Raw genomic sequence first — 72,089 nt, forward strand, 5'->3', positions numbered from 1 at the left:
ATATGATAAAAAAAATGGCTAAACAACAATAATAATAACATGTTATGGTATGAAGTTTATTTCATATATTAGTTGAACTAGATGACTGTTGATTGTTATAACTCACTAATTCTATGTTTCAACACTAGTTTTTTGGAACTGAGTTTGATATTTTATGAATTCTAATTTTTTTAGTGTTTGTTTCCTTTAATTTATGGTGGTCTCTTTTGACTTTGCTTCTCTTTATTTCCATTCGTAATAATAATTTCTATTTCTGTATCTAGCATAGTTTGTGGTATGTAGTAAGAACTTAAAAATGTTGTTCAGTGTATTGATTCCAAAGTGTTTTTTTAATATTGCTGTACTCATCGATTCTAATGGTGAGACAATATTTCATTATTTTCACATAACAGAATTTGTTCACTAGTTGTTTAATCTATAGACACCAATTATCTTTCCACATTTTTTGTTATTGAAAAAAAGTGCTGCTTTTGGAGAGTTTCCTTATTAGGAGTTCCTTAGATCAATGAAATCCAATTTCCGAACAACATTAACAACAATTTGATCACCTTTATCTTTTGCTTGGTTAACAACTCCCTCCCAAGCCATAGTTTTTATAGTTGCTTCCTTCCATTCAATTTTTTAAATATATATAATTTTTATATTTGGGTCATGTATCCATTTTAGATATCATGACACATAGGATAAAATACTAATTAAAATTTTGTTTTTGTTTAAGGTGCTTTCCATTTTCCCAGTGAACCTTCTTAAATCAAGAGTCCTTTCCTGAGTAGTTTGTGTTGTTGGATTTATTTAACTCTTTTCTATGTAATCTGATTGTGTCTGTCTGTTTTATCTAATATCTCTTCTCAAGTTCTCAAATTTAGGAAAAAGGAGATGATAGTTTCAGATCACTATTACAATTTTTTCCTGTTTTGGATTCCACACTAGAGGAAGTAAATAATCTAAAGATCATACATAAGTGGGCAATGTATGAAAACATTTGAGTTCATGGCTTGACTATTGGTTGAAAGAAGAGGAGACAAACACACACATCCTCAGAAAGAGTAGTCTTAGGAAGGCTAGAAATATTTAAAGGTTGTCATGTAGAAGTCCTGGGCTTATTCTATTTTTCTCCAGAAGGGAGAGCAATGGGTAGAAGTTAGAAAGAGGCAAATTAAGCCTTTAACATTTTAATTTTATGTTCCATACTTCACAAGCATCTTCAAACATGAACATCTCCATATGAACAAGAGAAATGAAAAGGAAGATTGTATATAAAAACACAAATCTATTGTGCACAACTTGCATTTCTAATATGATATAGTAAATTCATCGTGTTAGTTTCAAAACTTCTCACCTTGTCTGTTGCCCTCTGAACTTCCTTCTGTAGGATAGAAAATGTTGTGATGACCTGTTCTTTTTTCTTGTTTTTTTATTTTCTTTTTTTAAGCATCCTTATCACTAGTTCTCTTTCTTAAATCCTCCTTAAAATGACAAATATTGGGGCAGCTGGGTAGCTCAGTGGATTGAGAGCTAGGCCTAGAGATGGGAGGTCCTAGGTTCAAATCTAGCCTCAGACACTTCCCAGCTGCGAGCCCCTGGGCAAGTCACTTGACTCCAATTGCCTAGCCCTTACCATTCTTCTGCCTTGGAGTCAATATTGACTCCAAGGCAGAAGATAAGGGTTTAAAAAAATGACAAATATTGTAGGGGATTTTAAAAAATCAGTAAAATAATGCACTGTTGGTGGTACCATATACGTGTCACTCTTTTTTAGAGAACTCTTTGGAACCATGCCCAAATGGTTATAAAACTGCATTTCCTTGGACCCAGCAAACCCCAGAAAAAAAGAATCAATGAGTACAAAAAAAATTATCACAGCTTTATGGGGGCACATATACGTGAATATTTACACATATATACACATTGCTGATGTCATTTTCTCCCTTGATCTCTTTGAAATATGTCTATTAATTATATAGCTTGATCAAAAGTCTTCATAGCCTAAAGATTTTTGGTACAATTCTAAATTGCTTTGGAAAAGGGATAGATCAAAGCATTGAAAAAAGAATTATTGTTCTTATCATCTCAATACCCCTCAAAAATGGACATTTTCCATTTTACCTTTAATAAATCAATGACTTTTGCAGAGAACCAAATATTTTAATTAGCATTTTTCCATTTATTAGAGATGTGTAACATTTAAAACATAAGCTTTCAAAACATTGGATTTCTTTCCTTCATAATTGCCTGTTTATATTCTTGCATCATCTATCTATTGGTGTGGCTCATAAATTTGAATTAGTTTTGAGTGTGTGTGTGTGTGTGTGTGTGTGTGTGTGTATGTATGTGTAGTAGAGAGAGATCATTATCAAAGAAACTTTCATGTTTGACTCTTTTTCTTATTATTTTAATTGCCCTGATTTTATTTTTACAAATGATTTCTTTCTTTTTAAAATATATTAGTTAATTGTTTATTAGTTTTTGTAAGTTCCTGATTTAACTTATACATATGATATTTTTACTTTTTTAATATTTGTGTTGGTTTCAGAATATCTATTTTGAGTTTTTATTATATTTCATTTATAGGGTTTTTTGTGGCATACTCAAAATTTCAACTTCCTTTTATTCATTTCGGTTGATGAAAATGTCTGTTTTGCTCCCAAAAGACTACTTTCTTTGAATCCCCAAAGTATTGGCATATTCTTTCAATGATGTAATTTTCTTTGATAATATTAGATATTATTTCTTTGATTTGTTCTTTGACTCACCAATTATTTAGTATTAAATTATTTGGCCTTCAATGAAATTTTTATTTTTTCTTCAAAAGATATTTATGGATTATAATTTTTATGTTGTTTTGGTAAGAATTTGTTTTTAGTATTTCTTCTTTTTTGAATTTGTTCATGAGATATATAAGCCCTTGCACATGGTCCATTTTTGCAAAGGTACTATGCAAGCTTAAAATATGGATACTTCTTCTCCTCTTCTTCTTCATTCAGGAGAAGCCAGAAAGCTGCTATATAAAAGTTTCATATGATGGTCCTTAATGTAATTATTTTTGTTAGCTTTGTCTAGGTCTGAGAGGAGGATATTAAAGCTCTGAACTAGTATATTTCTAATATTTATTCCTCATTTTAACTCACTTAATTTTTTCTTTAAATAGTTAGATGTTAGGCCCTAGCATGAATATATGTTAAGTACTGATATTTCATTTAGATTGTCTTTAGACATTATACCATTTCTCCATGTAATCTCTTTTATGTATATTTCCTCTTGTTGCTTTTTCTAACACTGTGCTTGTTACCCTTGACTTGAAAGTCTTCTATGACATCAAAAGTCCACTTTTCAACTGTCAGTTTTACAGAATAAGTTCTTGATCAAAAGCTTTAATTTTTATATTTTTGAATATCATATTCCAAGATTTCTTCCCTTTTATAGTGGTTTTTCAGGTCTTATGCCATATAGATCATGGTTCCTTTTCTCCTGAATTCTTTCTTTTTCGATACTTGGCAGTACTTTTCTCCTCAACCTAGAATATCAGGATTTTAGCTACAAGAGAATTTCAAATATTTTTGTTTGTTTTGTTTTTAGGGGGTAATTAAGGATTTCTCCCCTGTTTTTACTTTTTTCATCTGGTTTTAATAGATATGAATAATTTTAACTCACAATTCATTGATCTATTTTACCTAATCCTATTTTTGGTCATGAATTTCAGGCAGTCCAACAGTTCTTATATTCTCTATTTTTCCTTGAAAGTTTCATTTTTATATTTTGGATAAGAGATATGGCTCATTATCTTTTATTTTAGTTTTGCTTTAAAATTCTTGTCTTATCAATAATTAATTTCTATTTTTGTCTATTCTAAGTTTTGGTGTCTGCTTTTTAGAGATATTTTTTCCAGTTACATGTTATAAAAGTTTTCAACATACATTTTCAGAAACTATATGATCAAAAATTGTGTTCCTCTCTTTTTCCCTTCTTCCTCTCAAAGATGGTTAGTAATTTAGCCTGGGTTATACATGTGTTATACAAAACATACTTCCATAGTGCATGTTGCTGTAAGAGAAAACTCATATAAAATCCAACCCCACAAATAAAAACCACAAATAAACAAATGTGAAAAATAGTATGCTTTGGTATACATTTATTCCAGTAGTACTTTCTTGGGAGTGGATAGAATTCTTTGTCATAAGTCCTTCAGAATTGTCCTAGATTATTGTATTACTGTTACTGTGTAGACTGTTTTCCTGGTTCTGCTTATTTCACTCAGCATCAGTTCATGTAGGTCTTTCCAGCTTTATTCAAAATCATCCTGTTCATCATTTCTTACCACACAATAGTATTCCATCACCATCATATAACACAATTTGTTTGGCCATCCCCCAATTGATGGACATTCCCCTTAGTCTCCAATTCTTTGCCACCACAGAAAGAGCTTCCAGAAATGTTTTGTACAAGTATGTCCTTTCCCCCTTTTTAAAATCTTTTTGGGATATAAACTTAGTAGTGGCATGACAGAATCAAAGAGTATGCAGAGCTTTATAACATTTGGGGAATAGTTTCAAATTGCCCTCCAGAATGGTTGGATCAGTTCACAACTCAAACAACTCAATTAGGGTCCAAATTTTGCCACATCCCCTCCAATATTTATCATTTTCCATTATTGTTATATTGGCCAATCTGATATTATGTGGCCTCAGAACTGTTTTCTTTTACATCTAATTTGCATTTCTCTAGTCAAGAGTTATTTAGAATGCTTTTATCCCATATGATTATTGATAGTTTTGATTTCATCATCTGAAAACTGCTCATTCATATCCTTTGACCATTTGTCAATTGGAAAATGACTTGAATTTTTATAAATTTGACTTAGTTACCTGTATTTCTGAGTAATGAGATCGTTATCAGATAAATTTGTTAAAAAATTATTTCCCATGTTGCTATTTCTCTTTTAGTATTGTTTATATTGTTTTTATTTGCACAACCCCTTTTTAGTTTAATATAATCAAAATTATTCATTTTATATCTTGTAATATTCTTTACCTCTTGTTTGGTCATATATTCTTCCTTTCTCCATAGGTCTGCCAGTTAAACTATTCTATATTCCCATAATTTACTTATGGTATCACCCTTTATGTCTAAAGCATACATCTATTTTGATGTTATCTTGGTATAGTGTGTAAGATATAGATCTATATCTAGTTTCTGCCATACTGTTTTCCAGTTTTCCTAGCAGGTTTTTTTTCCCAAATAGTGAGTTCTTATACCAAAAGCTGGGCTTTTTGGGTTTACCAACCACTAGACTACTAGAGTCATATACGTCTGCATATTGTCTCCCTAATCTGTTCCATTGCTACACCATTCTATTTCTTATCCAGTCCCAGCATGTTTTGATGTTGCTGCTTTAGAGTATAGTTTGAGATCTTGTAATGCTAGGTCACTTCCCTTCACATTTTTTCTATTAATTCCCTTGATATTTTTAACCTTTTGTTCTTCCACAATAATTTTATTTTTTTTTAGTTCTATAAAATAATTTTAGTAGTTTGATTGTTATGGCACTGAATACATAAATTAATTTAGGTAGAATTGCTATTTTTACTATATATTAACTTGTCCTACTTGTGACCAATTAATATTTTTGCAATTGTTTAGATCTGATTTTATTTGTGTAAAAATGTTTTGTAATTGTGTTGACTTGACAAATATATTTCCAGGTTTTTTGTATTGTCTAGAGCTTTTTTAAAAATTAGAACTTTATTTACTTCCTTTAATCCTTTCTTATTTTTTAATTTGATTTATCTAGTTCTGAGAGGGAAATCTGAGGTCTCCCGCTAGTATAATTTTACTGTCTATTTCCTTTAAAAGTTAAATTAATTTCTTTTTCTTTAAATTTGGAGACCATACCATTTCATGCATATATGTTTAGTATTGATAGTATTTTTATTGTCTATGGTATTTTTTAATCAGGATATACTTTTCTTTCTTCTCTCTTTTAATTAGATCTGTTTTTACTTTTAGTTTTATCTGAGTTCATGAGTGCTACTCCTGCTTTTTTTTCTTTGGCTGAAACACAACAAATTCTTTTTTAGCTCCTTACTTTTAACTCTATATGTGTCTTCCTGCCTCAAATATGTTTCTTGTATACAATATATCATAAGATTCTGCTTTTTACTCACTCTGCTGTTGCCTTTTTGTGGGTGTAAGAGGGAGAAATTCAAGAGGTTTATATAAAAGGTTGGCCTGGATTATTCAAGAGTAGGGTTGCCAGGAATTTTATGAAATTCCAAAGATATTTATTTAAACATTTATTTATAAAATTTAGAAAGAGTGAAGTAAAAATTCAGAGACAGGATAGGGTAAGATATCTAGCCTATGCACTAAGTATTTTGCTCTGGTCCCTGGCGCAACCTAGGCAGGGCTAATTAGCCCTTAGCCAGAGGGACCTTAGCTTTGAACCAAGGACCTGGGGATGCAGGAAGCCTCTCTCAAGAGGGTAGGCCTCTCTTCAGTCTAGTCCCTTCAGAAAATCCAGGAAAGGAGTCAGCCTTTTTCACTCACCACGTGTCAGTCCTAAGGGAGAGATTTAAGAATAGTCTCACCAAGTCCAAGTTTTCCAGTGAGCAGATTCTTAATCAGCCTCAAACTCAAACTCAGAACTCAGAAGAAGCAAGAACCCCCTTTATAGGAACTCCTTTTAAAGACATTTCTTTGTGTCACTTCCTATGCTTTCCTCTACTTTTTATGTGGACAAATTAGAATCTATAATTTTGCTTAGAATTGCCTGGGGGCAGTCAGTCAATTCTGATTTGTCACCCACTATTGCACACACGTGTGTCACAGTCCCCCACTTAAAGATTAAGTGGGATGTGTACACTTTTGGTGATTAAATCTAAAAATGGGCAGGGGAGTTAATTTAATCTCCATAATCAGGGGAGAGTTAATTTCATTTTCACATTCGGGGGAAAGTTAATTTAATCTTCACATGGGGGAGTTAATATCATTTCTATTCAGAATTATGATTACCATCTGAGTATTCCCCTCTATCTTATTTTTCCCCTTTTGATTCTGTTATTTTTCTATCCTTTCACTTTGTCTCTCCTCAGGAGTGTTTTGCTTTTAAGTACAATGCCCTGACTTTTCTCTCTTGTCTATTAGCACCCTTATCTTACTCCCCTCCTACTGCTCTATTAGGGTATGATGGGATTCTATAACCAAATGTGTATGGTTGTTATTTCCTCTCTGAGCCAGTTCTAATGAGAGTAAGGTGTGAGCATTCCCTATCACCACCCTCCCTTTCCCCTCCACTATAACAGTTTTTTTCACACCTCTTTATGTGAGATAATTTACCATGTTTCACCTCTCCTGTCCCTTTAATCTCAGTGCAATCCTCTTTCTCATTCCTTAATTTTTATTCCATATCATGTTATTTTAACCAACTTACTCCTATACCCTCCACCTATATGTACTCCTTCTAAGTATCTAATACTGATAAAAATTCTAAGTCACAAATATGATCTTCCTATATAGGAATATAAACATTTTGATATTAATGAATCCTTTACATTTTCTCTTTTTTATTTACCCTATTGTGCTTTTCTTGAGTCTTGTATTTGAGTATCAAATTTCTTTTTTTAGGTTTAGTCTTTTCATCAGGAATGCTTAAACTATTCCATTTTATTAAATGGCCATTTTGTCCCTGAAAAAATATACTTAGTTTCTCTGGGTAGGCGATTCTGGGTTGTAAACATAATTCCTTTGACTTCCAGATTATCTAGTCCTTTAATGTGGAAGCTGCTAAGTCCTGTGTAATCCTTACAGCATCTCCATGATATTTATATTATTTCATTCTGGTTGTTTGCAGTATTTTCTCCTTGGCCTGGGAGCTCTTGTATTTGGCTATAATATTCCTGTGAATTGTCATTTGGTAATTTATTTTAGGTGATTAGTGGATTCTTTCAATTTCTATCCCCTTTTATCCAAGAATATCAGGGCAGTTTTCTTTGATAATTGCTTGTAATATGATGACTGGGCTTTTTAAAATTATAGTTTTCAGGTATTCCAATAATTCTCTCTCTCCCTTTTTTCAGGTAAGTTTTTTTTTATGTGAGACAATTCATGTTTTCTTCTCTGTTTTTTGTTCTTTTAATTTTGTTTTATTGTTTTTAGATGTCTCATGAAGTCAAGCTTCCATTTGTCCAATTCTAATAAGGCAATACTTTGTTCTTTGAGCTTTTGAACCTCTTTTTCCATTTGGTCAATTCTCCTTTTTATAAAACTCTTCTCTTCATGGGACTTTTATACATCTTTTACCATTTGGTCAATTCTGCTTTGCATTGCTTTTATTTCTCTTTCCTAGTTTTCTATGTACCTCTCTTATTTGTTTTTTGAAATCCTTCTTTTAGCTCTTCCAAACCTGAGACAAATTCCCATTTTTCTTTGAAGTTTTACATATAGCTGCTTTGATCTTATTGTTCCCTTTGGTATCTTTGCTTTCCTCTTTTTTCTTCTTTAAAACATTTTTTTAAAAAAAAACCCTTAACTCTCATCTTAGAATCAATACTGTGTATTGGTTCCAATGCAAAAGATTGGTAAGGACTAGGCAATCAGGGTCAAATTACTTGCCCAAGTCACACAGATAGGAAGTATCTGAGGCCAGATTTGATAATAAGACCTCCCATCTCTAGTCCTGGCTCTCAATCCACTGAGACACCCAGCTGCCCCCTACATTCCTCTTCTTTGTGTGCATAATAGTTTTCTTTGTTTAGGGTTTTTTTTTAAATTTTTACTCATTCCCTGGCCTTTTGCTCAACCTTTATTTTCATCTTAAGGGTAGACTTGTTCTCAAGGTTCTGGTAGTCTCCAGTCAGAATTCTGCATTTGGCTGCTTCTGATCAGGGCACTAAATGATTTCTTTTCCTTCCTCCCACAGGTTTCTAGGGTCAGATTGATGAGTGATATCTGTCACTTCTGAGTTTTATAAAATCAGTAGTTTGAATGCTCTTTGGTATCTTTATGGTCTCCTTGATTAGACCACTTGGTGTCTTTCTGTCCTCCATGGGACTTCCTAGTTACAACATTGAATGCAATTTAATTCACCCTGGGAACTTCTTAATAAAGACACTGTTGTTTTCATGTTCTTCTCTGCTGACTCTTACTTAATATGGCATTGTATGGTCCCTGTACTTCCTAGGGGCCAATTAGGACTTTTTCCTCAGGTGAACATGAAGTTTAAATCCAATAGCGAAAAATGTATTATTTTCTTAGTGCTTGTTCCCTTAAATGGAACACCCTTCATTGTGTTTGTAATCTGACGTATAAAAGAACCTGCACAAACCTTTAGGGCCTCTGAAAACATAATTGATTTTTAAGATATTTATCAATTGTAGAGGAAACTTCAAATGATAAGACCCATAGGAAATATTGTCACCACCATTTGGATTTCACAAGAGCAGAAGAGCTGAAATTTCAGAATAATTTATTGTATATGATATATATGTATGTGTATATATACACACATGTGCATACATACATATGTGTGGGCATGCATGCATGTATAAACAGACTTGATTATGCTTATTCATCTTGTAGGCTAAAATAGCAAGTTAAAATTAATATTTATGCATCATGCTTTAGTTCTGATTTTAACACAATTAGAAACTAATATCACAAAATAAATAACAGAAATCATATTTTGGGTGTATTCCAACACAAACAGAAACTATTAAGCATATTGTAGAGAAATGGAAAAGAATTGGAAAGAGATAAAAAGATTAATCAAATGGAAATACAAGACTTAATATATATGGAAAAAGGAAAATGAACAACAAAAGTTTGAAGTGCATTGCTGAATTTAATGTTATATTTTATTAACTAACATATATGAAGTGAAAATAAAGAAAATCTAATATGGTGGTTTTTGAAAGACAAAGGAAATAATTTCTTATAAAAAATCTCTTGAAAAGAAAATAGCTTTCAGAACCATAATTTTATGGTGGTCACTTCCCTTTCTAAATGTTTACTAATCAATCTTTTTTAATGCAGAAAAGAATTTTGTTAGAAATAGAAATTCAACTTAGTTGGTATCCTTTTCACTTTTGTAAAAATTGGGACAATATTTGTCCTTCCCTAGTCTGCTAGTGCCTTTTTCTCTATTATCTTTAAAAAGCCATTAATAGTGACAAAGAAATATCTCCCTCCTCATTTCATCTCTTCTTTGATCCTCCCTTTTTCTTTCATACAGATAAAAATACCCTTTTTTGTTGTCTTTTACATTTCTTAGAGACTTAGAGTTCCTGAGACTATTTTTATAGGCTCTTGCTATTTGTTATTCATTCATCCCCATTTACTTGACCTTGCTTTCATCTTCTTAATCTCTTTATGAAATTTAAGTTAGTTGATTAATTCTCTGTTCGTACACATAACAACTCCCTATTTTTCTTCTCAAGGGGCTTGTTCAGTGTCACACAGGTAATGAAAAGTAATAGAATTGCAATTAGAAGTACCCTAGAGCTAGTTTTTATCCCCTTGCATGATCTTACCATTAAATTGTCAGTGTGAACACTTTTACTTTGGAAATGGACAAATGCAAAAATTGGGGTTCCTTTCTTTGGTTGATTTTCTAGACTTAAGAAAGCGATGAAGAAAATTAAACTTAAAATGTGTTGTGTGCACACTCCTCCCTGCACCCCTGTCCCATGGCTAGTTGTTATACATTTGCCTGTACTTATCAAGAGTTCTTCAGAATTCCATACATGACATATATTGGATACAGAACTAGACTTGGAGCCTGGAAGATACAAATTGAAATCTAATACCAGAAGATGAGACTGCCACTGACCCAAGCTTGGCATGTAGGCTGATTATGTATTTATTTATATTATACAAATCATTCACAGCTTGTATTTTATAAAAACATCTGCAATCACTCACACAAATATATCATCTTGGCTGATTAACAAAAGGTTAGACACAATGATTCCCATTACCTGACAGAGATGGACCAAATGAAATTTCATTGTAATATATGATTTATTCTCATCTCACGATATTTGATGTAAATTAGGGCCTTTAATTAAAAAAGGCAGAGGAATGGGCAAAAAAGATTCTGTCTTTAATATAATTCCATTCAGTGGGAGGGAATGGCTGTTCATTTTTCAGCACTGAGAAGGCCCATTTAAATGAATTGCTGGCTGCAGCAATATAGTTTTGCCACTGGTCCTTCTTCTAAAAGGTGACTCCCTTGCTATTCAAGCTATGGAGCCTCCAAGCTCCTGACCATTAGTGAGAAGTATAACAACAGCCCACCAAGAGGAATGTCCTAATAACCCATTTATTAGAGACAGATCAGAAAATGGATTGGTGGATGATCAGAGGGGGACTGACTCCAAGTCTATACCTGGTGGAGCCTTGGACAGACCAAGCACCAGCATGATATGTAACGTCAAAAGCCTCACAAGGAGGCAAGCAGATATTTTATAGCAGGGAAGTTTTTCACTTCCATTCATCTTCTAATATTTTGGGCATAGGGTGGTGGCTGTGTGAATAAAAACAAGGGAGTGTATACAAGAGATATTTTCAAGGTGAACAACAAGATTTAGTAACAAAATAAATATGTGGGTTGAATGTGAGTGAGGAGTTACGGATGATATCAAGATCATGAGCTTTAGTGACTGAGAGGGTTGTAGTGCCTTCAATAGTAATAGGAAAGTTCAGAAGAGAGGTAGGTTTTGTGGGGAAAATGAGCTTTGGTTGCATTTGAGATGTCTAAGGGTCATACAATTCAAGATGTCATAATAGACTAGAATCAACTATATCATGAAGATAATTTTATTTGTGGAACCTGATGAGATCACCAAGTGAGATAGTATAAAGGAAGAAGAGAAAGGGGTCAAAAACACAAGTTCCTGGAAGATGTTCCTAGTTAGGGAGTATGATCTAGATGAATATCTGGGTAAAAATGACTGAAAAGGAGTGATCATACTATTAAGAAGAGAACCAGTAGAGAACAGTGTATCCCAAAACGAGACATTAGAGATTACCAGGAGAAAACTATGATCTAAGGCAGTGAGAGGTCAAGAAAGATAAGGCAGAAGTAAAGGCTAATTTACCTTCAGTTTGGTAGACAACCTAATACCTTTTCTCTGGCCCACTTTCCTTTATAACTTTCTAGACACTGAGCTAGCTCTGGCAATGTATGCCAATCTCACCATCTATGTGTATATACCTGGGAAGTATACTGCCAAGATAAATGAACTCATCAACAGTTTTCAGAATTTCTCCATTTGTTGTAACCAATGGTTCTACACATAAATGATGTGGTGCTGGCCAGAGGAAAACCTCTTTTTTTTTTTCTTGATGTTAAGTATCAGGCCAAAATTAGTGCAAGTGACAGAGAATTTTTTCCCTTCCCAATCCATGCTCCTCAGAGCTGCCAAAGGGAGTCATTTTTACTCCCTTGCTTAAGAAGGTAATCAGGCTAATCCAAAGAAAACTCTGAGGCTGAGATTCAACAAAGTATGGATCCATTCTCTTCCTTAATATCTTCCCTCTATTGTAAATAAACTGCCATAAATTCCATTTACTTTAGTAATTCATTTTGGGATTTAGAAATTAAATCCCTGGTGACCACATGAGAAAAGGAGAGAGACATAGAGAGAGAGAGAGAGAGGGAGGGAGGAGGGAGGGAGGGAACAAACAACGAACTCCGGCATCCTCTGAGCCAGGTAGAAATACTAAGGCCCTAATCAGGGAAAAGAGTCTCAAGATGATGGGCCTTTCTTGGAGATTTACAGCTCCATCTCAATTATGGATAGACTTATTGATGTGGGGAATATATATATATATATATATATATATATATGTGTGTGTGTGTGTGTGTGTGTGTGTATGTATATGTATATGGACTTTGATCAATCCAGAGAAAGAGACATTAGACAAATATATAGACAATTCATTAAGAATTGTTGTTCAGTGGTAAGAAAAATATTTTAAAACTAGCTGCCCAAACTGGGACTCTATAGACCTTGAAGAACTGAGGAGAGTAGCAGTCTATGTTCATAAGGGCCATAAAAAAGACATGAGGAAAACAGTAAATCAGTGGAAGACTTACAGAAAGAAATTAAAATGTTAAAAAGAGAACTGAAAAATCATGGAGAGACCATAACCCCTTTACAGGAATTCACAGATAAATCAATAACATGTCTTTACTGTGGAAACAAGGCCATGTAATGATGGTCTATAGGAACTGGCTACGAGAAAAAAGAAATAATAACAACTTTAGAAATAATAACTATAGAAATGACTATGGTAATGATCATAGAAATCACAACTTTAGAACTGATAGAAATAACTATAATGAGTATAAGAATCAAAATTTTAGAAATCAAAATTATAGAAATGGAGATTGGGAAAATAATAGTGTTCAAACTGAGACAAAAGAACACACACAACAAAATACCAAACAATATATAAAAAATGGAGCTCGACCATACTATACCCAGGGTGAAAATTCCCATTAGCATGGAGAATCCCAGAAAACTGCCCAAGCATCTTTCTGATGGTGTGATGGGGGGGGGGGGCGGGGAGGACCTTGGAATCAAAGAACAAAACCTTTGATTTTCCACACCCTGATATTTTAATGCCAATTATCCCTGTATATTCCTTCCCATAAGGAACATAACTTAAAGGTGAGGAATTCATACTATGATTGTCTCGTGGACACTGGAGCCTATAGGTTGGCCTTGGTAACCAAACAAGATATAAAATGTGACTGTATTGGCTCTATAAATGCAGTAGGTGTATCAGCAACACCTCAAAAGGTCCCAAAACTTTCTCCTCACATGGTATGTGTGGGACCGCTAACTGTTGAATATTCTTTTCTTTTAATTCCTGGATGCCCCCACAAACTTGCTGGGGAGGGATTTACTATGCAAACTACAGGCCACAATAATTTGTGCTCCTGACAGCTCTTTATCATTGGAAGTACCTGAGGCATCTTTAAACTTACTCCCTCTACTTCTCTCAGAGAGCCAGGAGATAAAAGAGCTTCCCATTTTTTCAATACCTGCAAATATACCAGAGTCTATTTGGGTCATATCTTCTTCTGATGTAGGCTTACTTAAATCAGCTATCCCTCTCCAGATAGAAACTAAATATAGCCCTCCTCCTTCCATTCCTCAGCACCCCCTCTCAAAGGAGGCAATTGAGGGTATTACCCTGGTAATAAACTTATTAATTGACCAGGGAATCATAATTCCCTGTAAATCTGAATACAATATAGGCCCATCCTGCCCATTAAAAAAACCAAAATTGAGGCCCGATGGTAAGCACCTCTATAGATTTGTACAAGACTGAGAGCACTGAACAATCATGTTATAAAGAGACATCCTGTAGTTTCTAATATAAATACTATTATTTCTTCCATTCCTAGCACAGCTACACACTTTACAGTAGTAGACTTATGCTCTGCCTTCTTTTCCATATCTGTACATAAGGTCCAGGCATATTTTTGCCTTCACATGGAAGGGCTATAGATAGACTTGGACTTGTCTGCCTCAAGGTTACATGGAAAGTCCAGGACTATTTGCACAAATTTTAAGTCAAGACACTGATGATATAAAATTTAAAAACAGCAAATTAATAAAATATGTAGATGATCTACTCTTGGCTTCAACAGATGCTGAAGCATGCCAACAAGATAGTAAGCACCTCCTAGAACTACATAAAAAAGGGCACAAGATCTCAAAGGAAAAGTTTTAGTGGTGTCTCCCCAAAGTAGAATACTTGTGATTTATTCTAACTGCTGATGCTCACGCAATTTCTCCTAAGCCCATAGAAAACATCCAGAAATTAAGTGCTCCTGCCACTAAAAAGCCATTAAGGGCAATTCTTGGAGCAACAGGATTTTGTCAACAGTGGATCCCTTGTTATGGGGAAATCACTAAGTCCCTTGTATCACTTACAAAAAACTCAGTCCCTGAACCACTTAAATTAGAAAAGGAACACCAAACAGCTCTTTCAAATTTAAAACAGGCTATCTTGTCTGCCCCTGTCTAGGCATCCCAAATCATGATAAACCATTTACTACATCTATCTATATTTATCTATCTATCTATCTATCTATCTATCTATCTATCTATCTATCTATCTATCTATCTATCTACATGAACAAAAAGGGGAAGCTTCAGATGTTCTAACTCAACTTTTGGGACATGCTCACCACCCAGTAGCCTATTATTCAGCCAAGCTAGATCCAGTAGCTGCCAGAGCACCATGCCTTAGAGGAGTAGCTGCTGCAACTTTAATAGTGTGAATTTTAAAACTATCCCACCCTAATCAGAACATTTTTTAGAAGATGTGATTTAGCTATTTCATGATCAGTAACAATGGAGATACTTGGAATAACAGAATCAGGTCTTGTAAACTATATTTCTCCTCCCTTCTTAGTTTAACAAGATTTTGAAGGTCTGCATCAAACTCAAGATTTAATTATCTAAGGAATGGCCTTCAATAGACATGTGCAGAAAAAGGAGAGACCTCTGTCAAGCTAAGTCCTTATTGGTACAGATGAGATGCAGAAAAGTGATGTAAAAACTTCCATAGCCGGTTAAGATGGCGGCTTAGAGAAAGCTAAAGTTCAGATCTCCAGAAAACCCTTCCCGACTGATCTCAAACTATAAGCTCCTAAGGCACCAAAATTCAAGGCGATCAACAGCACAGACCCTGGGAACCCTCCTCCTGGACCTGGACCTGGATCAAAAGGTAAGGCTCCCCTCAAAAGCCAGAACCCGAGATCACTCGGACCTAAGGGGTAGGAGCGTAGAGTCCAAGGCTCCGGGAAGCCGCAGCCCGGCCCGGCTCAGAGAGCAGGGTCCTCGGAACAACAACCCTCAGGGCCTTCTATCCAAGTCCCAGTGAAAGTCACTGCCTGGAGCAAGACAGCCTCAAGGGCTGGATCCTGCTATCCAAGTATCAGTGAAAGTCCCTGCCCTCGGAGCTTGGAGAAGCTGCAGCCCATCCCCCCGCAGGCCAACGAAACAGCCTCACGGCCAGCGATTCTGAAGGCAACTTCTGGAAATCAATGTGGTCCGACCCTTCCATTCCAGTTCCAGTGAGGCATATTCAGTTTAACCCAGGGACAGCTCATAGAACCGACAATTTGCCCAGGACTAAATCCTCTGAACACCAGACAGAGATAAGAAAAGCTAATCCTCCACATTCAGAGATGGCAAACTCCACAGAAGCACAGAAGCCCCCAAATACCAAGAAAAATAAGAAGAAAGGGGCGACTTTGGACACATTCTATGGAGCCAAAATACAAAATACAGAGCAGATAGAAGAAGATATACAAGAAAATGCTCCAAAATTTTCCAAAGGAAATGGAAACTCTCCACAAACCCATGAAGAATTTGAATCAGAAATGACCAAAAAGATGGAAGCCTTCTGGGAGGAAAAGTGGGAAAAAATGCAAAAGAAATTCATGCATCTACAAAACCAGTTTGACCAAACTGTAAAAGAAAAACCAGGTTTTAAAGCAAGAACTAATAAAGCAAAGCCAAAACACCAAGAAATTAGAAGAGAACATAAAATATCTCACCGACAAGGTGATAGATCTGGAAAATAGAGGGAGAAGGGATAATTTAAGAATAATTGGACTCCCAGAAAAGCCAGAAATAAACACCAAACTGGACATGGTGATACAAGATATAATCAAAGAAAATTGCCCAGAGATTCTAGAACAAGGGGGCAATACAGCCACTGACAGAGCTCACAGAACACCTTCTACACTAAACCCCCAAAAGACAACTCCCAGGAATGTAATTGCCAAATTCCAAAGCTATCAAACAAAAGAAAAAATCCTACAGGAAGCCAGAAAAAGACAATTTAGATATAAAGGAATGCCAATCAGGGTCACACAAGACCTTGCAAGTTCTACTCTGAATGATCGTAAGGCATGGAACATGATCTTCAGAAAGGCAAGAGAGCTGGGTCTCCAACCAAGAATCAACTACCCAGCAAAACTGACTATATACTTCCAAGGGAAAGTATGGGCATTCAACAAAATAGAAGACTTCCAACTTTTTGCAAAGAAAAGACCAGAGCTCTGTGGAAAGTTTGATACCGAAAATCAAAGAGCAAGGAATACCTGAAAAGGTAAATATTAAGGAAAGGGGAAAAATGTTATCTTCTTCTTTTACTCAAACTCTCTTCTATAAGGACTACATTTCTATCAATCTATGTATACTAATATGTGGGGAAAATGTAATGTATAAATAGGGGGTAAAGAAAGACCAAATAGAATAATCGTTCTCACACAAAGATTCACATGGGAAGGGGAGGGGAAGAAAACTCCTATAAGAAGGAGAGGAAGAGGGGGGGGTTTACTTAAACCTCAATCTCAGGGAAATCAACTCTGAGAGGGAAAAACATCCAGATCCATTGGGATCTTGAATTCTATCTTACCCAACAAGGGTAAGGAGAAGGGAAAACCAAGGGGGGGAGGGGGAGAGGGAGAACAAAAAGGGAGGGAAAGAGAGGGGGGAGGGGGAGGGAAGAAAAAGGGAGGGACTAAAAAGGGAAACATCAAGGGAGGGGACAAGGGGGACTGATTCAAAGTAAATCACTGGACTAAAAGGTAGAGCCGAAGAAGAAAAGGTTAGAATTAGGGAAGGCAATCAAAATGCCAGGGAGTCCACAAATGACAATCATAACTTTGAACGTGAATGGGATGAACTCACCCATAAAACGTAGACGAATAGCAGAATGGATTAGAATCCAAAACCCTACCATATGTTGTCTTCAAGAAACACACATGAGGCGGGTTGACACCCACAAGGTCAGAATTAAAGGATGGAGTAAGACCTTCTGGGCTTCAACTGATAGAAAGAAGGCAGGAGTGGTAATCATGATATCTGATAAAGCCAATGCAAAAATAGACCTGATCAAAAGGGATAGGGAAGGTAATTATATTTTGTTAAAAGGGACTCTAGACAATGAGGAAATATCATTAATCAACATGTATGCACCAAATAATATAGCACCCAAATTTCTAATGGAGAAACTAGGAGAATTGAAGGAAGAAATAGACAATAAAACCATACTAGTGGGAGACTTAAACCAACCATTATCAAATTTAGATAAATCAAATCAAAAAATAAATAAGAAAGAGGTAAAAGAAGTGAATGAAATCTTAGAAAAATTAGAATTAATAGACATATGGAGAAAAATAAATAGGGATAAAAAGGAATACACCTTCTTCTCAGCACCACATGGCACATTCACAAAAATTGACCATACATTAGGTCACAGAAACATAGCACACAAATGCAAAAAAGCAGAAATAATGAAGGCAGCCTTCTCAGATCACAAGGCAATAAAAATAATGATTAGTAATGGTACATGGAAAACCAAATCTAAAACCAATTGGAAATTAAACAATATGATACTCCAAAACCGTTTAGTTAAAGAAGAAATCATAGAAACAATTAATAATTTCATCGAGGAAAATGACAATGGCGAAACATCCTTTCAAACCTTTTGGGATGCAGCCAAAGCGGTAATCAGAGGTAAATTCATATCCCTGAATGCTTATATTAACAAACAAGGGAGAGCAGAGATCAACCAATTGGAAATGCAAATGAAAAAACTCGAAAGCGATCAAATTAAAAACCCCCAGCAGAAAACCAAATTAGAAATCCTAAAAATTAAGGGAGAAATTAATAAAATCGAAAGTGATAGAACTATTGATTTAATAAATGAGACAAGAAGCTGGTACTTTGAAAAAACAAACAAAATAGACAAAGTACTGGTCAATCTAATTAAAAAAAGGAAGGAAGAAAAGCAAATTCACAGCATTAAAGATGAAAAGGGGGACAGCACCTCCGATGAAGATGAAATTAAGGCAATCATTAGAAATTACTTTGCCCAATTATATGGCAATAAATACACCAATTTAGGAGAAATGGATGAATATATACAAAAATACAAACTGCCTAGACTAACAGAAGAGGAAATAGATTTCTTAAATAATCCCATATCAGAAATTGAAATCCAACAAGCCATCAACGAACTTCCTAAGAAAAAATCCCCAGGGCCTGATGGATTCACCTGTGAATTCTATCAAACATTCAGAGAACAGTTAATCCCAATACTATACAAACTATTTGACATAATAAGCAAAGAGGGAGTTCTACCAAACTCCTTTTATGACACAAACATGGTACTGATTCCAAAGCCAGGCAGGCCAAAAACAGAGAAAGAAAACTATAGGCCAATCTCCCTAATGAATATAGATGCAAAAATCTTAAATAGGATACTAGCAAAAAGACTCCAGCAAGTGATCAGAAGGATCATTCACCATGATCAAGTAGGATTCATACCAGGGATGCAGGGCTGGTTCAACATTAGGAAAACCATCCACATAATTGACCACATCAACAAGCAAACTAGCAAGAACCACATGATTATCTCAATAGATGCAGAAAAAGCCTTTGATAAAATACAACACCCATTCCTATTAAAAACACTAGAAAGCATAGGAATAGAAGGGTCATTCCTAAAAATAATAAACAGTATATATCTAAAACCAACAGCTAATATCATCTGCAATGGGGATAAACTAGATGCATTCCCAATAAGATCAGGAGTGAAACAAGGATGCCCATTATCACCTCTACTATTTGACATTGTACTAGAAACACTAGCAGTAGCAATTAGAGAAGATAAAGGAATTGAAGGCATCAAAATAGGCAAGGAGGAGACCAAGTTATCACTCTTTGCAGATGACATGATGGTCTACTTAAAGAATCCTAGAGATTCAACCAAAAAGCTAATTGAAATAATCAACAACTTTAGCAAAGTTGCAGGATACAAAATAAACCCACATAAATCATCAGCTTTTCTATATATCTCCAACACAGCTCAGCAGCAAGAACTAGAAAGAGAAATCCCATTCAAAATCACCTTAGATAAAATAAAATACCTAGGAATCTACCTCCCAAGACAAACACAGGAACTATATGAACACAACTACAAAACACTCGCCACACAACTAAAACTAGACTTGAACAAATGGAAAAACATTAACTCCTCATGGATAGGACGAGCCAATATAATAAAATTGACCATCCTACCCAAACTTATTTATCTATTTAGTGCCATACCCATGGAACTACCAAAATACTTCTTCACGGATTTAGAAAAAACCATAACAAAGTTCATTTGGAAGAACAAAAGATCAAGGATATCCAGGGAAATAATGAAAAAAAAAAACATATATGATGGGGGGCTTGCAGTCCCTGACCTAAAACTATATTACAAAGCAGCAGTCATCAAAACAATTTTGTACTGGCTAAGAAACAGAAAGGAAGATCAGTGGAATAGACTGGGGGAAAGCGACCTCAGCAAGACAGTATATGATAAACCCAAAGATCCCAGCTTTTGGGACAAAAATCCACTATTCAATAAAAACTGCTGGGAAAATTGGAAGACAGTGTGGGAGAGACTAGGAATAGATCAACACCTCACACCCTACACCAAGATAAATTCAAAATGGGTGAGTGACTTAAACATAAAGAAGGAAACCATAAGTAAATTGGGTAAACACAGAATAGTATACATGTCAGACCTATGGGAGGGGAAAGGCTTTAAAACCAAGCAAGAAATAGAAAGAATCACAAAATGTAAAATAAATAATTTTGACTACATCAAACTAAAAAGCTTTTGTACAAACAAAACCAATATAACTAAAATCAGAAGGGAAACAACAAATTGGGAAAAAATCTTCATAGAAACCTCTGACAAAGGTTTAATTACTCATATTTATAATGAGCTAAATCAATTGTACAAAAAATCAAGCCATTCTCCAATTGATAAATGGGCAAGGGAAATGGATAGGCAGTTCTCAGATAAAGAAATCAAAACTATTAACAAGCAAATGAAGAAGTGTTCTACATCTCTTATAATCAGAGAGATGCAAATCAAAACAACTCTGAGGTATCACCTCACACCTAGCAGATTGGCTAACATAACAGCAAAGGAGAGTGGTGAATGCTGGAGGGGATGTGGCAAAGTAGGGACATTAATTCATTGCTGGTGGAGTTGTGAACTGATCCAACCATTCTGGAGGGCAATTTGGAACTATGCCCAAAGGGCGACAAAAGAATATCTACCCTTTGACCCAGCCATAGCACTGCTGGGTCTGTACCCCAAAGAGACAATAGACACAAAGACTTGTACAAAAATATTCATAGCTGCGCTCTTTGTGGTGGCCCAAAACTGGAAAACGAGGGGATGCCCATCAATTGGGGAATGGCTGAGTAAATTGTGGTATATGTTGGTGATGGAATACTATTGTGCTAAAAGGAATAATAAAGTGGAGGAATTCCATGGAGACTGGAACGACCTCCAGGAAGTGATGCAGAGCGAGAGGAGCAGAACCAGGAGAACATTGTACATAGAGACTATGTATAATCGAACGTAATGGACTTCTCCATTAGTGGCGGTGTAATGTCCCTGAACAACTTGCAGGGATCCAGGAGAAAAAAAAAAAACACCATTCATAAGCAAAGGATAAACTATGGGAGTGGAAACACCGAGAAAAAGCAACTGCCTGAATACAGAGGTTGAGGGGACATGACAGAGGATAGACCCTAAATGAACACTCTAATGCAAATACTATCAACAAAGCAATGGGTTCAAATCAAGAAAACATCTAATGCCCAGTGGACTTACGCGTCGGCTATGGGGGGTGGGGGGGAGGAAAACAAAATGATCTATGTCTTTAACGAATAATGCTTGGAAATGATCAAATAAAATATATTTAAAAAAAAAACTTCCATATAAGGCATGGCCCTTCCTGGCCCTTCCTCTTTCCCTGGAGAGGCAACTCTGGCTGGCAGCGTGCTAGGCATTCTGACATCTTGGGAGTGGTGGCAGTTATTGTCTGGGTTTTGGCGGTGAGTTTTGTCCTTGACCTGATTCAGGATCAGGCATCTCAGCTGAGCCCCTTTTTGGAGTTCAGGTTGATTCCTTCCTCCTTCACACGCTGAACCCTTACTTTCTAGATCTTCTAATCTTCCTACCCGGTACCAGCCAGGTCGGGGGAGAAATCCTTCACCTTTTCCTTCTCCGTTCTTCTTAATCTTCTCTACTATATCAATTAAATCACCATAAAATTTGGCGGCCGACTTGGGTATTTTATTATTTGGGTTTTTCATTCAGATTTTTATAAATAAAATCCTTGGTGACCTAAATTAATTATACATTCAGTCTCAGCCATAATTTCACCCTTTATAATAGTAACTAAATAAGCCAATCTGGTATTGGGATGCCCTCTGACCATAATGTGCCCACACAAGGTTGAGGCATTGTTATTAAGATATAAGACACAATCATTTACTGACCAAAGGATTACTAGGTATGAAATAATACTACTAAATTATGAACACATCACACTAAAATGCTATGGAACAGTTAATCCTGCAACCTTACTTCCTGATTTTCCAACTTCTGGAGAACCTTTACATGATTGTATATCTTTAGTGTCCATTGTTGATAAACCTCATAAGGATTTACTGGATACCCTATTGGATAATTTGGATTTAATATTATTTACAGATGGTTCTTCATTTATGAGACATGGCATGCGCTATACAGGAACTGTAGTAGTTAATGAATTTGAAACTCTGTGGTCAGCTTCCTTACCCTCAAATGTAAGAGCACAAGGTGAAGAACTCACAGCATTGAAAAATGCCTGTATCATTGTAAAGGATAAAAGAGTCACGATCTACACAGACTCCTGCTACACTTTTGGCATATGTCATGCTGTTGGCATGCTATGGCTCCAAAGAGGATTTTTAACCTCAGTTGTAAAATCTATAGCTAATGCAGACATTATTAATGAAGTTCTTTCTGTTCTCCAGCTGCCTGAAGCCATAGCTCTAGTTCATTGCTCTGCAAATACAGGTGGCAATGACCCTGACTCTAGGGGAAATGACTGAGTAGATTCCACTGCAAAGCTAGTGGCCATAGAAGGGCCTGAATTAATCTTAACATTAACAGCCACTGATGACTTAAATTTATCACTTTCCTATGATGAAAAGGAAGTGGAAAAATAGAAACACAAATTTAAAGAAAAACAGATTAATGGAGTATGGGTGTCATCTGAAGGAAAACCCTTGCTCCCTAGGAGATTTTATCAACAAATTTGCCAATCAATCCATAAAAATGATCATTTTGTCAAGAGTATGGATAGCTCCTGGTATAACTACTATAGCCTCTAAAGTATGTACAGCCTACCCTACCTGCCAGGCCTTTAATCACCACGCCTTTTGTGGTAAAGCTTTAGGTAGACATCCTCTTGCCTATACACCATTTGAACATTTAAATTGATTTTATCTTTATGCCAAAAGCTATACAGTATAAATTTTGTCTGGTCTTAGTTGATTAGCTGACCAGATAGACTGAAGCATTCCCTACTGCTTGGACCACATCTGCTTTTGTTCCCAAAGTCCCTTTAAAAGAAATTATTCCCTGCTTTGGCTTACTAGCACATATTGACTCAGATAGAAGAAATCATTTTATTGATTCAGTCTTATCACAAATTTATTCATGTTTGGGGATAATTCCTAAATTTCATACACCATATCATCCCCAGAGCTCTGGCCAAGTTGAATGAATGAATAAAGAAATTAAAACTATGATTGGAAAATTGTGCATTGAGACTCATTTGAAATGGCCTGAAATTCTACCTCTGGCCCTATTTTTATCTCAGAAGCAGACTCAGAGGTGATTTTCACATCTCACCATTTGAGATGCTATTTGGACATCCACCTATTCAGGCACAACCATTTATGCCTGCCTATGCCTCATTGTTAGGAGGGGATGCAACCATTGCTACATGTATCAGATAATTACAAACAAAACTGAAAGAATTCCATGACTGAAGCTACTGTTCAGGCAGGCTCCATAAACTTCTTGCTTCATTATTTAAACCCCGGTGATAGTGTGTATATAAAGAATTTCAAAAGCACTGGGTCGACTGAACCTACTTATGATGGACCATTGCAAGTCTTATTAACTACATCGATAGCAATTAAAATTGGGGAGAGGGACTCATAGATTCATTGTAGCCATATAAAATGAGTACCTTCTGTTGATAATGAATAATTTACTGTATTGATAGTATTTATTGATTATGATAAGACTTCCTTATTGAAGGATCTGTACTATTTTATTGCACTTTATTTGTGCCATATAGTATTTTATTTTTTTCTTTCAGTTTTTGCATTTGAAGCACATGGAATTGTATTGAAAAGATTTTCTTTTAACTATTTTTGATTTTTGCAATAAGCTAATATATCCATTTGCTTAGCATAAAAAATGTATACCAAAAAGCTTTAGACTATGGAAACCTGCCATTTATTGATAAATATTATGGGACTGTGATTAATGATTGTGTCTGATTCTAGAAATTGGGATACAAAAAGAGCACAGACTTTATCTACATGGTGCTATTGGTGTTTTTCTCTCTTATATTATGGCAACTTCCTATAGTACTGACTTATAATGGGTGAATACAACATGACTGCAATTTTTCCTCCTGCAGATTTGTAGGACAGAAAATTTACTTTATTTAGACCCTAATACAAGGGCCTGTTATGAATTTTTTTTAATTCAGAAATTTTATATACATAGTTTGATTTTGACATTTTTATTTCTCTAAAAAGCTTAATTTTTTCCTTTATTTATTTTTCTTTCATGTTTTTGGTTTATTTCTTTTTTTAAATTGACTCATATACCCATAACTCAACCACTTTGAATTGATCTAGGTGTGGATAACACCCTCTTCAGGGGGGATTGTATTGTATTTTTATTTTAAAAAATCCAATATTTAAAATCTTGTTTGAGAAGAATTTCAGGAAAAGAAGTTTGCTAACTCTTTGAACCCAGACAATGAACTCTTTGAAAAAAGATGCTTTCAGAAACCTGCACTGCATCAAGAAGACCAAGAATGAATTTTTGGGTGCAATTGATTGAACAAAAGGGGATTGAACATTTATTGTAAATGTACACTTTTATGCCAAAGGGGACTGCCCCCTAAATTGGCTTTTTATCGATGTGCCTAGCAAAATATTGGTTTTGCTTTCTCACTTTTCTATTTATCTCTAACTATTGTAATTCCTCTTAGAAATTGAAATATTGTATACATCTGTAATTAGAAGTTTTTAAGGACTATTAAATTATCAATGGGGAGACTAGTCTCCCAAGGATCATCAGGGGGAGTTGTGAAGATTGGATCTAGCCATCTCCTGATTGTAACAATGAAGTTACTTAGCTCTTCATTTATTTTGAAGATTAAGTTGTAATCCCTTGATTGTAACAATGAAAGTACTTAACTCTTCCTTTATTGGGAAGATCGAATTGTAATCCACAATCTATTTTTATATTTTAATCCCCAAAAGGTGATAACTCAGTATTTTAAGTAGATATACCCATTTTAACTACAAAAAGGTGTTAAGTAAATACAAAAGGTGAACTAACCAAAAAAGATGTTAAGTAACCCCAAAAAATATAATCTAACCAAATAAAGTGTGAACTAAAGAGTGGGCAATGCTGGAGAAAAGTGTCTGCTGTGATTGGTAGATGTGAAATTTAGGGGAGGTGACACAAGAGAAAAAGATCTTTAAAAAGAGGATCAGAGGCCAGAAGAAGAGATATAGTCGATTTGAGATTTGAGTTGAATGGGGAATTCTCTGACTCGGAGTTGGACTGGAGGAACGGGACCTTGGAGGAACTTGTGCAGGAGACCTCAGACTGCTTTTCAATTTAGATGGTCACCATTGGTGACTGAAAGGCTGATTTAACTGGACTCTGCCTTTCTTGGAGGGGTAAACCTCCAAGAAAGGGCCATCTTCTTGAGATTCTTTTTCCCTGATTAGGGCCTTAGACTCACTCTCTCTCTCTCTCTCTCTCTCTGTCTCTCTCTCTCTCTCTCTCTCTCTGTCTCTCTCTCTCTCTCTCTCTCTCTCTCTGTCTCTCTCTCTCTCTGTCTCTCTCTCTCTCTGTCTCTCTCTGTCTCTCTCTCTCTCTGTCTCTCTCTGTCTCTCTCTCTGTCTCTCTCTCTCTCTCTCTCTCTCTCTCTCTCTCTCTCCCTCTCTCCCCTTTTCTCTCTTCCTTATTACCTTCCCTCTATTGCAAATAAACTACCATAAATTCCATTTACTTTAGTAATTCATTTTGGGATTTAGAAATTAAATCCCTGGTGACCACGTATATAAATATTCAGAGTCCAAACACAAAAAATTTAACAGCAGGATTATCAAATAGAGGATTATTGTCATAGTCTAGAAATTTCATGCATTAACTTCTCAATTAGACACTGATTTCATGGCTCATGTTTCTTTTATTAATGAGTCAAACTCTTTCCAAGAATTGTTCTTAACTTCAAGACCTGATTTTTGTGTTGCCAACCAACCCTCTTGATGCTGGCTTATTTAGCATTTGCCAGTTCTTAGTATCCTAAATCCTCTGACTACTTCAGAACTAATCAAAGAGAACACATCAGTAAGTCTAACTTTCCTCTTCTCAGACCATCTGCTTCCTCTTTCCCACAAGGGAGAACCTGAAAGCAAAGCAGAAAAAACCCCCACTGAAAATATAAAGACTCTAATGATGAAGCTCTTTCATCCAAAGACAATTTCACTTTCATGGACTCTTTGAGTTGGAAGGGACCTTCACGGTCCTGCTGTACAACCTGTTCCTGAACAATAATCTCCTCAAATTTCCTGACAAGTAATTATTCATCCACTTTTAGTAAATCTCTATTTGGGGTTTGTGGGGTGTGCAGGGAGAATGAGCACTTCTGGAGTGTGGGCTTTATGATCCTTTTCAAGGCTGCTCCTTCACCTTTGATGTCTATCTGTCACCCAATTCTCACTTGTGGTTCCAAGAAGTTGTAGCATGTGCATTGTTCATAACCTGTTAAAACAAGTTCACAGAAATAATAAATCCAGTTGAAGGTAACTAACAGGCCTTAGACCAGTGACTTAGGGGATTGTCTACTCCAAGCATATGAAGACAAAACTTTGTTCCAATGGCCATGAAGATGGCTGAAGCAGGCTTTGTGGAATACTTAGATCTTGCTCAGACATCACAGACTCCAAGGTCATCCATTGCATCTTGCAACTGACATTTATTTTGCCACTGAAATTTGATGTCTGAGAGATAAAGCCAACGACTGTGCAACTTTGCCTTACTTAAATCCAATTCACAAGTGAGTCAAGAGAATCACAACATGAAGTTGCCAATGAGGAGGAGTCTCCTGAAGCAGCCCTAATTTGAGACAGCTCTAATTGTCAGGAAGGTATTTATCCCTTTGACATAATATCTGCATGTTTTTTTTTAAACCCAAGCCGAATTTTGGGAATATTGTGGAATAAATGGTATATTAAGTGCAATTTTCCTCACCACCACAAATTATGCAAATTTAGTGTGTTTCTCCCACTCCTAATATGCAAGAAAATTCAGCAAAAAAACAACCAAACAAACAACAACAACAAACAACTGATGACCAACTCACCAATATGGGTCTTCTGGTACTCTTACAGTGCTCTTATTCAGTGCCTCCCTCACCACCACCACTACCACTACCCAGAGATTGACCCAGAAATTCCTTAAACTTATGAAATCACAAGTCCAGACAAAAACAAGAAAATAAAAATTCTAGCATGGCCTTCAAAAACTCAAAATTATTTTCATTCCATGATTAGTTTTTGAAGAATAATACTTATGAGGGTGTATGTATTCTTATGGGCATCTAGGTGGTACAGTGGAAAGAGCACTGGCCCTGCAATCAGGAAGACTCTTCATGAGACCTCAGACACTTATTAGTTGTGTGTCCCTGGACATGTAACTTAACTTTCTTTTTCTTTTTTTTTTAAACCCTTACCTTCCTCTTGAAATCAATACTGTGTATTGGTTCCAAGGCAGAAGAGCAGTAAGGGCTAGGCAAAGGGGGTCAAATGGCTCGCCCAGGGTCACATAGCTCAGAAGTGTCTGAGGCTAGATTTGAACCTAGGACCTCCCATCTCTAGTCCTGGCTCTCAATCCACTGAGCTACCCAGCTACCCCCGTAACAACTTTCTAAGTTTCAATTCCTCTAAAAAGGAACTTTACAAGAAAATGGCAAACAATTCTAACATCTTTGTCAAGAAAACCCCAAGTAGAATTATAGAGAGTTGGACATGAAAAGATTGAATAATAACAACAGATGTAACCTTATGAGAATTAGCATGGCATAATTAATAGAGAACTGGCTGAAAATTGAAGTAGGCCACCTAGGGAGGTAAAGCATTGTTACCTAAATGTTGAGGGCAATGCAATGATATTTTAGGTTCATTAAAGTGTATACAAAGGGAGAAAGAGTATGGTAGGAAATAGAAAGCTACCCCCTGGACTGGAGTATTGGGGTTCAAATTATTCTTCTGATATGTAATGCCTGTCCAACTAGTAAGTCACTTAAACTATAAGTTCCAAAATGCAAATCCCACCTCCTACAGGAGACCTAGTTCCTTCTTTTCCCTCCTTCCAGTTATTAGCACCTTTGTGTCTGAGATCATTTTCATTTTCTCTGTATATATTGTGTATGTACCCTAGTGTAACCATGGGTTCTGAGCCCACTTAATAACGATTTTTGACCCAATGTTCCATGTATCCATAAAGGGAAGACATGGTAAAAACTTAAGAGAAGAGATATCCTGATCTTCTGGTTTCCAGCTTTAAGAGAAAAGACCCACAGTTCCAAATTTTCTCAAAGGGAGAAAGTTAACATGTAGAGAAGTTGGCACCTTAATCATGTCCTTTTCTCCAGTTTACCATGACAAAAACTTTGGGGAATTTCCTTTTCGATGAGATGAGAACGCTCTCTTGGTTGAGTTAAGATATCTCACTCCCATTGAGTGAGAGCTCATTCATTCTGTATATTGTCTGGTATGTCCTCATCTGAATAACTTCTGTGATTTCTATTTCCTCTCAACTTAGATAAATGGTTTTATTTACTATTCACATGTGTAGTCTTTGTGGAACTGGCACTTAATGGAAGGGGTTTGTTGGACATATAGCATGGGGAACTCTTTTTCCGTAAAAGATAGTGATCTCCAGCTTGGCTTGAACCTTAAAATTGTTTCTTCTAAAATACATTTATTGGTGGCAAATAGATATAATTCTAGTCTTGTACCCCTTCTCTGAAGAGAACATATTCTCCAATCCCTGGATTCAATCTCCTGCTCCCTTCCTGGAAGGAATCAAAGTCTCCCTTTGAGAACAGTGGGTGGAAGCGACTACAAAAATAAGTATTCATACCTTTCTAAGATCACGTTTGGAGAGACCCTTCTGGACATAATCTAGGTGGGCAACACACACACAAATGCATGTATACACACACAAATGCATGTACACACACACACACACACACACACACAACCAAATTTATAGATCTCCTCTATTAGAATGTGAGCTCCTTAAGGGCAGGAGCCATTTTGTCTTCATATACTCATATACATGGCATATAATAAATAGCTAATCAATATTTGTTGCCTGATCTTTAGCCTTTCATATGGGAAATCTGATTACAGTTTCCAGATGAGGAAACTGAGACAAATAGAGGTTAATGACTTAATGACTTGTTCAAGGGCAGCTAGTTGGCTCAGTGGATGTAGTGCATGGTCTAGAATCAGGAAGATGAGTTCAAATCTGACCTCGGATATTTGCTGGTTATGTAATCCTGGGTAAATTGCTTAACCCCTATTTTCCTTAATCCATTATAGAAAGAAATGGTCCATGTGGTCACAAAAAGCCAGACATGACTAAACAACTAAACAAGACCAAAAGTGTCACAAGGTAAGTGTCTGAGATTGGATTTAAATTCAGGTTGTGGTAAAAGAAATTTCTCCTTGGGGAATTCCTCATATCAATGTAATATTAGGACCAGTATAATTTTTAAAGAAAGGATAAATGTTTAAGTTTTTAATGACAAAGTAAAGAAATGTAGACATATCTGGATCTCCCTGCCTACCTGTCAGTCTATGTTTAAGCAAATTAATATATTAAATAATGAGAGAAGCCCAGGAAATGATAAGAAATTCATCAATTTCCTTGAAACAACTTAAACATTGTGCATGTATGCAATTACTGATGGCTAAATAATTTTGGTCTTTTTCCTCTTGTTTTGCTAAAATACCTCTACCAGTATTTATATGCAACATTTTCTTTTTCTCCCAGAAGATCCTATAACTTTGTAACCAAAACCACAAACTCATTCAGTAAAACTATATATTTCCATACTCCAAACTTTTGGGAAAAGCAATTATTCAGTTATCATTTATCAGGGAGTATGTATTATGTATTAGGAACCATATTATGCCAAAATAATCTGGATTCAAGAATATTATAAGATTGATTTACAACTGATTAACTGTCTGGAATCACAGAGCAATGCTTAATTATTCAATGTTAACTTGTATGGAAGTCTACAGTGGACCGTCCTAGAGAATTATGTTTGACTCTGGTCTTTTAACTTTTCTTTTTATCAATGACATATATAATTTGCTTTCTTCTCAATGAACCTCCTCCCCACCAATGGAAAGGATAACTAATACATGATATGACAATATCATGATCTAAACATCTTGAACACTAGGTTAAAGAAAATGAGATATTATTTGATGCAAAAAATTAAATACAAAAGACTTCTACTTTGATTTTAAAATGATCCAATACAAGATGGGCATAGAAATATTCAGAGAACAGTTTTTCATAAAAAGATAAATGGTAAAAGATAAACCCAAAGATCCCAGCTTTTGGGACAAGAACTCATTATTTAACAAAACCTGCTTGGAAAATTGGAAGACAATATGGAAAAAAATTAGATTTAGAACAACATCTCACACTGTATACCAAGATAAATTTAAAATGGATAAATGACTTACATATAAAGAGATAAATCATAAATAAATTAGGTGAACATAGAATAGTATATCTGTCATGTCTATAAGAAGGGAAGGGATTTAAGACCAAGCAAGAGATAGAGAACATTACAAAATGTAAAATGAGTGATTTTGATTATATTAAATAAAAAAGATTTTGTACAAACAAAACCAACACAACCAAAATTAGAAGGAAAGCAACAAACTGGGAAAATATTTTTTTAACAAAATTCTCTGACAAAGGTTTAATTTCCCAAACATATAAGGAACTAAGTCAAATTTACAAAAAAACCAAGCCATTCCCCAATTGACAAATGGTCAAGGGATATGAATACACAGTTTTCAGATGAAGAAATAAAAACTATCAATAACCATGTGAAAAAGTAATACTACTACTAGATTTGTACCCCAAAGAGATAATAAGGGAGAATACTTGTACAAAAGTATTGCCATGGTTTTTATAGTGGCAAAAATTTGGAAAATGATGAGGTATTCCTCAATTGGGGAATGACTGAACAAACTGTGGCATCTGATAGTGATAGAATAATACCATTGTGGAATGATGAACCGGAGGATTTCTATGTGAACTGGAGAGAACTCCAGAAATTGATGCAGAATGAAAGGAGCAGCACCAGGAGAACAATCTACACAGAAACTGAAACAATGTAGCACAATAAAATGTAATGAACTTCTTTATTAGCAGCAATGTAAAGAACCAGGACAATCCTGAGCAACATAATGAGAAAGAATGCTATCCACATCCAGAGAAAAAATTGTGGGAGTAGAAACACAAAAGAAAAACATATGATTGATTACATGGTTCAATGGGGATATGAGTGGGGTTTTGGCTTTAGAACACTATTACAAATATGAATAATATGGAAATAGGTTTTGAACTGATTTATATATATATATATATATATATATATATATATATATATATCAATAAAACCAAGTGGAATTGCATGTAAGCTTTGGGAGGGCTTAGGGAAGAGGGAAAGGAAAGAACATGAATCTTGTAACCATGGAAAAATTATTCTACATAAATTTAAAGAAAGAAAGAAAAAGAAAAAAGATAAATGGATTACAAGTTCAAAATGTGCCAGTAATATGTTATGGCAGTCAAAACAACTAATGCAATCTTGTGTTGCATTATGAAAGGCACGACTTCTAGTTGTATGATAGAGATATATAGTCCTTCTATACACTGCTATATTTATGTCACATCTGGAGTATTTCATACAGTTCTGGGGACAATAAATTTACAAAAGATTTTGTTACACTGAAGAGTGTCTAGAGGATAGCCATCAAGGTGGTGATGGCCTTCAAGTTCATGTCATATGATGATCTATTAAAGGGACTGGAATTCCACAATGAAAATTTAGGTAGATAAGATAGCAGTATTTAAATATCTGAAAAGTTATAATGGGGAAAAGATATTAGTCCTATTCCATCTGTCCCAGAGGAAAGTCTCTGAAGTAATTGATAAAAGCTGCAAAGAAAGAAATTTAGGTTCAATTTCAGAAGAAAAATGGACTTTATTTTAATTGCAATGTTCCCCAAGTGTATGGGATGCTCAGGGAGGGGAAGGGCTTGTCGTGTCCTCCTAGGGCAGCTCTCCAGCCTCTGACCCTCACCTGACACCCAGCTCTCACTTGTGGCTCCCAGTAGCTGCTAGCATGCGGCAGCGGCCACACCCTGGGCAATGGCTTCGACAGACCGGCTAAACCTTGTGAGGGTAGCCATTGGGTCATCCACCCCTGGTGAACCAGGGCTTTGCTCACCCAGCATGTAAAGACTGCTTCAACTGAACAGGCAGAAGAAACCAACAAGAAGGTTCAACGGCTGAGAGGGCGATGCAGTAAAGCACTGTGGAGTGCTTAGGGCATGTTGGAGCACAAAAGACAACACGGCCATCCAATGCAGCTGAGGAAGTCTCCAGGTGTAACGACTTTTCGTGCCACTGGACCCAGGCTTCCAAAGCCAAGAGAGTGGGACTGTCTCTGTGCATCGACTTTTCCACTTAAATCTCCTTCATGCACAAGTGTCTTTGTGCACACTCATCTATACACCATAGATGAAAATGTACAAAGACAATCATCATCCTCCATTAACAAGAGACTATGACTATATCCCCAAGTGAAATGGGTACCCTCTTATGAAAGTAGGTTTCTCCTCAAAAGATGTCTTAAAAAGAAAGCCTATACAAATACTTATTGGGGTATGTTGTAATAGAGATTAATTTTTTGTTATGGCTTGGATTAGTTGATCATTAATATCCCTTTCAACTCAGATTCTCTCTCTATATATATATTCACACATATCATGGTATGTGTATATATACATATATATACATACATATTTTGCACACATACATATATTTACTAAGGCATATGAAATATTATTCTGCTTGTATAATAATTTTTAGGGATGATGAACTGCTGTGAGTCATCAGGCCATGATGTTTTGACAAAGTCACACATGGAAGCCAACAGATCACAAAGTGACTCCTTGGCAGGATGGAATTATCCACTCAGCCCCCTCTGTATGATTTCTCTCATCTATATCCCTTACTAATGGAATTGATATGATTATTGTCATCTCCCTATTCTCAGAAGGAATAATATGAGAGCAAAATACTTGCACACCATTTCCCCAAAATATCACCAAAAGATCAGACTCACAAAACCAAACCCAAAAGACCATAATGGGTTAACTTTTGCTTAGGTATATAATTCCTAGCAAAAGCTGAACCCATAAAGCCGTGCCCAGAAATCCCTTACTCCCATGCTCTGAAACTTATTCTCCTAAGCCAGTACATAAATCATTCATAAGGAGAGGCCTGTACAATATGCCTTGGTACACCATGCCTCATCATGCCTCAGTAACTTGATTTACCAGCAGAAAGCCTTCTTGGAAAACTCCCCAACATACTCTGAAAAATGATGAGTTTAGTATTAAATCTGAATTGTTTCTAGTACCTCCTTGATCTCTCCACTTGATTGTTGATTATCTCTGGAATTTCTGATTGATTATCGATTTTTATTAAAGGTAATAAGTAATTTTCCTTGATTGTATGTAAGCTCAATCTCCTCACAGGTTAATGAGAAAATTAAGCTACCTGTGATGAAATCATTTATCTTGTGCAAAACCTTTGTGTATCCAGCCAGAATTAATAGTTACAATATAAGTGTATAGAATGTTAATCAAATGGTTTGTTAAAAGTTAATGTATCACTTATCCAATTATTTTTATTTGAACATGTATGTTGAATAATGTATCTGTGTGCCAAAAAAATGGGTATAAAAATAAAAACTATACCGGACATGGTGAAGCAACCATTCCATGCAGAACCTGACCCCAGGCAGTTACACATACACAGCTGTCTTCCATCTTTCATTTCTGCCTTGCCACTCCACCTACTGAGGACCCCTAGAGCTGTGAGCAGGGCTGGACTCTGCTTCCGGCAATGAACATGTATAAAAAAAGAAGGCTCTGCCAAAACCAAAGAATCATGATTTCAATAGGTTTATTGTATTTACTTATTTACTGTTAATGAATTTGATCCTGTTTTTGTTGGCAGATCTATTATTATGCAATTTCATATATAGAGCCTCTTGCTCACTAAAAGTCAAAGAGCAGGATTAGCTTATTAACAAAACAGAGAACAAGTTTTCTAATTCCATTTCCCAAGATTATAGAATATGAGACTAATGAGTAAAGGATATTTTGTGTCAAAAATATTTTCTGGTAAACAACTCTAGAAACGGAAAACTTTTTTTTAGACTTGAAGCTTTCTACATATATCCAGGATTTATGACATAACTATGTGCTAGTGAGAGGGGAAATATCTTTTTCACATCACAATTACCAGAAGAAGTAAACAAGAGCATCTAGTAGAATGGACAATTTTTTAAAATGTAGTTCTCATATTTTCTTTGTCTAGTATTTGATAAAAAAAAGTCTGAAAATATCTCACAGCCATTAAAAGTTTGGTTTATTTTCCTACTACCCAATATGATGGTATATTTTTAAACATATTAAAATGGATGAAACTTAAAGACTTAAAACCTCTAATGGAAAGTGATAGTCTTGGAATTTAAACTTAAAGTGTGTGTGTGTGCGTGCATGTGTGTGCGTGCATGTGTGTGTGTGTATAACACCAGGCATTTTGGCCATCTATAGAAATATTCTATTTTACTTGAATTCTTATGAAGTTTTTTGACTACTTGTTTTTAAAATGGTAATGATTACAGCCCTGGAATGAAAGCTCTCTAAAAGTACATTTAAGTATATTGGCCCACATTCCCAGTAAAATATCTTTCATATCTTTTAACTTGGAAACAAGAATTCAAAACCAAATGTATTTGCTATCTACCTTTTCATGCATAGATACTTTACAGCAATAAAATTAAATGAAACAGAAAATAATAATAGTCTACTTTTCCATTTGAAATTCAAAAGCTATAGATATGCACATATCATAGCTTAAAGCTTTTATGAACTTTATCCCTGGGGAGAAAATGGCTTTAAAATCGAAATAATGTAATTTCATTTTTATTTATTAGATACATCTAATTTAAAAAAAGAGAAGTCAATAGATAATTTCATTTTCTCTGTGGTACTGGGTGCTATATTACTGACTTGAAAATGGGGAACCCTATGCGTAAGAATTAGTGCAAATTTTACTTAATGCACAATGAAGTCAGGAAGACCTGGGTTCGCAGTTTTGATTTTCACTAGATTTATGACTATGAATAAATCGGCTAACTTTTTAGAGCCTCAATTTCTTAATTTTTAAAATGAAACGATTATCTATGGTAGCTACCACACAGGATTATTTATTTAAAAGATATCTATCTATCTCTATGTACTTTTGCAACATTTGAAGCATTATATAAATTCAAAATAATATTATGAGGTTTATGCTCTTAATATATCATTAAATTTAAATGTCTCCCTCTTCCCTCCTTCTCTCCCTCCTTCCTTCTTCCTTTCCCTTCCCCCCTTCCTTCCTATTTCTTTTCTCACTCTGGTTTCTATATATGATGACATATTCTTAGTATGTTGTGGTGAACTTTGGGCAAAACTTATCACAACTCCCAGTAAGACCAAAAAAAAAAACTTTATAAGGATCTAGAATGAGGAAATACTCTATCATAGACAATATAAACATTTAACTGAGTAGCATTAGATGAAAAAAAGGTTGAAGGGAAGAAAAATCTAGTAAAATAGAGTTATGAGAAAGGGCATATGTATGTTTGTATGTGTGTGTGTATTTGTGAATATATTTTAAAATTTTTTAAATCTGTTTTCAAAAAGGAAGAGTCTAAGAATATGCAACCTCAATCCATATAAACCATTTTCTGGCAATTCTCTGAACGTTTTCCCTTAGCTGAAGCTGCACTAAATGTTTGGAATTAAAAACAATTGAAAAGAAAGAGACCCTTCCAGTTCTCAGGAGAAAGTGAGTCTTCATATATTCTATACTGAATACCAGTTTGAGCATTTCTTTGTGGGGAAAAGAAAGACTAGGGGTCATAACACATCAGGAACAAAGTCATAACTAGAACAAGGACTTTGTTATTTCCTTGGGTTTCCTTATGAGTGAAGTAAACTTTTCATACCCTTTCCTTATCATCTATACCATTCTAATACCAGGATTTAAAATAACTTACTACAACCTTCCTAAGATATATGAACTGAAAAAGAATTCAATGAAATTGACTCTGTCATAGAAGATATGATAATATCACATAATATTAAATATGGAATATTTAAGTACCATTTCCCAAACTTCTATGTTTTTGTTGAGGGAAATAGAATCCTAATAACAGTTTCATATTCTCATAGTTACCATAGACTTTTCCTTCTGACTCAATTCCTACATCAAAATCTTCACAAATTTTGTCCATACTATCTTTTCACATCTATTCCCTTCTGTTCATGACATCCACTACCTTGCTTCAGGAAACCCCCAATTTGTTTGAATGAATACATGACTCTCAATCATTCCTCATATTTTCATTCTTTCTCTTCTTCAGTAATTCCTTTATGTGGCTCCCATAATAGTGTTCCTAAGGCACAAATAATATTCCTATTTAAAAACAATAACAAAAATTCTTCAGTGACTCCCCTAATTATCTCCAAGATAAAATTTAGGTTCCGTTGTCTTTAACCTGCCTTATATCAGTCCCTCGTGAATGTATTTTGCTTTATTAAAACAACCACCAGTTGTCCTTTCAGTCTTTTAAATTCAACTGAAGAACTTTGTTGTGGTCATGTGTGGGAGTCTAGTGATGAGTGATTGGATCTAAGGGCCATTGTAGCCATGGAGAGGGAGGGTTAGTCTGCTAGCTAGCTTCTAGAGAAAGAGAGTGAGATGAGAAGGACAGGAAAAGTGGGGGCCAGCTGCCTGAGAAGGACTGAGCAGAAGAATCACCATGCCTGGGGGCTATGATTGTCATTTACTATGATAGAAAGACTTTCATAGGGAGTAAAATATTCAGCATTACAACATTCTTAGGGGCGTTACTTTCCCACAGGATGTTTATGGAAATGACTTCACACATGAATGTTACCAGGGTTGCTATTACTGATGTAAATGAGTTGAGAAAGAATGATAACTAATCTGTTTTTAGGAAAAGGCAGGTTTGGTACTTTCAGTCTTGATGCTACAAGGACTTCTTTACTCTTCAGAGTGAGAGGGGACTCAAGGTTTAATGATGACCTTTGGCCACGAGCAGCAGTGACTTGGTGTGAGAGATTGGGACCTTGCCAGTAATCTCAGGAAAGCATGACTGCTTTCCTCAGTGGGCTTGATCTGTCTGTCCTCAGCTCCTTCTGTACTTCATACTTTGTAAGGCATATTCACCTAAAGATACTTCTTTATATTTTGTTCAGACCTTAATATCCCATTGTCTCTGTTATCTATTCCTTACAGTTTGTACTTTCCACTGAGGTGGGAGAAAATAATTTGATATATGTCTCATGATCAACAGCCTCTTTAAGCAACTAAAAACGGTTTTCCCAGAAGAGGAGATGGGACAGAGGAATGTCTCTAAACATTCCTTGTTGTCAGAATCATTAAGTATTCATTACCCCCCAAATAGAAATGTGCTTCAATGAAAAAATTTTAAAGGATATAAAGTAGAGAAGAGAAAAATGAGTTCTTTTCAGGACATTAGAGAATCGAAGAACATCATAGAGAGAAAGAAGTGAATGAAGAAGGTAGCTATATACTTGAAGCTAAGAAGAAAACAGCAAATTTGAGGTGACTGAGTTGGATGGTCAGAGGAGGAGGAAATTACTTTTCCAACAAATGATTAATTAAAACCACAAAAATGATGAAGTAAGAAATCATTCCATAAGAGCCTAAGGAAAAAGTCAGAGTAGTGGTGGTTCATGACTCCCTACTTTACAGGATGATAAGACAAGTATTTGACAATCAAATAACAATAGAAAGATTTATCACATTCCTGAAATATATCTAAAATATAACATGGAACCTCCAAAGACTTGTTTAATTCAATTATGTTAGCCTACTTCTGATGATTCATGTGGGCAAGAAGTAAAAGTAACCTAGAAAATATTGTCAAAGACTATAAAATCTTTGTTGAGATATTAAAATCCATGGATGCACAGGTTATGTTTTCATCATTGCTGACAATTGAAGATGAGTGATGCTAAAGAGGAAACTTAATTTTGGATATAAACTTCTGACTTAGAAGAAAATCGGTTTGGTTTTCTGGACTATAGGAACCAGACTTCTGTTCTAGAATGATGTACATAATTAAAGACCATAAAGAATGCATCTACATTTACCTATATGAATCTTAAAACTACTCTGACTCTACTTTAGATTTGATTGAGTTATTCCCCATTTTGAACAATGGAGGTACTTGATCAAGAATGTATTGAGAACTTTTAAAATTACACCACCCTACTCAGACAGTGTCTTATGGGAAGAGAAAGTTGCAAACTCCTGATTGAACAATGAAAAGTCCCTAACTTATACTTATAGTAAAGCTAGAATCTTAAGCTAGGTCTATTTTTAGATCTAATACAAAAGGGTGTTAAGTACCTATAAAGGTTAATAGTAGTAGTAGTAGTAGTCTCTTGGAAACCAAGGATGACGATTGTCTTTGTGCACTTTCATCTATGGTGTTTAGATGAGTGTGCACAAAGACACTTGTGCATGAAGGAGATTTAAGTGAAAAAGTCGTTGCACAGAGACAGTCCCACTCTCTCGGCATTGGAAGCCTGGGTCCATTGGCACAAAAAGTCGTTACACCTGGAGACTTCCTCAGCTGCATTGGATGGCTCTGTTGTCTTTTGTGCTCCAACACACCCTAAGCACTCCACAGTGCTTTGCTGCGTCGCCCTCTCAGCCGTTGAACCTTCTTATTGGTTTCTTCCATCTATTCAGCTGAAGCAGTCTTCACAGGCTGGGTGAGCAAAGCTCTGGTTCACCAGGGGTCGGCGACCCAATGGCTACCTTCACAAGGTTTAGCTGGCCTGTCAAAACCGTTGGCCTGGGGTGTGGCCACTGCCACATACTAGCAGCTACTGGGAGCCACAAGTGAGAGCTGGGTGTAAGGTGGGGGTCAGAGGCTGGAGAGCTGCCCTAGGAGGGCAGGACAAGCCCTCCATACCAGAGACACTACCCCTCCCTGAGCACCCCATACACCCCTATAAAGGTTAAATTAGTACCTAAAGGGTCAAGTAACTTACAAAAGGTAAGCTTAACAAAAGAGGTATGAAGTACTCAGAGGATTTAATCTAACCAGAGAAGGTGAGAACCAAAGATGAGAACTAAGAATGGGCAGTCCTGGGAAAAGGCATCTACTGTGATTGGTAGACATGAAAATTTAAGGGAGGTGACATAAGAGAAATTTTATTTAAAAGGAAGGGGTAAAAGGTAATTTAGGAGTTAGAGTTTGGAGTTGAAGTGAGGACATTTTGAATGGAGTTTGCAATTGAATTCAGTGTGGAGTTAGACTCTGAACTCAGTTCAGGAGATTCAGTGGAGGACTGAAGCTTGCTTGGAGATGATCTTGTGGTGAGTGATAAAGACTGACTTGCTCTCCCTTAGGCTCAGGCCATTTTGGCCACGGCCCTTTTCTACTGCTTGGCTATTCTCTCTCTCTCTCTCTCTCTCTCTCTCTCTCTCTCTCTCTCTCTCTCTCTCTCTCTCTCTCTCTCTCTCTCTCTCTCTCTCTTTCTCTCTCTCTCTCTCTCTCTTTTTTTTTTCTCTCTCTCTCTCTTTTTCTCTCTCTCTCTTTCTCTCTCTCTCTCTCTTTCTCTCTCTCTCTCTCTCTCTCTCTCTCTCTCTCTCTCTCTCTTTCTCTCTCTCTCCTTCCCTTAATTTCTTCATTTATATTAATTAAAATCTCCATAAATTCCTAGCTGCCTTGGGTATTTTCATATTTGGGGAATTTCCCAAGGTTTACCACTTATTTTAGTTTTTTTAAGTCAAAACACTAAAATTATCCTTTACAGTTTGGCCAAAATCTTTTCAGTTTGGCATTTATGGTTTTTAACATTAACACCTAGTAACTAACAAATCAAGTCAAAAGAGTTTTGGAGAATACCATATGTAGCAGCTATAATGAAGGAAGAATAACATTTGAGACACAGAGGTTTGGAGGAGACAAAATCCAAGAAAAGGAATCAGTAGTTAAACTCATGGGATGAAATGTCAACATACAAATGTAGAAAGTTTAGGCTTTAGCAAGAGGTACTACAGTATGAATCAAGGATACAGTTTTGACCTGAGTCATTACTGAGATTTGGAAGGATAAAACCCATGACTGGAATATGTTTCTGTATGGGTATAGCTTCCTTCAAATGGAGGAGAATACATAAATAAGGGATGGAGTACCATTGCATATTCTTTAAAAACATGCTCATGAGAAGAACTCCAGAAACTAGAGCAGGAAAGCATTGAGGTAAAGTTTAATGGAGGGGGAAAGAGAAACTGTTTTGACATTGGAGTGTACAAATGACCACTTGGACAGAAAGAAAAAAATAGCAAAGAAGTTTGGAAAATGAACAGGAGAACAATATAGAAGTGATGAGAGATTTTCTTATTTATATATCTATGAAACTCTCAACCAAAAAGGAATATATAATCACATCTTGACTTGCCTTAAAGAAAATTTGATCCTTCAAAAATGGAGAAACTAACAAAAGAGGATTATCCTTTGAATCTAAGAAATACAAAAAAACTCCAGGTAGCTAGGGTGGAAATGGTAAGGACCTTGGACAAATGTTACTACTCACTCCTACAATTTGTGAAAAGCAAACTGGGTCTGACATGTACCTTGGATTTGGGGAGAAGAGATTCTCATCTGGGAAACATTCTAATAAGGAGAAAATAGAAACAGTCTGAAGTGAATGTTACTCACCAATCTACTTAGATTTTAGGGGGGGAAATCTCTTTAGGAGATGGAAGCTAGTCTAGATTAACAGAGGACATGAGCATGAGCTTGGCATGACCCAATAAAAAAATGTCAGGAGGACTCAAGCTCAGAATGAGCTGAATGAAGGTAGTTTAGAAAGCTGAGTACAGCCCAAAGGAATTTTTTAAAACTTGTTTTAATTTTTTATCTATATAAGAGGAAAGAGGATAACTAAAGAAGAGATAGGGCTACTGTTTGGAGTGAAGGGATGATGATAACGGATAAAGAAGGCAGAGCTGTGTAATTTTTATTGCTTGTTTTCTCTGCCAAAGAGCATGTCGTGTGTACTGGAAATTATAGAACAAACCTAGTTAGCAGGGAATGAATAAGTAAAAAGAATAAGCACCCACCTGGCCTTCATTAATCCAGATCACCTAACCCAGATGAATTCCATTGCTGAATACCGAAAAAAATTGGCAGATGTGATTACTGAGACATTGCTGCTGATATCTGAAAGATTAAATATGAGAGGATTAGTCTGGAGAAAAAATATTGTTCCAATTAAAAAACTGAAAAGAATACAGTCTGAAACTATAGAGTAATATGCTTAATTTTGATTCCTAGAATAATTCTAAAAAGATCATTGAGGAGATGTGAATTTTTAGAAAAGGAAGTTGTGATAAAAATGAATCCTGATATATCCTTCAATAACAGATTATATAGGATTAACTTTTTTCAGTTTTTAATCAGGTCAGTCAACTAATAGAAAAATAGACAAAGTAAGTGCTGTCATTATAATTTAGGATGATTTAATCAAAACATTTTATACAATTTCTCATATTTATATAGAAAAGTTAGAAATATATTAAATTAAATAATAATACAACTAGATGAAGGAAAGAATGATGCAACATTTATTAAATTCTTTCTCTCAGGCAGACAATAACTATATTCAACTATCAAAGTGTTATATTTTGCAAGAGGAACTAAACTTGCTCTGTTTAGTTCTAATGTTAAAAACTAGAAGCTTTTGGTGGAAATGGAAAAAAAATGTAATGTCAAGGAAAACTTCAGAATAATTAGAGCTATCCAAAAGTAAAATGAGCCGTTTTGGTACATAGGTAGTCCCATCCCTTCAAGATCTTCAAGCAAAGGCCAAATAGTATGTCATGGTGGGAAACTGTCTTTCAAGTGCAGATTTGTTTACATGACTACTGAGGTCAATCAGTCAATAAACATTTATTGATCAATCAATTAACAAACATTTATTAAACATCCACTATGTGGCACTCACCATGCGAAGATGAAAAGAGGCAAAAGACAGTCCCTGTTCTTTAGGAGTTTATATAATCTAATGGGAGAGACAAAATGCAAACAAATTTATGTATATATATATATGTCATAAAGATAAAGCTATATGCTATATATAGGATAAATGGGGAAAATTAACAGAGGGAAGGCACTGGAATTAAGAGGGGTTTAACAAGACTTCCTGTAGATAGGGAGATTTTAGTTGGGTTTTAAAGGAAGCCAAGGAATTTAGGTGTTGGAGTGGAGGAGAAAGACTGTTTCAGACATGGGGGATTGCCAGAGAGAATGCCTACAGGCAAGAGAAGGGTATTTTTGTGGAACAGCCAGGAGACTGGTGCTACTAGATTGATGAATATGCGTTGGGGAATAAGGTGTAAGAAGACTGGAAAGGCTGGGGTGGGGAGCTGTGCCAGGCACTGTACTAAGCACTAGGGATACAAAGAAAGACAAAACACAATCCTTTCTCTCAAGGAGTTCATAGTGAGGCTTCTTTGACTCAAATTTTGAGATTCTTTTTTATTGTATTTCTAGTACCTAGTCCACTTCATTGCATGTAGACCATTACCTATTCAACTGAAATGAATTGACTGGGCATATTTAACGTGTGTCAACTTATTGTCCATATTTAATTGTCAATATTGTAATATTGACAAAGTACAAAATGTAAATGTATGACATCAATGAAGTCAAAAGGATATATATATATATTCATAGAAATCACAGACTCTTTACCATTTTTTTAAATCCAACATAGGCTTTAAGATATATTATTTTCACTTATATCATGTAACTGGAATGCTAGATGTTTAGTTTAAAATATTATGGAATAAAAAACGGTCTAATGTTTACAGCTCTGGAAACTTCTTAGAATAAAATTAGGTCAAGAAAGGGGAAAAAGTCCTTATTTCTGTAAGAACCATGCATTAACTCTCAGATTAGAGAGAAGATTTGGAAATAGAAACAAAAGAATGCTAAATAAATATCATGAGCTTTAGCTTCATCTCTTAAGCCTGACACCTACAAATCTGAACATAATATAGTTATTCTATTGTCTACTTGCTTACCTTAGTACCTGGATATATGTGCAAATATGGCTGGCATATAGGCATAATTACTAATATTAAGTTATAATAAACATGCATGACAGAATATCAGTACCATACACAGGATTTAAAAAGGTATTTCCTGATTTATTTACACAAAACTAAAAAATAAAGATCTTTTTCATCATGCCTCAGTAAGTGTAATGATTTTCTTGGCTCTCAGCCTCTACACCCCTCCAATCCTGCAGCTGGGTCTACTTAGCTTTAAACTTGAGAGCCAATCTTTGCAGTTGCTCTGGGTCAGCTTCATAGAATTAAATCAAGCTGGAATCTGGTTTCATTCTGATAGTATATTAAAGTTCCTGTAAATAATATAAATAGGCTTCTTCTTTTTTTGTCCTTATCTATACATCTGTGGAACTTTCAGCCCAAAAAGAATATATAATCATGTCTTGATTTGTCTTACAGAAAAATTTATCCTTCAAAAAATGTCCTTATGACAAGTCCCAGACCTATCTATACCCCATCTGAAAATATTTCCTGATCATTTCAGACTGTCCTATTCTTTCCACATCAGTCTAGTTTTATAATTTCTCCATAAACTCATAAGTTTTGCCAGTCCCACAATTAACTTGGTTCTAGTTATGACAATGAGGTTTAATAAAATGTTCCACATAAGTAGGGGTGTGCTAGAGCCAGCTCTAATGGCTTTGAGAGTCTATTAAATTTTCAGTGTTTACACCTCAGATTTTGGCAATCACTACAAATCAGGGCTGAATTGTTTGATTTATTGTCTAATGTTAAGAAATTGTTAATGATGCAGATTAAACTTTTAAAGTATGTGTGAATATATATATATATATATATAAACACACACACACATATATATTTTTCTGGTTAACATATTGTTAAGTATTTCAAACACATCCTTCTATTGCTCTATAAACATTGCTTGAGCTCAGTAGAAGTGCAGAAGAAGACTCAGAGAATGAAGTCATCACCAAACTGGAGGTCTGATGATTAGAGGCTAATAATCATAATAATAACTGAAATTTATATAGTGCTTTATGGTTTGCAAGCTGACTTACATTCATTATCTCATTTGAGTCTTATAACACTTCTGAACATGTCTTTACTCCCTCCTTCATTCAACAAAGTGAATAATGAGGATTTAGAGGTGAAGCAAACCATAGTCCCTTCTTTCAGGGAACTTATTATGTAAATCAAAATATATGGCACATATAAAATGTATAAAAAAATCAAAATGTGCTCATTGAATAGAAGTCATCTAAGAAAGTCATCTACAAAGGATAGAGTGCTTCTTTTGGTGAGTATCAGAAAAAGAATGTCTCATAATATAGTCCATCCCTTGTAAGGTAGATAGTGAAACTATTATTATTATTCCATTTTAGAGATGAAGAAACTGAGGCCAGTAGTTTGCTAGCATAATTGTCTGTAATTGCAAAGTTAGTATTGAAGGGAGGACTTTAATCAAGATTTTGTGATACCAAGGCATGTGTTCTTTCTCCAATACCACACATTATGAAGATGGCAAATGAAAGCTCAGCCCCAAAAGAAGGGAAGGATTTGAAGAGGTGGAGATTGCATGATATATGTAGGTAGAGAGAAAAGGGGAACTCTTTGAAAAAGAAATCATTAAATGCATGATTAATAAATATCTTGAAAACAGTGATGATAGAGTTAATATAGCTTCATCAGGAATAGGTGATGGTTGATCATGTTTACTTGTTTTTTTGGACAGAGTAACTAAATAAATAGATGAGAATAAGTGGGGTCCCTACATTTTAGCAATTTTTAAATATTTTATAAAGTTTATTAATAATCACAAAGTAGATGGAATAAAAATGAAATAGAAGTAAAAAAGAACCTAATTATTTAACAGAATTTAAGACCATGTGACTAAGTTCTCCTTGCTTGTTTAAAAAGCCCGCTCCACCAAAGCACCAACAGGAAGACAAGAGAGCAAGAGGAAATTTTAGCAATTTTTAAAAAACCTTAGCTTCTGTCTTCAAATCAGTGCTGTGTATTAATTCTAAAGTAGATGAGTTAATGTCAGTTAAGTGATTTGCGCAGGGTTACATAGCTAGGAATTATTTGAGGCCAGATTTGAACTTATTTAACAAATCAACGTTTATAATGAAAATCAGAAAGGGAGAAAAATCAAACTAACCAAAATATCATCTTAGTCTAACAGTATATGTAATATCTCACTTCTACAATCACACACTCTACTAAAAAGGAAGCCAAATTCAATCACTTTGTTGATATAATGTTCAGTTTCTGTTTACATTGACATTATTGTTACCAATGTTTATGTTGTTTCTTAGTTTTGCTTAATTAATTCTTCTTTGGCTCAAATAGCTCTTCCTATGCTTCTTTGAATTCTTTGTGTTTAGCATTTCTCATGGTACAGTAATATTTTATTATATTCTCATAGAACAGTTCCTTTAGGTATAAATGATGGGTATTTATTTGTTTCTGTTTCTTTTTTCCTAACATAAAAGATGCTATTATAAATATTTTGATATATCTTGGATTTTTCTTATTGTTTCTGTCTTCTTTGGGATATGTGATTGATGTGGAATCTCTAGGTCAAGGAATATGTATATTTTAGTCACTTTGGGCAAAGTTTCAAATTGCTTTCCAGAATTGTTGCACTGATATCCCTTTAACAGTTGTTTTCATCTTTAGTTCATGGTCAATTTTCTGAATATGAGATGAAACCTTAGATCCCCTTTGATTTGCATTTCTCCTGTTATTAGTGATGGATTAATCTTTCTTATGATTGTTAAGAATTTCTAATTCTTTTTTTCAAGAACTGTTTGTTCATATTCTTTGATCATTTTTTCTATTCTTCAATAAAATTTAAAAAAGCTCCTTTACTTTCCTTTGTAGCTAGAGCTCCTTCTTAGCTTTAGCATGACTAATCAGAATTTTTACTTTAATTAGTCATATTTTTGTATTCCTCTGCCATTACCTGTCTTTTGTACTTATCTAAGCATTTGGCTGATTTCTGCTGCTGATATGTTAGTCTTTTTAGATGATTCCTTTCAACCTTATCATTAAAAAAGCATTTCTTTAGATGACCTGAGAATTTAATTCTGAATAACACTACCTTTATTGGGCTGACTTCTCTCATAGAATTTTAGATAATATATGATTTTTCTCATTCTTTCCCTAAAATGCTTTGAATTCATCTCTTTAGAAACCTAGAATTCACATCAGATCACTCCTGGATTTCCCCCTCTTTATTACATATTTTACACTGAAAAAGTAATTTCTCTCTGAAGTTACCACCTTTAATCCCTCCTGTTAAATTTAGATCAGAAGAGAATATTCCCTCCTTGCTTCCTGCTCATTTTGAAGCCTAGTAGAGAAAGAGAGAACATGAACAAATGACAAGATAATTGAATCTCTCCAAACATCATTTCATCCTTCTATGCTAGATCTATTTCCTTAATTCTTCATCCATTCCTTCTTTACATACAGGTAGTCTATAGTATAGTCTGATAATATCCCTTCTGTATCAGTGTCTTCATTTCATAAATCTTTACACAAATTGCTTTCCAAAATGTTCCCTGTCAATATTTTCTAAATTTACTCACCTAAGACTCCCTTCTAAAACTACAAAACTCTTTCCCAGGAACAGTTTGGTGGTTCAGTGGATTGAGAGCCAGGCCTACAGATGGGAGGTCCTAGGTTCAAATCTGACCTCAGACACTTCTGAGTTGTGTGTCCCTAGGTAAGCCACTTAACCCCCATTGCCTAGCCCTTGCCCCTCCTCTGTCTTAGAACCAATACATAGTATTGATTCTAAGAAGGAAGGTAAGGGTTTTAAAAAGAAAAAAATTTTTAAAAATTAAAAAAATTATAAAACTACCCCTTCTCCTTTTACCTATTCTGTTTCTTTTATTTCTGTTTCTTTTTTTTCCATTACATTTTTTTATTTTCCATTTTCCATTATTTCCATTTCCATTTTCCAAATTTCCATTACATCTACATTCCCATGTAGAAACGAATTTCAACAATTGTTTTCTGACATTTTGTATTACAAATTCTCTTCCTCTTCCCTAAATAGTAAATAATCTAATCTAGGTTATACCAATGCTGTTAAGCAATACAGGTATTCCCTTCATGATGCTACTTTCCCCATAGTAGCTTCTATATATTGTGGGTAGGCATAAGAAACTAAATTGGAATTTTTTCCAGACTTTTGCAGAAACTGCAGATGGCACAGAAAAATATTACAAACTATATAGCCTATGATCAAATAGTTAACCCAAATTTTACAATAACATTGTAAATACCACAAATGAAAAAGAATATATTTAGACTTTTCTTATATGAAGGGGGGGTCCAAAATTTTTGTGCAGATTTTTCATAATACTGGGGTATTACATCCTAATTTTCACAATGTGGAAAGGAAAACTGCACATATCTCCATATTCCTTATGTTGCAAATGTGAATGAAGGCATATATTGCACATACATGAAAACACTCAGAAAGGGAAAAAAAGGTGAAAAATCATGTGCTTTGATGTGCATTCAGACTCTGAAATTTCCTTTTATGGACTTAGATAGCATTTTTTATCATGAGGCCTTTTGCATTATCTTGGATACTTGCATTGCTGACAGTAGTTTAGTTCTTCACATTCAATCATCATACACAATTCCTGTTTCCATTTACAGTGTTCTGATTCTTCTCCCTTCATTCTGTATCATTTCATGTAAGTCTTAGCAGGTTCTTCTGAAATAACTTTTTTAAAAAATAATTTTTCATGGCACAATGGCATTTCATGGCATTTCAATCATATACCAATACTTGTTCAATCATTACCCAATAGAAGGACATCCTTTTAGTTTCCATTCTTTGCTAATGAAAAAAGAGCTGCTATAAGTATTTTGCACATATACATCTTTCTTTGATTTCTTTGGGATATATGTAGTAGTGATATTGTTGGGTCAAAGTGTATGTATAGTGTAATGGGTAGAAATGTGAGGGGTTTTTATAAAAGGTTGGACTGGATTATTTAAGAATAGGGTTGCCAGAAATTTAATTAATTCCAAAGAGATTTATTTTAACAATTTATTTATAAAATATAGAAAGAGTGAAAGTAAGAAAAATCAGAGAGAGAATAGGGTAAGATATCCAGTCTACACACTAAGTGTTTTGCTCAGGCCTGGGCTCAAACCAGGCAGGACTAATTAGTCCTTAGCTGGAGGGGCCTCAGCCTTGAGTGGAGGACCTGAGAATGCAGGGAACCTGTCTTAAGTGGGTAGGTCTCTCCTGAAGCTAGTCCCTTCAGAAAATCCAGGAAAGGAGTCAGCCTTTTTCACTCACCTCACATGGTAGTTTAAGGTAAGTAAAGGCAGTCAGAGATCCTTAGTCAGAGCTCCTCCAAAGTCAAGTTGAAGACCAAAGACCAAAGAGAGCCTTCACAGGAAGTTCATGGCATTTTAAAAGACCATTCCCTTTCATCACTTCCTGTGACTTTCTTCCATTTTACACGAACCAATTACAGCCAAAGCTGTGCTTAGGACTGCCCAGGGGGCCAATCAGTTGATTCTGATTCATCACCCACTATCTAACAAGGGGGTCACAGAAAGTCCCCACTCAAGCGTAAATGGAGTATATATGCTTTAAGTGATTAAATATAAAAATGGGGAGGGGAGATTTAATTTAATCTTCACAATAATTTGATGGTACTTTGAGTGTGTTTCCAGATTGTTCTCCAGAATGGTTATATTAGATGACAACTCCCCCAAGCTTTAGTGTAGTGTCCCAATTTTCCCATATCCTCTTCAACATTTATCATTTTCCTTTTTGGTCATATTAGTCCATCTAATTGCCAATCTGTGAGGTGGTATCTCAGAGTTGTTTTAATTTGCATTTCTCTAATCAGTAGTGATTTGGATCATTTTTTCATATGACTATAGATAGTTTTGTTTTTTTTCATTTGAGAACTGCCTATTTATAACCTCTGGCCATTTATCAATTGGGGAATGACTTGTATTCTCATAAATTTGAGTCCATTCTCTATATATTTGAGAAATTAGGGCTCAGAGCTGTTTAATATAAATTTTTTTCCTTATTTTCTAATCTTGGTTGTATTTTTGACTTTGTACAAACCCTTTTTAATGTAATATAAGCAAAATTTTCTACCTTAATCTCCTATGATATTTGTTATGTTTGGTCATAAATTTTCCCTTTTCTATGAGTCTATGTGTCCTCCCTAATTTGTTTATGATATACTTTATTTTTAGATCATGGATTCATTTTGGTTTGATCTTGGTTTATGGTATGAGATGTTGGAGTATCTCTGCCTTCTGGAATACTGTTTTCTACTTTTCTCAGTAGTTTTTATAAAATAGTGAGTTCTTACCCTAAAAGTTTGGATCTTTGGACTGATTAAATATTAGGCTGCTATGGTTCTTTACCATAGCAACTGTAACATAGTGTGTTGATTATTTACTTATTTCCTCCATCCACTGCTGTATTTCTTAGCTGCTATTAGATTGTTTTGATGATTATAATTCTATAACGCAGTTTGAGATCTTGTAGAGACAGGCTTTCATCATATTTTTTCCATCCATTCCCTTAATATTCTTGACCTTTTGTTCTTGCAGATGAATTATATTATTTTTTTCCAGCTTGATGAAATAACTTTTTGATAGTTTGATTGGTATGGCACTGAAAAGGTAAATCAATTTAGTCAGAATTGCCATTATTACATTGGCTCAGCCTACCTGTGAACAACTAATATTTTTCCAGTTTTTTAGGTCTACTATTATTTCTGTGAAAGTGTTTTATGATTGTGTTCTTATAGTCCCTGAGTTTATTTTGTAGCTAGATATCCAGATATTTTATTTTGTTTACATTTATTTTAAATGTAATTTCAATTTCTGTCTCTTGCTTTTGGACTTTGGTGGTGGTACATGGAAATATTGATGATATATGTTGGTTAGTTTTGTATCATGTAACTTTACTAAAGTTGTTAATAGTTTTGTTTTTTTTGGTTGATTCTAAGTCTTTGAATGTTAAATAATACAGGACCAAGAACTAATCCCTCAATTACTTTATTAGATATCTTTCCAAATTGACAATGAAGGTTAAGAGGTCTGAAATTTTTATCTTATTTCTAATGAAGGCATTCTTTTCAGGTGTAATTGATCTGCAATTGAAAAAATATAAGTGGAAGAAATGCAATTCTAAATCTCTCTCTCTTTTTTTTAAATATCTTGCTAAAAGAAATAATTGAACAGTGGTGGAAAGGATTTGGGTTCACATCCAAGCTCTGCTATTTACTGTGTGAACAGAGATAATCATCTGATTTCAATGGGCCTCAGTTTTATCTTCTGTCCAAGGAGAGGATTAAATTTGATAATTTCTAAGGTCCCTTAGAGCTCTAAATCATATTTATAGAAGATAAATGACCAGAAATATTAAAATTTTAAACTTTTAATCAAAGTCACTAAAGAATAAAGGATAAGTAAAAATACATCAGTCATTTAAGAATTAAAAAAAAGATATCCTGATACCCCATGAAAAATAAAATATTTGCTTGGGTGGTTCAATTTTTGTGATTACTATGTTTTGGATAATGGGAGTTTTACAGAATGGTAGGGAGAAAGGAGAGATAACTTTTATAGTGTATTCATTCTATCTTTCCACATTTCCTCAAGGAACAGGTTTTTAGTGGATTTGAAAGAACCAAGCCTCAATATTTTAGATAACAAAATGAATCAGAGAATCAATAAATAAATACTCAGTGAGTACCAATTAGATGCAAGATATAAATTACAGTGTTAAATGAATAAGTTTTTAAAAAATAGATCTAAATACAACTATCGATTAAAAAAAGTTTCATCATAATTTAAAAATTGAAAACATTTCTCTTTCCTTGAGAAATGTTGATTTGGAATCTAAAGTATCTGAGAGTATTTTTGAAAATTCTAAGTCAAAGCTTCGTTCTCAGTTGAAAACCACAGGTCTCCCATTTGTGCAGAATTTTATGAAATCTTTAGGATTTTGAAGTACTAAGAATTAATGATTAATTAGAAATATGAATCTGGCCAATGTGGTTCAAGGACATATTGTGGACTCTTTTGAAAGCATTTCATACACATATCATAACTTCTGAAAAGAAGGTTAAAAAAAACACTTAGTTACTTTGAATGAAGCAGAAAACCTCTAACTTTTCAGAGCATTTTAAATAGCATGGTCTATGCTAACTGAATTTATTAACTTAAATTTTTTTAAAGGGAAAGAATTTGTAATATTATCCCTTTGGCAATCTCAGAGAACCTGTGGATGCCTTTTCAGAATAATGTCTTTAAATCATAAAATGGAATGCAGAGATTACAAAGGAAATATCTAAATACAGTTATCAATCTTAAAAAAATCAAATGTATAGATACAGGTAAATAACTCCTGCTTAAAAAGGCAATAAATAGTCTTAGTTTGGCAAGAATTTATATTAGTTAATAATTGAAAATAATATGATACGGTTTTCATTTTATAGACTCCAATTTAAATATAGAAAAGCAACATGACAGGGAGACTGTTATTTACACACTTTTCCAAATTCTTCAAGCAAACCTATAAAAATTAGCTTGTACATTTTGTGGATTTTAGGAGTTATGCTGTAATTTGAGTAATATTTGTTGAAGTATTCAAAGAACACTACAGAAAAAGTGCATTAACATGCAGCACTTAACGTGAACTTCCCTTTCCTTTTGGAAATAAAAATGAATGATTTTCTAGCAGCTTATTAACTTAGCCAAATTAAGAATGCCCTTCTCCTTACTCCCCCTGTTACCTAGTTCCAAATTATGTCTATTTCAAGGTAGGATACTTGGAATCCTGATGAATACACATAGTATATCAACAAGGATCAAGCAGAGTTCAGACTCTTATTTAATTAAATAGCTATTCATTCAAAATTATAGACAAGGTTTACATTTTTTCAGACATTGCACATTTTTTTGGAAGAAATTGCATAAAGATGATTGATAAATGTTTTCTTCCATATTTAAAAAATACATGACTCAAGGAAAATGCCATCATTAGCATGACAATTAATTGAAATGTCATACATAAACATATATAAGCTGTTACATATTTTTTTTATCTCTCTATATATATGAGAGAAGGTTTTAGATAGAAAAAGTATTCTTTCAGGTATTTATGAGCTCTTTCAATGTTGTTTTTCTCAACTACAAATTTAGGTTTTCTCATCCACAAATTGTCATTTACAAAATTAGAAGATAAGTCTCAGTGTCCTCTAATGTCTCTTATGGTTCTAAATCTAAGATCCTATGATTCTAAGGAAAGGAAAAAATTCAAAATGCTTAAAGTAAATTTATTTTGAAACTTTAAGCAAGGCCTGAGAAAAGTGGGGGGGGGGAGGAAGAAATAAATTATTGTATAATCTCTAGAATTCTAAATAAAACATTTATAGAATAATGGATTTCAAATTGCAAAGGATCTTAAAAGTGATCCAGTCCAGGTGAGGAACTGAGGCCCAAAGATTTGAAGTGACTTGCCCATGATCATAAAAGTAGTAAATAGGCAAGGCTAGGTTCAAATCCTAGACCTCTGACATCAAAACCAGTGCTTTTTCTATCATACGTAAAAATATCTTCTATTGGATTTAAACACATTATTACAATGTTATTATTTCACTAAATTGTTCCATTTCTCCCCTCTATACCATGAAAGTGGTCCATTAGAGGAATAAAATTAATCTCATGTATCTTGGCCTTGCCATAAGGTTTAAAATGTCTTGTCCTTTTTTTGACTCAGTTACCTTTTTCCCCAAGTGGTTAAAACAGTGGATTTCATCAGTTTTGTTTTTAAACAGGATCAGTTATTAGCTATCTGTTGATTTATTCTTGCTTTTGTAGTAATCATAATACCTCATTTCAATTTATTTGTTTTATTCTTATACTTTACCATATCAGTATTCTAGAAGGACTTTGTCTCTCCAGATCTTCAGATGATGAAACTCAGAGAAAGTACTACATGAGGGTACAACGTAGATGAAACTGCACAAAGACAATAGTCATTCTCGATCACCGAGAGACTACCACTATATACTATATATTTAATATTGTACTAGAAACATTAGAAGTAGCACTTGGAGAAGAAAAAGAAATTGAAGGTATTAAAATAGGCAACGAGGAGACTCTGCAGATGATATGGTGGTCTACTTAAAAAATCCTAAAAAAATCAACTAAAAAGCTAGTCGAAATAAGCAACAACTTTAACAAAGTTGCAGGACACAAAATAAACCCTCATAAGTCATCAGCATTTCTATATATTTCCAACACAACTCAGCAGGAAGAATTAGAAAGAGAAATTCCATTTAAAATCACCCTAGATGATATAAAATACTTAGGAATCTATGTGCCAAGACAACACAGGAACTATATGAAAACAACTACAAATACAATTAAAACTTGACCCAAACAATTGGGAAAAATATTAATTGCTCTTGGCTTAGATGAGCTAACATAGTAAAAATGACAATCCTACCCAAACTAATTTATTTATTTAGTGCCATACCCACTGAACTACCAAAAAACTTTTTTATTGAATATGAAAAAAATAGCAACGTTAATTTGGAAGAACAAAAGATCAAGAATATCCAGGGAAATAATGAAAAAAAAGCAAATGAAGGTGGCCTCACAGTACCAGATCTCAAACGATACTATAATGCAGTGATAATCAAAATAATATGGTACTACCAATATAACTAAAATCAGAAGGGAAACAACAAATTGGGAAAAAATCTTCATAGAAACCTCTGACAAAGGTTTAATTACTCATATTTATAATGAGCTAAATCAATTGTACAAAAAATCAAGCCATTCTCCAATTGATAAATGGGCAAGGGAAATGGATAGGCAGTTCTCAGATAAAGAAATCAAAACTATTAACAAGCACATGAAGAAGGGTTCTACATCTCTTATAATCAGAGAGATGCAAATCAAAACAACTCTGAGGTATCACCTCACACCTAGCAGATTGGCTAACATAACAGCAAAGGAAAGTAATGAATGCTGGAGGGGATGTGGCAAAGTAGGGACATTAATTCATTGCTGGTGGAGTTGTGAACTGATCCAACCATTTTGGAGGGCAATTTGGAACTATGCCCAAAGGGCGACAAAAGAATATCTACCCTTTGACCCAGCCATAGCACTGCTGGGTCTGTACCCCAAAGAGATAATGGACACAAAGACTTGTACAAAAATATTCATAGCTGCGCTCTTTGTGGTGGCCCAAAACTGGAAAACGAGGGGATGCCCATCAATTGGGGAATGGCTGAACAAACTGTGGTATATGTTGGTGATGGAATACTATTGTGCTCAAAGGAATAATAAAGTGGAGAAGTTCCATGGAGACTGGAACAACCTCCAGGAAGTGATGCAGAGCGAGAGGAGCAGAACCAGGAGAACATTGTACACAGAGACTAATACACTGTGGTATAATCGAACGTAATGGACTTCTCCATTAGGGGCGGTGTAATGTCCCTGAACAACTTTCAGGGATCCAGGAGAAAAAAAAACACCATTCATAAGCAAAGGATAAACTATGGGAGTGGAAACACCGAGAAAAAGCAACTGCCTGAATACAGAGGTTGAGGGGACATGACAGAGGATAGACTTTAAATGAACACTCTAATGCAAATACTATCAACAAAGCAATGGGTTCAAATCAAGAAAACATCTAATGCCCAGTGGACTTACGCGTCGGCTATGGGGGGTGGGGGGGAGGAAAAGAAAATGATCTATGTCTTTAACGAATAATGCTTGGAAATGATCAAATAAAATATATTTAAAAAAAAAATAATATGGTACTGGGTAAGAGACAGAAAGGAGGATCAGTGGAATAGACTTGGGGTAAGTGAACTCAGCAAGACAGTCTATGATAAGCCCAAAGATCCCAGCTTTTGGGACAAAAATTCACTATTTGATTAAAACTGCTGGGAAAGTTGAAAGACAGTATGGTAGAGATTAGGTTTGGATCAACATCTCACACCCTACACCAAGATAAACTCAGAATGGGTGAATGACTTGAATATAAAGAAGGAAACTATAAGTAAATTAGGTGAACTCAGAATAGTATAGATGTCAGATAATTGGGAAAGGAAAGATTTTAAGACCAAGCAAGAGTTAGACAAAATAAAAAATGTAAAACAAATAATTTTGATTACATTAAATTAAAAAGGTTTTGTACAAACAAAACTAATGCAACCAAAATTAGAAGGGAAGCAACAAATTGGGAAACAATCTTCATAACAAAGACTTCTGACAAAGGTCTAATTATTCAAATTTATAAAGAGCTAAATCAATTTTACAAAAAATCAAGCCATTCCCCAACTGATAAATTTGCAAGCAACATGAATAGGCAATTTTCAGATACAGAAATCAAAACTCTCAATAAACACATGAAAAAGTGCTCTAAATCTCTTATAATCAGAAAGATGCAAATCAAAACACCTCTGAGGTACCACCTCACACCTAGCAGATTGGCTAACATGACAGCAATGGAAAGTAATGAGTGCTGGAGGGGATGTGGCAAAGTTGGAACATTAATGCATTGCTGGTGGAGTTGTGAATTGATCCAACCATTCTGGAGGGCTATTTGGAACTATGCCAAAAGGGCGCTAAAAGACTGTCTGCCCTTTGATCCAGCCATAGCACTGCTGGATTTGTACTCCAAAGAGACAATAAGGAAAAAGTCTTGTACAAGAATACTCATAGCTGCGCTCTTTGTGGTGGAAAAATAATTGGAAAATGAGGGGATGCCCTTCAATTGGGGAATGGCTGAACAAATTGTGGTATTTGTTGGTGATGGAAAACTATTGTGCTAAAAGGAATAATAAACTGGAGGAATTCCATGGAGAATGGAATGACCTCCAGGAAATGATGCAGAGTGAGAGGAGCAGAACCAGAAGAACATTGTACACAGAGACTAATACACTGTGGTACATTCGAATGTAATGGACTTCTCATTAGTGGCAATGCAGTGATCCTGAACAACTAGGAGGGATTTATGAGAAAGAACACAATCCACATTAAGAGGAAAAACTGTGGGAATAGAAACACTGGAGATAAGCAACTGCTTGATTACATGGGTCCAGGGGGATATGATTGGTGATGTAGACTCACCATCCTAGTGCAAAAATCAACAACATGGAAATAGGTTTTGATCAAGAACACATGTAAAACCCAGTTGAACTGCATGTCGGCTATGGGAAGGAGTGGGAGGAGGGGAGGCAAAGAATATGATTCTTGTAACCAAAGAATAATGTTCTAAATTGACTAATTAAATAAAATTTTAAAAAATCACATTAACCAATGGTTTATTTTGTTTATTTTTAAAAATAAAATCAACCACTAGATTTATTTATTAATTAAATGGTTTTCTCACATTCATTTTTATTGATTTTCATTTTAATTTTTAGGGTTTCTATCTTAGTGTTTAGGTGGAAATTATTATTTTTTATTTTTAAATTACATTTTTAATTCATTTATATGTTCTTTCTCTATTTTTATTAACTAATATTTAGAGGTATAAATTTTACTCTAATTGTTGCCTTTACTATACCCAACAGGTTTTGGGATTTTGTCTCATTATTTTCATTCTCTTTAATGAATTTATTTATTGTTCCTATGATTTATTCTTTTTTTTAAACCCTTACCTTCCATCTTAGAATCAATACTGTATATTGGTTCCAAGGCAGAAGTGGTAAGGACTAGGCAATGTGTGTCAAATGACTTGTCAATGGTCACACAGCTGGGGAGTGTCTGAGGCCAGATTTGAACCTAGGACCTTCTGTCTCAAGGCCTGGCTCTCTATCCACTGAGATACCCAGCTGCCCTCTATGATTTGTTCTTTAAACCCCCTCATTCTTGTTTTTTTTTTTTTTTAGATCCTTACCTTCTGTTTTTAGAATAAATAGTGTGTACTGGTTCCAAGGCATAAGAGCAGCAAGGGCTAGGCAATGGTGGTTAAATGACTTGTCCATGGTCAGACATCTAGGAAATGTCTGAGGCCAAATTTGAATCCAGGACATGCTGTCTCTAGGCCTGGTTCTCAACCCCCTGAGCAACCTTGCATCCTATCCCACTCATTCTTCAAGATTAAATTATTTAGCCTCCAATTGATTTTTACTTTATGTTTCTATGGTCCCTTATTATATAAAATTTTTACTGCATTATGATCTGAAAAGGAACAATTAACATTTCTCTTTTTATACCTTTAATTATAATGTTCTTGTGGCCTATATATGGTCAGTTTTTGTGAATACCACTTATAAGGAGGTATATTCCTTTCTATTCCCATTCAGTTCTCTTCAGATATCTATCATATTTACCTTATCTAAGATCCTAGTGCTCTCCTTGACTTTCTTATTTATTTATATTTTGGTTGGATTTATCTAGTTCTGAGGGAGAAAGGTGATGCCCCCACTATTATTGTTCTGCTATCTATTTCCATCTGTAACTCATTTAGCATTTACTTTAAAATGGATCAAAGGGATCTAAAACCAATTCTTGACACTATGCTATTTACAGGAATCTCATTTTAAAAGGAGATACACACATAGAGTAAAAATAAGGAACTGGAGCAGAATACATTCTGCCTTAGCTATTAAAAAAAGCAGGTTAGTTATTATTATCTCTGACAAATGTACAGCTTAAATAGATATAATCAAAAGAGATAGACTTGGAAACTATATTAAATTAAAAGGTAGCATAGATAATAAAGTATTATCACTATTAAACTTATAGACACCTAGTGCTATAAAAATCCTGTGCACTGTTAAAGATGATAAATTGCCAAGTCAAAATGGTATTTCCCCCCAATTCTCATTGTCCATATCCATCTTAACACAGACATAGGAAAGTGTGGAATACTGAAACCCAGTACAAAAAAGCCAAGGACACAACAAGAAAGGGAGTCAGTTTTATTGAGAAGTACTCCCAACAATGAGGGGCAGTCAGGGAATCCAGTGGAAACTGATCAAATCTGCAAGACTCTTAGCTTCCAACTGGGTACCCTGTTGGAGTCCCAGCCAGCTGTATCCCTCAGGTCAATGAAGTCTTGTGTGTTTCATAAGTTCTTATATGGGTTAAGCAGGACCAGGCATTGAGAGAAGAGTCTGGACCCAGAAATTGGTTCTGTTCCATACAATTGGGGAGATAGAAGACTCCTGAGGAATTGGTGGATAGCTAATATTCTGTGTATTGATGGAGTGTATGGGGTATTCAGGGAAGACTAGTACCTTCATTAAAGAAACTAAGAACATCTATTACATTCTGAGCAATCACCAGTAGTCTTTACTTTTATCTTGCCACTGGATTTCAGTGACTGGAAGAAAGAGTAAGGCTGAGGACTTTGTGCAACTCTGGCAACTCTTTGTCACTTAAATCCAGTTATGCTTAAGTCAAAAGACATCCCTTGAAGTCATTTTTTTTTCCTCCTTGAGAATAGAGGACAACGACTAACCAACACTGACAGGAGTGATAGTGTCTTTGAAAGGGTTTTTTGTTAACCTTCCCTGCGTTGTTTTGTTTAGAGTGTCAGGGAGGCTACTCTCTTCCTAACATTGTCTTCTGTAAAACATGACAACATGCTCTTTTGTATTTTTGTTTGTTTGCTTCTGAGACACAGCACTTGTCTGGTTGTTTTCAAGTCCCATTGTGATGAATGACATCCTCTGATGCAAGTGAGGCTAGCTTTCCCTAAAAAGCATTGAGACTAAACTTGAATCTTGCTTGTCTCAGGGAACTAAAGGCTCTATGTGTTGACTTTCCTTTTTGGTCACCAGAGATCAATACAATTGCAAGAAGCTTTTTGAAGCTTGGCTAGTGATTCACAATGGCTGACTGAGGAAAAGGAGTTTTGCTTAGCTGAATCAAATCATTGTGTGCTCAGTACCTTTGTTGAATATAGTTATTCTCCTGTGGCTAAATAAATTTCTTTTGGCTAAGTACCAAATCATCTAAGGATATCCCATTGTTCTAGTATCAAACCTAAGCAACCAAGAAATTAGTCTGAGTCAGCTCCAGTCCAGAATACAGTTAAACTATTTCTCTATATAGTTTACTAGTCTTATCTTCTTCTTCATGATTACATATGGTGCATGTTTTCTCCAAAGAACAGACATTAACATGAACTGACTACCACTACTATAGCTAAGTAATTAAATGCCAAAACAAGATGACCAAATAGGAGGAACCTAAACCAAAAACAGCTGATCTTTTTGCCAACAATAGTTATTTGGAAGCCAAAAGTAGTTTAGAACATAAGCTCATTTATAAAATTTTACAAGAAAATGGTAGAAAATTATGAACAAAAGTCACCTCATAAAATAGCAAGGAGAAGTAGAGGGAAAATGTATTTTCAGAAAACTTGGCAAAAGACTCAGTAAAACAAAGGTATTCTAAGCACATTTAATAGAAGGAAGACAACAAAAAATTGGAGATGGGATGTGAAGATTTTCATCATTCATGAGAGTCAAACTAACACATTTGGATTCAAAATATTAGAGTTTCAGATATGCTGTTATGGATGAAATAGAAATATCATTAAAGAAAACAAATATGGAAAAATCAATTAGACTAAAACAAGCATAAAGAATAAGTTCATGCTAGAGTTGACACAATTTCAAGGTGATGCTCTATAGCTTCAAATAACTGAATGACCCAAGTCTCTTAAGAATTCAAGTTGAGGTTCACCCAAATGAATATGCAGAAGTTTACATGACGGTTTGGAGCAGAAGATGAGCTGATCATATTTCTTCCCTAATAGAATGTGAGCTTGAAGGAAGAAACTCTTTCATTTTTATCTTAATATCCCTGTTGCCTACTGTGGCATCTAAAACATATTAGGTGTCTAATAAAAGTTTGTTGATTGATTTGTATAGAAAGAGCAAGATATAAACAAAGAGAGCAAATAGATCACTCAGTGGATAGATTGCCAGGCTTGGAGGTCAAGTTCCTGCATTCATATTGGCCTCAGACTCTTCCTAGAGGTTTGACCACAGGGAAGCCACTTAGTTCCAGTTGCCTAGCTCTTATCACTGTTCTGTCTTGGAACTTATTATCTATTGGATACTTATTATCTATTCTAAAACAGAAGGTAAGGGTTTTAAAAAATAGATAACAAATAGTTTGTATGTTCTGCCACTATCCATACAGCATCAAGAGATCCAGAGGAAGGTCTCAGAATATGAGTTTAAATATTTATTGGAAAAATTGGAAACATGTTAAAAGGGATGGGAAAGCAAAGACTGATTTTGTCCTGTATTGCTAGATATAGTATTCATAATATTATAATCAGAAATCTAACAAAGCATAACAGGATTTTATTGAAGAGGCTTTGTGATATATGGGCTTGATATAATTAACATGGTCATAATCAAATAGAGATCTTTAGAAATTTTATACACCAACTCAAATTCCATTGTTAAATAGAACTTTTCACAGGACATCTTTCTCTTTTAAATTTTTAAATTTTTTATTGATTAAATTAATTTAACATATTTTTCAATGGTGACATGAGTCATGTTCTCTCTCCCCTCACTCTCTCCCCAAAGCTGATAAGCAATTCTGGTTTTACTTGTATCATTGTTCAATATTTACTTTCATTTCATTAATATTTACAATAGAGTGATCTTTTTAAGTCAGTATCTCCAGTTATATACCCATCAAACCATGTGATAAATCATGTATATTTCTTCTGCATTTCTACTCCCATAGTTCTTTCTCTGAATGTGGATAGTGTTCTTTCTTGTGAGTCCCTCAGATTTGTCCTGGATCTTTGCATTGTTGTTAGTAGAGAGGTCCATCAGATTCATTTCTGCCACAATTTGTCAGTCTCTGTGTTCACTGTTCTCCTGGTTCTGCTCCTTTTGCTATACATCAGTTCTTTCAGTCACAGGACATCTTTCTTAACAGACTATAAAAACAAAAAAAACTTTTTTATATTAAAAATTTTTAATGTATTATTATTATGAGCTATATTCTAAACATCAAATAAAATTAACATCTTTCTACACCAGGTATTTTCCTAGGAGAACAGAAAAATAGAATCATACACAAAACTGCTTACTTTCCTTCTTTGGTATGTAAGAAATTCCAGCTGGAGCTTTCAGAGTTGCAATACTTGTCTGGGCATCTTTCTGACCTTGCTTCTGTTTGCTTTGTAGTAAGCAAAGGAAGATTGCAAGAGGATTTTGCAATATGAACTTCCATTTGATTGACAGGGACATGTGACAGTAGGTCAAATGGGAGCCTGAGTCAAGATTCTAAGTTCCCAACTGTAAAACAGTCTCCTGGAAGAAGCTTTTGGGGGAGAGTGGAGATTTTCCATCTTTTTTACAAGGTTTCTGGCCCTTTGGAAGATACCAGCTTGACTGAGAGAAAACCTGCTTGGACTGTCTGCTGGCAGCTGGACAGAAGACAAAAGAAGAACCATCACTTCTCTGCTGGACCTACTTTGGACATTACTTCTGGGATCTTGACTCATATACTGGACTCTAATTTGTGAGATTGTGTTTGGGAACCTTAATTTATTTAGCATAGATAAGTTAGCCATTGAGATAGTTTTAAGGGAATTAGTTTTGGGGTTTAGATCAAGAACCTTCCCTTATCCTTTTACCTTCCTTCCTCTCAACCTCCCCATCAATAAACTTAATATATTTAGATGTTTTCCCTCTTGTTATTTCCCCTTAACAATCCCACCATAACAGCTTCTCTTCGAAGATAACTTTTTTAAAAAATATACCTCATTACCCTCTTTTATTTTTTATATTATATCCCTATTCCACCTCATCTTCACACACCATTCCCCATTGGAAAGTAAAAAGAAACTCAAAGCTTTTGCAACAAACCTGTATGTTCAAGAAAGACAAATTCTGACATGAACCATGTCTAAAAAATGTCTCATTGGCCACTGAGTCCTTGATAGCTCTGTCAAAATGTGGGTAGAATTTTTCATGATGGAGTCATAGTTGGTTGTTGCATTGATCCATTTTCTCAAACTTTTCATAGCTATTTTTCTTTATTAAGACCATTTCTTTTCTGGTTCTGCTCACTTTGTCTTCATACAGCTATCCCCAGGTTTCCCTGAAACTGCTTCAGTCTTTCTTCTGACTGTCCATTAATATTCCATTATAGCATATGGGTAATCGGGGAGAAGTAGAACCTTTGTTATGAGGGTTTGTTGAGCCCTTTTCAGGGCTGTTCATTCATTTTTGATGGCCAGGTACCTAGTGCTCAACTCTCACCTGTGTTTCCAAGTATTACAAGTGCAGCAAATAAGCCATCTCAGCAGATTACTAAACCAAACTGAGGGTAAATGACAGGCCAGAAAACCATTGTTGAATTAGGGGGTATGTGCCACAAGCTTGTGAAGACTTTCCCTTGATGGAATGGTAGATAACAACAATTTATTCCAACAGCCATTAAAATAGGTGCTGTAGAGTGCTTAGGGTTTGGTCAGCCATCACCAATTGTTCTCTTTTTTTTAACCGGACTTCTATAATTCTGGAAGAGAGAGAGACTGATAACTTTGTGCAACTCTGCCTCCATTAAATCCAATTCATGCACAAAGTAATACATCACCCAGTTATGTCATTAGTTCTGTTAAAAAATGAAGGACAAAAAATTGTTTTCCATTACATTCAGATATCATAAATTGTTCAGTCTTTCCCCAACTAATGGGAACTTGTTTATGGTTCTTTGCTACTACAAAAATAACTACTACAAATAGTTTTGTATCTATAGGATATTTTCCTCTTTTCATCTTTCTTGCCTAGTCCAAGTAGTAGAATTTTTTTTAGGGGGTGGTGGTGATTTCCACATTATTTTTCAGAATGACTGGACCTATTCATAACTCCATCAAGAGAGTATTCATTACTGTTCTCCAGCAGTTACTACAACAGTTATATTTTGGGGGGGTCTGCTTTGTCAGAATGATGGATCTCATTTTCTTTCTTTCATTTACTTTTTTGCAGTTTTTAGTGATTTGGAGTGTTTTTTTATATGAATGATGATATGTTGGTTTTTTCCCCCCTTGAAAACCTCCCATTCATATCTTTTGACCATTTGTCAATGGTGGAGTGTAATTTCCTTTTTTATTATTCTTTCATCAAACTTTGTTAATATTATATAGAAATGTTGATCATTTATTTAGCTTCTATGCTATAATTCTGTTGAAGTCTTAAAATTAATTATAATTCATTCTTTGGGGTTCTCTATATCGGCCATTATATCATCTACATGAGCTATAATTTAGTTCCTTCTTTGCTTGTCTTTATTAGCTCAATTTATTCTTGTCTTAGTGCTATCACTAGACCTTCCAATACTATGATAAATTGTAATATCATTACTGGACATCTTTGCTGTGCCCTTGATTTTGTGAGAAAGGCCTCTATCTTTATTTTCTGTTATATAAAATGCTTGATTGTTTCATTAGATAGATGCTAGTTACAATTATGAATTAAATTGCATTTATTCTTATGATTTCTAATTTAAAAATTAAAAATGGGTAAGGATTTCATTAAAAGTCTTTTTAGAATCTATTATTATAATCACATGATTTTTATTATTTAATTGTTAATGTGATCTATTATGTTTAGTATATTCCTGATATTGGATAACCCTACATTCTTAGTGTAAATGAAACCTTGTCATAGTGTATAATTCTTTTATTATGTCATAGCTTATTTAATATTACCATATTTAAAGTTATCAGTACTGAACACTGAACAAAGCAATAATCCTCCATGATTCAAAATGTCTGATGATGCAGCATATCTGTCTCCTGTGAGAGAAATGATGGATTTTGAGTGTGTAATGAGACTTATGTTTTTCTAACATAATGAGAAAAGTTGGTTTACCTAATTATGCATATTTGCTATATGAAATTTGTTTTTCTGTCTTTCCCTCTCATTAGGGTAGGTTTTAAATAAAAGATAAAATAAATTTCTGTTAACTAGGAAAATACAAATTATTTTAAAAGAACAGATCTATATCACAGAGAGAGTTTGGAAGGGACTCTACTTATATTGTTTTACAATGAGTTTAATGATTTTGGAATTAATTGTTCTTTGGATGATAGAATTTGTTATTCTATCTTATCATGATGGGGGGAATTGAGATTTCATTTATATGTTATTTAACTTCCTTGTTTGAGAATGAGATAATGTTTTTTTTGTCATATAATTAGTCCAAAATTGCTAATTTCTTTTAATTCTTAAATTTTTGTGAATTTTCATTTAATTTTTCATGTGAAAAATTGATTTCCTTTCTATCTTTTTAAAATCAGAATAGCTAAATATAAAATATTTATGTTGGGTGCATCTCACAAATTTTGGATTGTTGTCTTTTTGTATCCTAAGATTTTCTGTCATTTCTATTATTTGTTTATGACCCACCAATTATTTTGGATTGAGATATTTATTATTCAATTACCTTTGTTTTTTCAAATGCTATTCAATATGAATTTCATTGCATTGTGATTAGTAAGAGATGTGCTGGTATTTTTGCCTTTCTGCCATTTGTTTGTGTAGATTTTATGGCCCAACATGTGTTCAGTTTTCTAAAGGTCATATTTATGGTGTAGAATTTTGTAAATTCTTTTCTGTTTCCATTCAGTAATTGTAGAGTTCTATCCCTTATAAGTTTTCTTAAGTTCTGATTAGGTCTTATATTTTCATTAAATTTGTGCTGGTTAAAAAAGGAAACAATATGATCCTCTACTAGTTTTATTGTTTAGTTCTTGAAAATGGAAAGTTTTAAAATTATTTACATACTTGGAACTTACATATTAAATACTGCTATTTATTAGTTATCTTTAGTGCCTTTAAGAATAATGTAATTTTGCTTATTTCTTTTTATCATACCTATTTTTTAACATAGTCTTACCTGAAGTTTTACTGCTAACCTTTTAGTTCACCTGCAACGTGAATAGTTTTTGGTTCAGTCTATCAATTTAAGTCTATGTAAGTCTATAAATCTATAGTTGACTATTTTTTTCAATTATCCTACTATTTTCTTCCATTTCATGGGTGGGTTTATTCCATTCACATTCTTTGTTACTATCATTCATTATGTATTTCCCTCCATCTTTGAATTTATCCTTCTCTTTGCTCCTTTTTCTTCCCTTCCCACTTTCCCACAAAGATAGTAGTAATAAAAGAGGAGTTTGGCTAGTACCTATGATAAATGTGTAAGGGGCTCTCCCTAAATATAGCTAGATCATTTAACATGGATGCACCTTACCTCTTGAATTTTCTTACAGGGTTGCAGGGCCTCTTTTGAATGGCTGCAGATTCAGAACAGGCTACATCTTTAAAATGGACAAAATTAGATAATGTTACTCTCTTTCCTGAATGTTCTTTTTTGACACTGCTATTCCATAGATGTAAATCATCTTCACCCATAGCATGAGGGCATAATACCATGACCTGAACTGGGAATGGGGAGATAGGACTATTTTTACCTTCCCCTCATGCTGGCTCCAAGTGATTGAGGTCTCTATTTGTTCTGTTTCCTTTGCCATCAGTTTCAAGTGATGGTCCCTGAGTGATCTGCATCAGATCGAGGTGTTTAATGCATGAAGGCCTGAGAGCCAGAATTCTAGGTAGATATTGCAGGCAACTAGCCCAGCAGAGAAGCTCCAAGAAGCCAGGATGCCTAGTACTGAAGCCTGAAGTGAAGTATTGAATTTGGAATTTGGGAATATGCTCTATAAGAACTGAGCTAAATTCTGAACCTAATCAGTGTCCCCTCCCAAAAGACTGAGTGTGAGAGGGTAGGGAGAAATAGATTGTGTCCCTCATGTTTTATGGGGTAAATTTATGTATTTTTTATTATACCTTTGAATTAAATTTTTCTTTGGAAAAGCTAATATAACTACTTTCTAAATGGAACTAGAGAATAGATTATTATTTTATTATTTGTTTATATCATATCATATCATATCATATTATATTACGTTATATTACATTATATTATGTTATATTATGTTATATTACACTGTTATGTTACGTTATGTTACATTATATCATATCATGTTATGTTATATTATGTTATATCATATAATATCATATTACATTATATCATATCATATATCATATCATATTATATTACATTATGTTATATTATATTATGTTATGCTATGTTATGTTACGTTATGTTACATTACATTACATTACATTATATTACATTACATTACATTATATTACATTATATTATATTACATTACATTATATAATATTATATAATATTACATTATATTATATTATATTATATTATATTATATTATATTATGTTATGTTATGTTATATTATGTTATATTATGTTATATTATGTTATGTTACATTATATTATATTATATTATGTTACATTATATTATATATTTATTTTATATTATAATTAAGGAGCACTACTGGAAAGAGGAAAAGCCATTTTCAGAGAACTTAGTACCCTTTCATGACCTTAAGACTATCAGAGGTCCCCAGAGGAGGACTGAAATGTGAAATCCTGGCCTTCCAGGGAGTGGATGATAGGGTCTATGAGATCCTAAGGAATTTGGCAAAAAAAAAGGCTATAAATATATAGTTGATTGTTTTTCTGTTGTGTGTTTCTTCACTTTAGTTCCATGGGAATAATTTTGCACATTTTGCATTTGTTTATTACTTTACATATAAATAGACAGTGATGCGTGATGAAGCTAAGAACCTTTTGAATCAATGAAGACCTACTTAAAAAGGACGGTACTTGAGCTAGGAAGTGAAGGGACCTATTGATTCCCAAAGAAGAAAGTGAGAAGGGAGAGCATTCCAGATATGACCTCCAGCCTGTGCAAAGTCATGGCAGTTGGATGTGGCATACTGTGTTAGGTACACTAAAGAGGGCAATTTGGCTGAAGTACGAGTATAAGAGTAAGTGGTTTGTAAAACCCATTTGATAAATTAAAGAGAAGGCTGGATCTATGATTTCAGTAATTTATGAAAATATCAACCAGCATCTGGGTAGCACAGAGGACAGAACATCAGACCTGGAATCAGGAGAGCCTGGGTTCAAATCTAACCTCAGATAGTTCCTAGCTATGTGACCCTGGACAAGTCACTTAACCTTAATTGCCTAGCCATTGCTAGCCTTCTAGCTAAGAATTAATATAGACAAAAGTAAGGATTTTGAAAAAAAGAAAAGTGCCAGATGAAGAAACTTCCTCTTCTCTTGTAGATGTGCATTTTCGTCCCAATTTATAGTTTTAGAGCATTGCCTAAGACACTGAGAGGTTGAGTGACTGGTCAAAGATTACCCAGCCAGTGTATATGAGAGGCAGAACTCAAATTCAAGTTTTCCGGGTCTGAAGCAAGCTCTCTATCCTTTATCCATGGTGTTTCTCTATATGACAAGATGTTTGTTTTTTAAAAAATTCTTTATTACTGGCAATAGGTTCACTATGCAATTCTTTAAATCATGTAGAAATGCAAAAAAAGTTGTTAAGTTCCTTTTTCTTATGTATAGACATTAACTTGACATAGTCAATATTTGCCAATTTCCTATAGGCCCTGTTGTACTATACATAGAAAAATTATGCATTTCGAATGCAATCTAAAAACATGTAATCTGAAAAGGGAGAGTTGCCAGGAGTGGGGAAAAGATAGGAAAGAGAATTCATTTGCCTGATATGTTCCAGAGCATATCTTCTTGGAATGCTATGAAAAATCTTTCCTTAATTTTTTTTTATCTAGTAGCAATTATCATTGTTTATTTTATTCATTTCTTTTTACGTAATATATTTGGATAACTGTCATTATGGCTTCATGTAACAGCTTTTGAATAGAGAATTTAGTATATTAAGAAGACCTGAACTCAAATCTCACTTGACACATTCACTCACTATGTGACTATGGGTGAGTCCTTTTATTTATCTGAGTCCCAACTTCCCCATCCAAAAAACAGGAATAGCACCTACCTAAGAAGGGTTTTGTGAGGATCAAATTAGGTAAGATTTTCAAAGCACTTTGCAAACCTTAAAGAATTATTCAAATATCAGATACTTTTATTCTTTGTTTTTTTATTCTAAATTAATTATACTTATTTAAAAGTTTTCTCAGATTAAAGAAATAAGACCAAAAAATAAAATTATCATTATGTTTACCTCACTGTGTTTCTTTGAAAAAGAAATCACCTACCAATAACTAAAGAATATTTCTGCTGGTGTGATTTTAACTAATTTCTAAAATTTAAATTTATTAACATCTATCTTGTTAGATAATAATGCATTGTTGTAAAACATGTTGTCATTCTTCCACTCTAATCATTTTTTATGCTAAACTGCTTAATAATTAAACACAAATCAGCAAAGCCGGTGGTGTCTGTTTATTTCTTCTTAATCTAGTTTATGTTCTCTTCCACTGGTTATTTATATAAGGCTTATCACCGGAGTATCTTTGCCTCATTAGTACAAGCAAAAAGAGAAAGGCATGTATTGAGAAATAATATACTCTAGATGACTCATATAAAAGAATATCACAATACAAGAAGTCCATTTTAAACTGTATTTGTGAAGCTCTAATATTTCTATTTAAAATTATTTTCTATTATATCATCAGGATCTACTAAATATAAATAAGTTGATTTGAATGATAGTTATAGTCAAACATGATTATGAGAGTAATAGATAGATAAATCGTACCATTTAAAGCCTATTGTTCAAGTTTATTATGTAACTACTAACTCTTCTTACCTTTACACATGCATCAAGAGCATGATAAGGATAGTAGAAGGGAATATGCAAGCATTCACCAGTGATATTTCCTGGTAGTCTGCAAAATTACAGTCACACAACTGACTGAAACATATAGAGAAGCAATGTCACACTTTGGTATTTGGTGACCAAAAAGAAAAACAAAATTTATTTGACAAAGTAAATCCACTCTTGCAACAATCTTGTAAAATCATATAATCCTAAAGCTTTTGTTCTTATAAAATTAAGAAATAATACTTAAGCAAAATGTTGATCTGGTATTCTTGACCTCCTTGAACTTTATTGACTCACTGACCCTATCAAGCAACAGAGTGTACTCAATTTTAAAAAAAGTAAAATGTCAAAAGATCAATAGAGGAAATAATCCTTTTGTTATTCAGATGAAAAGAGATGAGTTCCTTAGTTAATCAAGGATCAAGAAAGATGTGCCTTTTTATTTTCCATAGACCCAAGCAGATAGGGAAACTCTTATTTTTCCTGCCAATACAGCTATTATCCAGTGACAACAAAATCGATTTCATTTTTACTAATCCTAAAAGCCCTAAATAAAACCATGTATTACTTTTAATCATTGCTATGAAATTTCTTCATCTTTTGCTTTATTTTCATTTTTAGCTTTTTAGTTGGAGATGCTTGGGGAGGGAGGGATTTTTCAGATTTTTCAGGTGGAATTGTATTTGTCAGAAATCTGACTCTTCAAGTGGACTTCTCATGGATTAATAAAAATGTGACAGATTTGTTTAACTGTTTCTATTTCCGTAAAATCATTTATATATCAAAATTATGTTGTTCCCTGCAAGATACAATGATAAAAATAATCCTGTTCAACAAGTCTGTCATCATTAATAATAAGTGTACAATCCTACCATAAAGTATATGCTTGCCAAAGGTGTTCCCAAAAATCAGTGAGGAATTTCAAGGTAAATTTCTTAACAATGAAAAACTCCCAGTGCAACAGAAGTTCTCAACCTGGTGTCTATGAACTTGTTTTTTTAATATAGATATAGATAAATAGATAACTGTTTCTCAATATAATTATTTCCTTTATCATTTAAATTTTTTTTTCCTTTAGAAACATATTAGATGAAGATAGGCTTCATCACACTACCAAAAGGACCATGAGACAAAAAAAAAAACGGTTGGTATATCTATAGCTGGTATAGATGGCAAGACCTTTCAGGTGTTTGTGGGTGACAATATATTCTTTCCACAAAGTACCAGAACATGTGAAGGCCTCAAAAATAAGATTTAGGTTTGACAAAAATTTTGATATAATTATCCTCACAGGAAAAATTAAATAGACAAAGAATGCCTTCTCTCTAGTTTATGATTCATGATTGGATGGAGAAACTATAGAACTTACCAATTAGTACATATTGATAAAAGAGTTATATAGGTGAAGAGGTATAAATGATATCATCAAACAATTATATGATAAAATTATATATATATATATATACATATATAGTAATATAGCTAGTACAAAGGGCTATCCAGTGCTTCATTGTAATCACTATATATATTTTGGACAGTAGCCCCCTGGTGAACACATAGGAGGACATGAGAGATGGAAACATAGAATGGAAGGAATAGTTGGATTGTGAGTCATATTGCTAGAGAGAATGATAGCATCAGTGAGACTATAGACTATAGATCCATTGGAATAGCTTAGCTAACAGATTCAGTGTGTAAGTCTTTATCCTGATTATAAAGCCAAAAATATGGTCATTTTTAGTTCTTAAATGTAAATCAGAACAAAATATTTTAATATATAGTTTCTTAATTTACAAAAAAGAATCTATATGTCCATGATGTGTACATTTTCTCCACAAGTACAGACTTCAGTCCATCAATGCTTCTCACACCATGTAGTTTTTGTCCACATTCTTCCACAGATACTCAATAGAAGATTTATTTATGTGTTGAAGGCACAAATTTTACTGTCAAATCATACATTTTCTTAAGGATAGCCTTGTAATATTTATTGAACATATTTATTGTAAATATGGTTTAGCTTTACTTGTGTCTACCATATACTTTGAGTTACCTGAAATTTTAATTCTTTCTACATTATAATGTATTTAAAATTCATCATTATGGATCATCACTTGGAAAGCATTTGCATTGCCGATATTTTACCCCTCTCACTCACTGGGGACTCTTTAGGATGTATAAAAAACATGGAATAGTTTCCCAAATAAAATCTACCCTGCTATCTTCTCCTATTCAATTATGTGCCCAAATCATTATTAGACAGTAAATTGCAATGGAAAACTCATAATTAGAATTATGTCTTTAAAAACCTTGCCTATGCAGGAGCTGGCTTTGTTGTGACTTCTAGAAAAATTTACTAGATCTCAGATTAAAGTACATACAAAATAAAACCTTTATTAAAATAATTTTTTCTGATTGTTTTTTAATTAATGAAGGGAAAATTTGAACATTGTAAATGTTAATGGTATCATTCAATTTTAAGCTAGTAAAACAAATTAGAATTTATGTGTAGAGACTTCCAGGCTAAGCTGGCCACAGAGAAGAAGCAAGA

Source organism: Monodelphis domestica, chromosome 5, assembly GCF_027887165.1.
Source record: "Monodelphis domestica isolate mMonDom1 chromosome 5, mMonDom1.pri, whole genome shotgun sequence".
Taxonomy (NCBI): domain Eukaryota; kingdom Metazoa; phylum Chordata; class Mammalia; order Didelphimorphia; family Didelphidae; genus Monodelphis; species Monodelphis domestica.